Source organism: Delphinus delphis, chromosome 15 (genome assembly GCF_949987515.2).
Source record: "Delphinus delphis chromosome 15, mDelDel1.2, whole genome shotgun sequence".
Taxonomy (NCBI): domain Eukaryota; kingdom Metazoa; phylum Chordata; class Mammalia; order Artiodactyla; family Delphinidae; genus Delphinus; species Delphinus delphis.
Genome location: NC_082697.1, coordinates 81,531,444 through 81,595,481, shown reverse-complemented (window position 1 = coordinate 81,595,481; position 64,038 = coordinate 81,531,444). Strand labels below are relative to the sequence as shown.

The 64,038-nt window shown below is 45.4% G+C and overlaps 1 protein-coding gene and 1 non-coding gene across 4 annotated transcripts; one reads left to right on the top strand and one right to left on the bottom strand.

Moving 5' to 3' along the window:
- Positions 1-22,042: 22,042 nt before the first annotated feature.
- On the bottom strand, positions 22,043-22,149 carry LOC132439060 (U6 spliceosomal RNA). The gene has a single exon (XR_009522292.1). It is a non-coding gene; the product is annotated as a U6 spliceosomal RNA (small nuclear RNA).
- An 18,591-nt stretch (positions 22,150-40,740) lies between these two features.
- On the top strand, positions 40,741-61,568 carry ZKSCAN1 (zinc finger with KRAB and SCAN domains 1). Of its 3 annotated transcripts, none has more exons than XM_060032384.2 (6): positions 40,741-40,853; positions 48,753-49,270; positions 49,507-49,660; positions 51,694-51,785; positions 52,058-52,184; positions 54,472-61,568. In XM_060032384.2, the coding sequence occupies exons 2-6, from the start codon at positions 48,845-48,847 to the stop codon at positions 55,365-55,367; spliced, it is 1,695 nt and encodes a 564-aa protein (XP_059888367.2). In that variant the 5' UTR covers positions 40,741-40,853; positions 48,753-48,844; the 3' UTR covers positions 55,368-61,568. The 3 variants fall into 3 exon arrangements, with proteins under 3 accessions (XP_059888367.2, XP_069397525.1, XP_059888365.1); XM_060032382.1 differs by having other exon boundaries at positions 40,749-40,860; XM_069541424.1 differs by lacking the exons at positions 51,694-51,785; positions 52,058-52,184.
- Positions 61,569-64,038: the final 2,470 nt, after the last annotated feature.

Genomic DNA, 64,038 nt, shown 5'->3' with positions numbered 1-64,038 from the left:
GGGAAGATCCCACATGCCGAGGAGCGACTAAGCCCATGTGCTACAACAACTGAGTCCGCGCTCTAGAGCCCGTGCTCCACAACAGGAGAAGCCACCGCAATGAGAAGCCCACACACTGCAATGAAGAGTAGCCCCCGCTCACAGCAAGGAAGACTGAATGCAGCCAAAAATAAAGAAAGAAATTTACAAAAAAAAAAGACTGAATTACCAAAATGTCACCCTAGTGTCGCTGTTTCTAGACTTGTCCACCTCTACTGCATTCCCTGCATTGCAGACAATATTTAATTCAATTCTTATTTAGATTTACCAACATGTTTACCAGTTTCTTTGCTCAGTGTTGCTTCTTCAATTTTATGCCTTCCTCCGGATTAAATCTTTTTCTCCTTCTTTCTCTCTCTTTTTTTTTTTCTTGGTGACCGTGGTCTTAACCATTTTTGTGTTCATTTTAGTACTGTTAAATATATTCACATTGTTGTTGTTCAGTGGATTTCCAGAACTCTTTCATCTTGCAAAACTGAAACTTTGTACCCATTTCTACCTGCCCTCAGCCCCTGGCAACCATCATTCTATTTTCTGTTTCTATGAATTTGACTACTTTAAACCTCTCATATCAGTGGAATCATAGAACATTGTGACTGACTTATTTTCCTTAGCGTGATCTCTTCAAGGTTCATTCATGTTGTAACATCTATCAGAACCTCATTCCTTTTTTAAAAAATTTATTTAGTTTTGCTGTGTTGGGTCTTCGTTTCTGTGCGAGGCCTTTCTCTAGTTGTGGCAAGCGGGGGCCACTCTTCATCGCGGTGCACAGGCCTCTCACTATCGCGGCCTCTCTTGTTGCAGAGCACAGGCTCCGGACACACATGCTCAGTAGTTTTGGCTCTCGGGCCTAGTTGCTCCGCGACATGTGGGATCCTCCCAAACCAGGGCTCGAACCCGTGTCCCCTGCATTAGCAGGCAGATTCTCAACCACTGCGCCACCAGGGAAGCCCAGAACTTCATTCCTTTTTAAGGTTAGATGATATTCCATTGTGTGTATGTATGTGCCACATTTTGCTTATCCATTCATCCACTGATGGACAGTTGGGGTGTTTCCACCTCTTGGCTATTGTGAATAATGGGCTATGAACATAGGTGCACTAAATTTTCTTCTTGAGGTACAACCTTTAGTATTTCTTCTACTAGGGAACTGTCTAGGGGTAAGCTCTCTTTTTTTCCTTCTTTTTTTTTTATTGAGGTATAGTTGATGTACAATATTATACAACATAGTGATTCACAATTTTTAAAGGTTATATTCCATTTATAGTTACTATAAAATATTGACTATATTCCCTGTGTTGTAAGATATATTCTTGTAGATTATTTATTTTATATGTAGTAGTTTGTGCCTCTCAATCCCCTACCCCTCTCTTGCCCCTCCGCCCCTTCCCTCTCCCCACTGGTAACCACTAGTTTTTTCTCTATATCTGTGAATCTGTTTCTTTTTTGTTAGATTCACTAGTTTGTTGTATTTTTTAGATTCCATATGTAAGTGATATCATACAGTATTTGGCTTTCTCTGTCTGAGTTATTTCACTTAGAATAATACCCTCCAGGTCCATCCATGTTGTTACAGATGGCAAAATCTTATTCTTTTTTATGGCTGAGTAGTATTCCATAGTGTGTGTGTGTGTGTGTGTGTGTGTGTGTGTGTGCGTGTATCACATTTTCTTTGTCCATTCATCTGTTAATGGACACTTAGGTTGCTTCCATATCTTGGCTATTGTAAATAATACTGCTATGAACATTGGGGTGCATGTATCTTTTCTAATTAGTGTTTTCATTTTTTCTTTTACTATATACCCAGGAGTGGAATTGATAGGTCATATGGTGGTTCTATTTTTAGTTTCTTGAGAAACCTCCATACTGTTTCCATAGTGGCTGCACCAATTTACAGTCCCACCAACAGTGCAGGAGGGTTCCCTTTTCTCCACACCCTCTCCAGCATCTGTTATTTGTAGAGTTTTTAATGATGTGTTTGCCCCTTTAAAAAAATCTCCTTCTCCCAACCCTCCAGGGTATCCATCTTCCTAAAATATATATTTATCATACCTTTATCTTTTTATACTTTTAACACATATCTACTTTGTTTAAAATCTGTTTTTAATGTTGCCTGTTTTTACTTTTTATATATGTGGTAGAATTATACAGTTCTGTGATTTCCTTTTTGCTTCTGTATTATATATTTTTAGACTCATACATGTTAACATGAGTATGAATGTAAGTAATGCTCATATATGCAGTTGAAGTCCATTAATTTTCCCTGCTGTGTAGTTCTTCATTGTTTAAATAAACCACAGTGATTTATATGTTCTAATATTGATGATATTTGGGCTGTTTCTCAGTTTTGTTATTTCATCAATATTGTTATGCACATTTCTCATACATTTCTATATCTGCACCCATGCAAGATTTTCCTTAGAGTTTTCATCTTTGAGGAATTACCAGAATGTAGACTAATGTTAGATAGAATATACCCAATCCTATAAGGCAATGCCTAACAGTTTTCTGTGATCATGACCTTTTGATTTTAAGTTGCATTTTTCTGAACATTAATGATGTTGATCTACTTTTTATATGTTTGGGGGCCATTTGTGCCTCCTTTTCTTGCCTAGAGTAGACTGGGTAATGCCCCCCAAGATATGCACATCCCAATCCCCAGAACCTGTGAATGTTGCCTTACATGAAAAAGGGACTTTGCGAATGTGGTTAAGGATATCGTGGGACTTCCTTGGCCGTCCAGTGGTTAGGACTCTGCGCTTCCACTGCAGGGGGCATGGGTTCAATCCCTGATTGGGGAAATAAGATCCTGCATGCCACTAGGTGTGGCAGGAAAAAAAAAAAAAGTTAAGGATCTCAAGATGCGGACATTTCCATGGATTGTCTGGGTGTGCCCAATGAAATCACAGGGTTCTTTATAAGAAGGTGGCAGGCAGTCCCGCCAATAACTCACCTTAAATACAAATTCACACATAGTTTAAAAGTAAAAGGATGGAAAAATATACTTAGCTAACACTAATCAAAAGAAAGCTTGAGGGCTTCCCTGGTGGCACAGTGGTTGAGAATCTGCCTGCCAATGCAGGGAACACAGGTTTGAGCTCTGGTCCAGGAAGATCCCACATGCGGCAGAGCAACTAAACCCGTGCGCCACAACTACTGATCCTGCTCTCTAGAGCCCATGAGCCACAACTACTGAGACCATGTGCCACAACTACTGAAGCTCACGCACCTAGAGTCCGTGCTCCACAACAAGAGAAGCCACCACAATAAGAAGCCCGTGCACCGCAACGAAGAGTAGCCCCCGCTCACCACAACTAGAGAAAGCCCGCGCACAGCAACAAAGACCCAACACAGCCAAAAATAAACAAATAAAGTAAAATAAATTTTTAAAAAAAGAAAGCTTGAGGGACTATATTAATATCAAATTAGGTTTCATAGCAAAAATATTACCAGGGATAAAGAGGTCATTCCGGTATTGTAAAGGGGTCAGTTCATCAAATCCTAAGCATTTATACACCTAATAACAGAGTTAGGTGACTAGCAACGAAACAAGTTTCAGAAAGGTTGAATCACTTGTGAAGGCCACTCAGGCAGTAAGTAGAAGAGGCAGGATGGGAACCAAGGGTGAATCTAGGGTCCAACTCTTTCCCCCTTTCAAGGAGGAGCCACTGAGTCAGGTGCCTACAGCACCTCTTTGCTGGCGGCATGTGATCACCTCCTTGGAAACAGAGAACTGTGAGCCCGCCATTCGGGGCGATGCAGACAGTCCGGCCGCAGTGACCAAAGTCCTTGACTACTTGTCTGTAATAGGGGTGGGAAGTGGGGAGATACAGAGGACTCGGAGAATAGGCACATTTTTCAAAGTTGCCTGGATTTCTCCTGATTCCTCAATGGCTCCATTTATAAATGTCCACAGTGCCTGGGTCAGTGTGGGTATCAGGGCAGGAGGTTAAGGTTGGTGCTGGAGCCTGGGGGAGGGGGCTTCTGCCTAATTATTTCTAAGCTTCTGACAGGACCCTAAAGCACCAAGACAAACTTCTCTTTCACAGTAAGTTTCTGAGGATTGGTGCCAGGAAAGAAGCCCCCAAGGGTCAAGAGAACTCTCCTCCCACTTCTTTATTCCACCAAACAAGGCCCTCTTTGTCTCCCCTCCTCCCAGCAGATGAGACCAGGCTCCTCCCACAGCCATATGTTGACGAAAAGTGCCAGGACCTGGAGCAGCAAGGGTGCCTGGGGTGCAGGGGTCACCCAAGGCTGGGGAGCATCTCTGTACCCTCATGGTGATGGGGGGAGAAATCTTTCTTCCCTCCCTCCCTCCCTCTTTCCACAGCTGGATGTGTCTATCTGCTTTGGGAGAGAGAGACACCACCAGGAACGAGGATTGAGAAGGAGTCGTGTTGCCGAAATTGGGCATCTGTACACCAGTGCCGGGTTAAATCTCAGAGACAGAGTTTTGGGTGAAGTAGACAAGAATAGCTTTATTACTTTGCCATGCAAAGGGGGCCAGAGCGGGCTAATGCCCTCAAAACTGTGTCCCTCCCTGGAGGGGGTAGTGAGGAGTCTCACAGTGTTCTAGGAGCAGGGCGTGGTCAGCTCGTGGACATTCTTCTGATTGGTCGGTGGTGAGGTCATGGGGAGTCAGCATCATCAACCTTCTGGTTCCAACTGGTCTAGGGTCTACCTGTGTGGTCAGCACACGGTTAACTTCTTCCACCTGGAGGGGGTTTCAGTATCTGCAAAACAGCTCAAAGGACATGGCTCAGAATATTATCTATAGCCCTTGAGGCAGAACTAAAGGTCCTTGACTTTGTTTAATGGCTAAAGTATTATTAGTTTGTCTTGCTTGACTGTTTTTCTTTCTTTCTGCATTTTCTCACTTCTCTGATTAAATTTATTCGTTGACTAAAGTTTTTCTACAGACAAAAGGCAGGCGGAGGACATGGGGGTGGGGGCGTTATTCTGGAAAGGCCTCATAGGGCCCTGCTCAGTTACAGTCAGTAGAAGGAAAGTGTCAGAACAAAAAGAAAAACAGGCTTCCCTGGTGGCGCAGTGGTTGAGAGTCCGCCTGCCGATGCAGGGGACACGGGTTCGTGCCCCGGTCGGGAAGATCCCACATTCCGCGAAGCGGCTGGGCCCGTGAGCCATGGCCGCTGAGCCTGCGCGTCCGGAACCTGTGCTCCGCAACGGGAGAGGCCACAACAGTGAGAGGCCCGCGTACCGCAAAAAAAAAAAATCTCCCCAGAGAATCGGATTCGACAGCACTGGGCCGGGGATACTACGTGACCTGGAGAGAAGGGAGATAAGCTAGTCCTGGGCCCATCATTGCATGACAATCTGAAGGTCACAAAAATATAAGCCAGTACTTTTTACATTAACTATATTTCAATGAAAAAAGAAAGAAAGAGATTCTATTCAGCCGACTCAGGAGTGCCCACCGAGCTGATTTTCCTCCCCCAGCCCACTGATAGGCTCCTCTTGTGGCTAAACGGGATATTACCTCTCAGAGTCTAAGAAACACCAACCCAAGTGTCAATGTCGGGTTTGGACCTTACTAAAGCGAAGGTGTGTGGTGTCCCCCACAAGAGCTCCAGGAGGCCGGCAGTGAGGGCTGGATCATCCTGACTCTTTTCCCTGGAACGGTGGACCTGGTTTCCTAAGAGTGCACTGACATATCCAGGGCTGGGGTGCACACAGGTGGGTTGATCAGCTTAGCACACAAAGTACCCCCAACACACACTGCCAGCAGAGAATCAGATGCAGGCAGGGGAGGGGCGTGAGACCATCCCCTGGGGCAGGTGCTTGTCAGACTCTGGAATTGAACCCTACTTGAAAGCCAATAAGTCAGCCTGTTATGTTTCATGGATGTGACGGAAGACAGGACAGCTCTGGAACACAGACAAAGAACAAGCAGCATGGCCCCTAAATCCCAGACAGTGACTCCACCGGACCCAGGTGGTAGGCTTGGAGGGAACACAGAGCTTGGGGAACGACAGCGAGCTGGCACAAGCCTGATCTTTTTCCAGAGGGGATCAATACCTCATCCCTGGAGGTGGCTCCATGAAGTACCCTGAGAAACAGCCTGGGTAAAGATAACACAGGACTTTGCATTGTCGAGACGCCCAGAACGTGCAGCGAGTTCAAAACCCATGGCAGATTGCCCCTCCCAACAGCACCCTCCCCAGCTCCTTGTCCCCAACCCCCACCTCTATGCCAGATTGGCCCACTGTCCACACGAGCTGATTGCTCATGCTGGTGAGGCAGGACTGCATCAGAATGATGCTAACACACTGATCTCTGGTTGCTCTCGTGGGCGTGGGACGCAGGACGGGTTCAGGATTCTGGGCTATAGCAGCCCACAGCTCTACCCTTCTGTGTGAGTTTGGAGGTGGCGGGGAGAACCTGTGAGGTGCCCCCTCCAATCCACAGCACCCCAGGGCAGTGAAGGTGGCAGCTGGTGTCCAGCAACCTGGATGCCCAGCCACCTGGACGCCCCCCTCTGTTTCTCAGATCAGGCTGGGGAGTGGGGAAAGCACCTCTCTTTGTAGCTGGGCTTTCCAGATGAATTAAGCAGAGGAACATCCTCACTTGCGGTGATCAGTGTGGTGACTCAGTGCTCTCCTGGCCAGGCATAGCCATGAGGATTGACTGCTCTTCTTGCTGCCCCCTTGGCCCTCCCCCTCCTCCTCCTCAGCCATATGGTTGGTGAGGTGTGGCTCAGGGTCCCCCTGTCTCTTGGGGATCCCCCTCCACCAAGGGGAGGGAGGGTCCTCCCGTAATTGGACAGTCCCCTCCAGCCCCTCTCACTGGCCCTGGAAAGCTCCAGGTGGTCCATGAGGCACAGGAACAGAGCAATGGGTCATTCTGTTTCTGTAGCCCCTCATGGGGGGGGGGGGTTGAAGAAATTTCCCAGAAACTATAGTAAAAAAAAAAAGAAAGTAGGAGAAAAGAGATTTAAAAAATTAACCTGGCTGGCAGGTTCAACAGCTACACAATAGGAGTTCCCTAAAGAAAGAATTGAGGAGGAATAGACTCATATCTTGCATTCCAAAATGCTAGAGAAAAAAATAAATTTTTTTACAAGCTTCCAGAGGGGACAAAAAAAAACAGGTCACATACTAAAGAATCAGAAATCAGAATGTCTCCAGACATTTCAAGTGTACCAATGAAAGCCAGAAGATAACAGAGAGATGCCTCAACTTCTGAAGAAAATAATTTCTAACCTAAACTTCTATACCTAGCCAAACTGTCACTCAAGTGTGAGGGTATAATATGGACATTTTCAGATATACAAGCACTCTAAAAATTTACCTCCAGAGGCTTCTTGATAATGTGCTCCGTCAAAATGAAAAAGTAAACTAAGAGAAGAATATATGTATGGTATAGAGGACATAGAAGGTGCCACACAGGTAAGAGATGGAATTCCCAAGATGAGGATGATAAAGGGAGATCCCAAGTGTGGAGAGCAACCACACTAAACCTGAGATTTCTGAATGTCTTGTGATGAGATTAATATGACTGGTGAGAAGCTTGCAGTTGAATAAGAACATCGAAAAGTAATAACTATTAGCTCCATTGAAAATAAAAAGTTGTGTGGGAAAGTAAAATGATTATAGTTTACTACACAGCAGAGATGTGAATATATTACAGAGTCACAAGAATGAAAATAATGACGATCTAACCTAAATTGTCATATAAGGTATTTATGTTGGGAGGGTGGATGATGGGAAATGGATGTGTGTGGTGGTGGAGGCTGGGAAAGGATGAAGGTAAATCATCATCTTCCAGGATATTGACTTTATAATGAAATATCAAGAAAGCATTTTATTTAGAGACATGGAGGTAAGTATCTACAAAATAACCAGCCAAAAGATATGAAAGATATGAAAAGATATGAAAAATCATTGCATGAAATATAAAGAAAAAATATTTTGGAAACCATATTACTTTTTGCATAAACCAAGCATTGGAAAAAAATACTTATGGTCTTAAGCAAAGAATTTTTACTGGAACATAATTAACAGAAAAAGGAAAGAATTGTGAAAAGGTCATGTAATTGGAAGTGTGGAAATTTATTTAAAACAAAAAATGTGGCTCACACTTTGCTGTACAGCAGAAACTAACAGAACATTGTAAAACAACTATACTCCAATAAATATTAATTTTAAAAAATGTGGCTCAAGCCTCAACTGCTTTTATAGCTTTATAGGATAAAATGATAAAAATGAAACATTAAAGTTTTTTAAAAACAGAGATGGAAGTGATGTGAACGAAGCAGGAAATGAAGCCAGACCACCTGACTGTGTACAGGGTCCAAGAGGCCATACATTCAGAGTCTCACACCTTCCAGGGAATGTTGGGTTGAAAGCTCTGGAGTAAAAACACAAATAAAAAAACAAATCAGGGTACCACTCTGGAGGTATGCCTACAATGGACAGATTCAACACGTTCAACAAAGAAATCCCAGCCTGAGTCCCTTTGGACCCTGCAGCCCCAGACACCCATCAGAAGTGGGAATCGGAGAGCAGCTCAGTGAAGTGGCTGAGGGCTGCCTGGAGGAGGAGTGCCCTGAGATGCTCAGAGGGATCACCTACTACCTGGACTAAGTGTTCACTTCTTCTTATGTTCTACTCATCAGCATTGAGCAAAAGAAGGGCCAAGAAACCTTGAGGAAAGGGGACATAGAGGGTGCATGACTCAGTGGAAGAGAAGGAGGAAGGCTTAGAGGTGTGGAACAGTGTGCCTCAGAATCCTGCTTAACCCACCAAAAGTACTCTCAAAAGCTGTAGGTTCAGGACAAGGTTGGGGACAGGGAAGGACATTGTCAGCCCACTCCTGAGACTCAAGAAAAGGGCCTAAGTCTGGATTCTGTCCTTGTCCTGAGCTCCCCAGGGAGACACTGGCCTGGATAAGCCCCATGGTTCTATAATTCTCACTCATGGTAGTATTTTTTTCTTACCCTGTATTTGGTGGACAATACGTGGAAATGCTGTCTTTAATAATTAGTCATGGAAGAAGAACCAAATAACTCAGAAGGAAGTAACACAGCCAGTGATATTTCAAAGCAACTTCTGACCTTTGAACAAATAAAGAATAACACGTGACAGGAGAAAAGTTTCAGATCAACGAGGAGACGTAGAGTCCACTTGAACAGTCCACGTGAACAGTCCAGGGATGAGGCAATGTGAGATCTGCCCCATTTACAACAGGAGAGATGGGCAAGGGGGAGAAAACCTCAGAAGACCTGAGTCCTGGCCAGGTGTGGGGACAAGGAGAGGGCACAGAGCCACTTGGACACCTAGAGAAACTTCCTGGAGGGGCTCAGACTTCAGGGGAAGCCTAAGACAGCTTGCCAAGAAGAGGTTAAAAAGATTGTTCCTGGGCTTCCCTGGTGGCGCAGTGGTTGAGAGTCCGCCTGCCGATGCAGGGAACACGGGTTGGTGCCCCGGTCCAGGAAGATCCCACATGCCGTGGAGCGGCTGGGCCCGTGAGCCATGGCTGCTGGGCCTGCGCGTCTGGAGCCTGTGCTCCGCAACGGGAGAGGCCACAACAGTGAGAGGCCCGCGTACCGCAAAAAAAAAAAAAAAAAAAATTGTTCCTGACCAGTCGGGTGTGAGACAGCTGAGATGTGAAGGTGGCAAGGTCCCGACAAGGGAAGCAACCCAAGGGTGGGGCGGGGCCATGGGCATCGACTGGGCACAGCAGGGAGGAAGAAGGGGTCCAGAGAGCCAAATGTGGGTCCTGCCATGGTCACCTCCTGCCCACCCAGCAAAGACCCACCAACAGATTCCCTGCGGGCAGGACCAACTTCCGGTGCAATCTGAGGATGCCCCCCCCACCCCCGGCCAGGAGAGGCTCGTTGCCACAAATTATCTCCTTCTGGACAGTTCCTCAGTCCCTAAGTACTACCTCGGCTCTCTATGGAGGATTTCTCTGGGGATCGTTCACCAGGGGATTGGAGGGATGGCATGCTCTGAATTAGGCAGGAGACACCAACCGGGTATAGGACTTAAATACATTCTCTGCTAATGCTCTCTTCAATTCAGCTGAATGCTGCTTTTCAACCTCGTTTCTCACTAGAACTGGCTGTTCCAGCCAAATAGACCTTGTTGTTTGTCGTCATCACACATTTTTAGTGTTTTCACTCTCTTTCCTTTGTTCATTTGGTGGTGAATTCATTCAAGAATTCTATATTGAGTATCTGTTTTCTGCTTGGTACTCTAATAAGCACTGGAGACCCAGTAGAACAAGGTAGGTACAGCCCCTTCCTGCGTGGAGGTTACCCCAATTCTGCTTACTGAAACAACCCTCACTGTTAAGGTCCAGCTGCAATCTCACCTCCTCCCACGACCGCTTCCATGATAACCAATTCCAACATGCACTCTTTTCATGCTGAGATTTCTTTCAGATAGAAGTATCAGGGGAGATTTCAAGAAGAAGTCTGAGTGAAGCCTATCTGTACATCATCTGAGGGTGTCACAAGAGATCCCAGACCACCCATCACTGAGGCTCTTTTTTTTTTTTCCTTCCCAAGTGAAAAGAAAGAGAAAGAAAAGTAAAGAAATCAAAGCTGGGACTATCTGAGGGAAGAGCATTTGGGGCAGAGGGCACAGCAAATGCCAAGTCCTGGGGAAGGAAACATCTAGGTGTTTGAAAGACAGAATAAAGACCAGTGGGGCTGGACCATTGTGAACAAGAGGAAAGCCCTAAGAGAAGATGTTGAAACCAGATCACGTCGGACTTTGTAGGCCTTGGAAAAGAGTTTCTACTGCAAATGGAACTCCTGGTGGGTTTTAGCCAAGGTGGCAATATGATTTGATTTAAGTTTTTAAAATATCCCTTCAGCTGCTGTGTGAACTGACCACAGTGATGCAAGGAGGGAGATCAGGAAAACAGATCCAGGCCCCAGTGAAGGGCTTGGACCGGAGTGGCAGCAGTGGAGAAGGTAGTAAGCAGCCAGATTAGGATATATCCTGGAGATCAAGCCTCCAGGACTTGCTGATGGATCTGCGAGCACTGGGTTTGCTGATGGGCTGGATATGAGCTGTTGGGGGGAAGGGACCACTCAAGTGTGCATCCCAGGTTTTTGCTCTGAGCCACTTCCTGCAGCCCCACCTCTGCAGGCTGTCACGTTGCACACGGGCTTCCTGTCTCAGCTTCCTTTGATGGAAGCCCGGGCCTGGACTGTGGCAGAGGTGATGCTGTGTGTCCACCAAGCCAATCCATTGTCCTCCTGGATACACAGGATGGCCTCAGTCCCCAGGCCCCTGACATCTAGGCGGGGCCATACGTCTCGGTCACTAACTGTGAAGTAAGTGAGAAACACACCTTTATTTTAAGCCTTTGAGATGCAGAAGGGTTTTTTTTTTGATAACTCGGTTTGTCTTTCATGATTAATGCATGGACTTTCTTCTATTTTCTGTGCCCACCCTCTCCTAGGATTTTCACTCCATTTCCATGGATTTGAAGCCATCAATCTGCTGAAAGCTCTCAAATTTGTATCTTCAGCCTAGGTGGCTGGATTAATATCCCCCACAGCAGGAGAGCTCCAGGAAATACTTTCTACCGGGGAGATTAATAACTGCTATCGATCATTCTTAAACAAAGTGGCCCAAACTGAAGAGACTCAACTGAATTTTTCCCTGAAGCCCCCTTGGCAGATATCTCCTCATGCCCCTGGCTTCCCCAGAAGGGGCAGAAGGAGAGAAGACAACCCCCCCTCCCAGGTAGCCTCATTTTATTTTATTTTCCTCTTCCCCATATGGAGGTTAAAGTTCATCGTAACTCTGAAGTACACAGCACAGGATCAGCCCGATGACTCAAGGCCCCTAGGGTTTTCCTTTATGCAGTTACTTCCCAAATTTTCTCACATCCTCACATTGCAGCTCCTTGGTTGTTTATAGGAGATGAGCCTCTGCCCCACACACTACCTTCTAGTGGGTTCTCTTCCCGCCGGGCAAATGAGTCAGGGTGAGCAGCCTCGGAAGCTGGGGTGAGGGGCACTTTCTACCTTTCTCTATCTCCACCCTGAGTTATGAAATCTCTACGCTGTGACTCTAACTTTGGGAGATCATCGCCCCCTTGAGAATCTGATGAAATGAGTTGGTCCCTGTAGCAGATGCCTTTGGTAACCTGCCCATAACCTGTCAGCACCCGACGTTCTTGTACATGACTGTATTAGTTTCCTAGGGCCGCCGTAACAGAACACCACACGATGGGTGGCTTAAAAAACAGAAATTTATTTCTCCCAGTTCTGGAGGCGAGAAAGCTGAGATCAGGTGTTGGCAGGGTTGGTTTCTCCTGAGGCCTCTCTCCTTGGCTTGCAGATGGCCATCTCCTTGTGTTGTCACGCAGTTGTTCCCCTGTGTACGCACACCCTGGTGTCTCCTGTGTGTCCAACTTTCCTCTTCTTATAAGGGCACCGGACAAATTGGATTAGAGCCCACCCTAATGGCCTCATTTTAACTCAATTACCTCTTTAAAGGCCCTATCTCTAAGTACAGTCATATCCTGAGGTACTGGGAGTTAGGGCTTCAACGCATGAATTTGGGGGAACACAACTCAGCTCATCACATTGCCCTTGGACTGCAAACTTCTGCTTCTCTGCTCTGGGCTGATGCTTATTTTACACATTGCAAAACTATAAAGGCCTTCTGGGTAACAGTATGTCTTCTTAAGGATTCCAAGAAATGGAGAATTAAGTCCTAAACATCTGCATTTTAATATAGGAAATTAACCTATTTAAATATGTTGTGATTTCTGACACAGTTAAATTGATTGCTTTCCTCTCATCTTCTGTTTCCTAGTTACTGTGTTTTCTTGTTACTTCAAATGTACCACGTGTGAGACACGCAGCTTAGGACACCATGGTCAGCGTGACAGGCACAGCCCCTGCCTCTGCAGCACCTGCAATCTTGCAGAGCTGTATTCAGGAACATTCTTCGGTGCCACTTCTCTTTAGGAACCAGGGTCAGGGCTCTCCCAGCTCTCCTGACTCCAGCTGTCAGGCATCTCCCATCTTCCTCTCCACGTCAGGCATCTCCCATCTTCCTCTCCACCCCGCTGGTTAAGAGGACCAAACGCTGCCAGGTTGCAGTGGCTTGAGCAGTGATGGTGGGGCAAGAACTGGAGATAGTCAGTGCTCACAGGGCTTTTTTCTGGAAGGCCTAAGAATTGAACAGTGGTAGACAGCAGGGACAAAGAGGTGACACAGAGGAAAGTTAGGAAGGTAACCGGGGGCTGCATTCCTTCCTGCCGCCCAGGGCCCCTCCATGCCCTGGGCTCTAAGACCTGCCATTGCTATGATCAGAGCCTCACCCAGGGCGCTCCTCCCAGGCATCACCTCCTTGCCTCCACACTGGCTTCGGAGTGATTCTCCAGCCCCACCCCTTGCTCAGGAAACCATGTTTCTGCTGCTTCTCAAACGCAGGCAGGAGGAGGACTGCCTCCAGCTGCTGGTCTTTCCTCCGAGGGGGAATGGAAAGCGAAGAGATAGACACAGCTGTGGCTGGAAGCAGGGCCCGGGGGAGAGCTGGGGTTCAGCTGGGCTCTGGCCAGAAGGCTCTTTTCTCTGCGCTTCTACCTGTGGACAAGCCCTTGCTGGGGCCTCCAGGTGAGTGACACGGGCAGAGAGCAGCCAGGGGAGGGTGCCCAGGACGGGGCAGTTCACCACGTAGCCGCCCCTCACTGGCATTCCTTCTCACATCTCTCACCCTCTCTCCCCATGGTCACCAGGCTTGTGAAAGGCCCTTAGTGAAGCCATGTGACAGTTTTGCAACGTTTACATATTTTAAAAATCTGTCCCCGGAGCCACCGCTGTGAGTACCCCCAACGCCACCCCATGGCTGACCTTGATTTTGCCTTTCCCCACCCTAAGGGGGGGAGGGTCCCTCTCTCTGCTCTGTAAACAGAGCCAGAGCCTCTAAATCTTGCTTTATCAACAAGTCCAGCTCCTTGGCAAGATGTCACCCTTCCTGCCTGTGCACACTCCATGTCCCCAGTGGGCCGTGGATTATGTGGTTTCAGGCTCACACGTGATGGAGAGCCTGGGGTCCATGGCTGGGAGGGAGGAGGCTGGGTTCCCAGTGTGGGTGCGTGCCCTCGTGGCCGGGAGCACCGGGGCAGGATGCTGTCCTGGGAAGAGGGGAAGGAGGAACGAATGCTTGGGCTGCATCTGTGCAGAGAATTCACTGGGAGACCCGGAGCTCTGAGAACCAGGCGAGTGTTTAGTCTAAGGCACGGGAGGCCTCCCAATCAGGAAAAAATCGTGGTATGTTGTGGATAACAGGACAGGGGAGAGTTCTCAGAATTTACGAGAAAAGCTCAGTCTAGACTGTTTCCTGGGTTCTGTTGTGCTGCCTTCTCCCCCTTCCTTCCTCTCCTCCAAACCCTCAAGCCATGCAGCCAGCTCTGGGCACCTCAAAACTCAGATGCCGGGGATCCGGCCGGGGCTGGGTGGTCGCAGCACTTTTCCTGATGGGGGAGAGGATGGGATTTGGAGCTCCTGGGAGCTGCTCAGATGCCCGACACACAGAAGAGGCCAGGCCCCTCTGTGTTAAGTCCCAGACCTCGGAAGAAGGTGGGATTAGGAGACGGGGTCAGCGGCAGGGGCCAGGCAGAGAAAAATGATGGAATTACAACATTGCCCTTGCCGCCCTCAAGGGACCACAGGGATGAAGGAGCTCTCACCGCCCTGGGTCTTTCTTCTCTTTGTGATGTTCCCGGTGTGTGAATGCTTTCAAATAAACAACGGCGTTTCTAGCAAAAGCATCGGACTCTAAGTCAGGCGTGAACCTTCCGTATTGGTCTCCCATTTCCACTTTGCTGTCCCGCAGGTGCCTCCGAGGCTCACGGCACCTGCTGAGGGGGCGGTTAGCTTCTCTGGACCCTTGAGCACGCAATCCTCACGTGCGGGGTCTTAAAACCCGTAGTGCGGGTCAGTCACAGTTCTTTCTTAGGCTAATGGACCGCAGCTGCGGCTTTCAGGATATTCAGCGGGAAAGGCATTTCCGCCCTAGGATGCAGGCTCAGTTGCAGGTTCAAGTTATGGCCAGGAGAGGGCACTGTGTGTCCAGCTAACGGGCTCGGAGAAGTTCTCCCAGCAGCTCTTAAGAACCTGCAGGGCTTTGGCCGGGAGCCCTGGGTGAGAGGAGAGAGGAGGGCATCTCTCTTCCACTGTATTTGTTGATTCCTTTTATAATTATGGGATCATCTCACTCCGTTTTCACACCTATTCCCCAGCATTGCCACCTGGATGTCCTGAAGACGTCTCAGAATCACAAGTCCCAGTTCCAGCATGATCTTCCCCACTCCACCCTACCCCCAAAGAAAACCAAAACTACTTTCCCTCTTCACCGTCGCCTCTTCTACCTCCTGATCCTTGTCCTCTGGGTTTCTCCTCCCAACCTCCCAAGCTAAGGTTCCTGTCCCTTCCCTTTCAGCCCCGGCAGCCTAGATGTCACCAAATTATGTTCTGACTCGCGCCCTTTTCTCCCGCAGACTGCTCCTGTCTTGCTGCACCTCCATCAATTATTCACAGTCCTCACAAGTCTGTCTCCTTTCCTAACATGCTCGATGCTCTGACAACACAGGTAAGATCACGTCATTTGTCTCTTAAATGTCAAGATGAGGTGGAAACAACCCAAGTGTCCATCAAAGGGTGAACAGATAAACAAAATGTGATCTATCCAAACAATGGAACATTATTCAACTTTAGAAAGGAAGGAAATCCTTACTCATGCTGCAACGTGGATGAACCTGAGGATATTCTACTAAGGAACAGAAGAGCTTGGGTTAATCCAGAACTGGCTGTTGGACCCAGAGACTTCTTGTCTGACTTACTTCACTTAACATAATGCCCTCAAGATCCCTCTATGTTGTCAAAAATGGCAGGATGTCCTTCTTTCTCATGGCTGAATAATCCCATATACCAGAAGAAGATATATATCGCATCATCTTTATCCATTTATCCCTAGATGGACACTTAGGTTGTTTCGGTATTTTTACTATGGCAAATAATGCTGCAATGAACAGGAATGCAGATATCTCTTTAAGATCCTGATTTCATTTCCTCTGGATATCTACGCAGAAGTGGGATTGCTGGGTCATATCGTAGTTCTATTTTTAATTTTTTGAAAAACCTCCATACTGTTCTCCATAGTCGTACCAATTTATATTCCCACCAATAATGCACCAGGTTCCCTTTTCTCTACATCCTCACCAGCTTTTGTTATCTCTTGTCTTTTTGATAACAGCCATTATAACAAATGTGAGGTGATATCTCATTGTCTTTTTTTTTTTTTTTTTGGCTGCATTGGGTCTTCATTGCTGCGCGCGGGTTTTCTCTAGTTGCGGCGAGTGGGGGCTGCTCTTCGTTGTGCGCAGGCTTCTCATTGCAGTGGCTTCTCTTGTTGCGGAGCACGGGCTCTAGGCTTGCGGGCTTCAGTAGTTGTGGCACACGGGCTCAGTAATTGTGGCTCGCGAACTCTAGAGTGCAGGCTCAGTATTTGCGCCTCACGGGCTTAGCTGCTCCGCGGCATGTGGGATCTTCCCGGACCAGGGCTCGAACCCGTATCCCCTGCATTGGCAGGCGGATTCTTAACCACTGTGCCACTAGGGAAGCTCCTCATTGTCGTTTTGATTTTCACTTTCTGGATGATTGGTGATACTGAGCATCTCTTCAAGTACCTGTTGGCAATTGGTATGTCTTCCTTGGAAAAACGTCTATTCAGGTCCTCTGTCCATTATACAATAAACAGATTATTAGGTTTTTGATGATAAGTTGTATAAGTTGTATAAGTTTCTTATACATTTTGGATAGTAGCTCTTTATTAGATAGATGGTTTGCAAATATTTTCTCCCTTTCCATAGGCTGCCTTTTCATTTTGCAGATTTTTTTCCCCTGAGCAGTTCTTTATTTTGATGCAATCCTACTTATTTATCTTTGCTTTTGTTGCTTGTGCTTTTGTTGTCATCTTCAAAAAATTGTTGCCAAGACCAAAGTCATGGAGCTTTTTCCTTGTGTTTTCTTCATTAGTTTCATGGTTTCAGGTCTTATATTTAAGTCTTTAATCCATTTCAAGTTAGTTTTTGTGAGTGGTAGAAGACAGGGGTCCAGTTTCATTCTTCTGCAGGTGGTAATCCAGTTTCCCAGCACCATTTACTGAAGACACTCTCCTGTCCCTACTGAGTCTTTCTGATGAGAGGCAGCCCCGGGCAGCAGAAAGTGCACTGACTGTGGTGGCACAGGTCCGGGTTCTGAGACACTCTGTCAGTGAGAGGCCCTGAGCCCTGAGCCACGGAGAACTTTCTCCATGTTGTTTCCTCCTCCTCTGCGGGGAGCTAGGATGATAACCCACTGTGCTCCAAACTCTTAGCTGAAACAGGCCTGAATACATTTAAGGGGAGTTTCTCTTGCACATAAAAGTTCTGGATTTGATTTCCAAGTTGTTTCTTTCGATTCACTTTGTTGCGCCTGGAGTGGGGCACACGCCCTGGGAGACGAGGTCTTGCCGGGTCTGGCCCTGGTCCTCTCCCGCCACCTGCGATTCTGGCGAACCACTGAGGTGTGGGGCCTCCTGGGTCCTAGAGAGGACGCCTCGCCAGGCTGACGCCGACTTACTTCCGGTCTTTGTGTGCCGCAGTCGACTGCGGCCCGGGGGGTCAGTTCTCTGAGCTCCTATCTGCGGGGCTGCACGGTGAGGCGTGGCTCTGAGGCCCCCAGGATGAAGGCGTGGGTTACCGGGTTACGCGATGCCAGTCTCGGCCTGTGGGGCCCAAGAAGGCCTGGCGGCCAGTTGCAGGCACCACATCTCCCTACCCTCGCATTTTTGGTGTTGCCCTCCTTTTGTGCTCCCAGCCAGCCCGGGTGGACATACGGAGACTTGGGGCGGGAGCGGGAGTAGGTCCGAGGTGTGACCCCTCGTTCTGGCCTCCTTGGAGCCAGACTGGCAGCGGAGTTCAGGCCGCCCCCGCCCCCTCCCAAGTCTACAGAAACTCCTTTTGAAACGACCCTGTGGGAAATCCAGGTTGTTGAACCGCAGAACACACGCTGGATCCCTTGGCTTTGCATGTTCTTTATTCTTCCACATGCACTTAATCAGCCGAGCGCTGGCCTGGGTGTAGGGGGAATAAACATCAGAGTAGATTTTTGCATTTCCCGAGCTGGGCGCTCTAGCAAGGGAACTGACGTGTGTTGTCGATATAATGTGAGATACGACCGAGAGATGGAGAGATACCGATAAAGAGCTGCAGCGGCTGCGATCAAATCCTGAAGATTTTGCAAAGGGGGGTTGGGGCGGGGGTGGTATTCGAAGGAGAATAAGAATTGGATCTGTGGCACTGCCCTACCAGCCAAGGATATTCCGGATAGAGCTGGTGCAAAAGCCTAAAGGTGAAAGGGTGGGGAGAACTGCAGAGAGAGTAGTAAATATTACAATACCATTCTGGTAAATATTTATTCTGCACTGGGTAGTGGGGATTAGTGAATGTGTGGCCACAAATCCCTGCTCTAGAGATTTCTTGTAAAAATAGTGAAAGTGGTCCAAAGGTACAAACTTTCAGTTATAAGACATTCTGGAAATGTAACGTACAGCATGATGACTATAGTTAATACTGTGTTATATGTTTGAAAGTTGTTAAGAGAGTGGATCTTAAAAGCCTGCATCACAAGAAAAATTGTTAACTATGTGAGGTGATGGTGTTAAGTAATTGTGGTGGTCATTTCACAATATATACATATTATCAATCATGTTGTACACCTGAAACTAATACAATACAATATGTCAATTCTATCTCAGTAAAACCGGGGGAATTTTTTTAAATAAAAGGGGAAGGTAGCTTGATGGAAGGGCTGTGAGGAAAGCTTGAGGCTATAGAGTTAGGGAGACATGGGCTAATACACAAAAATTAGGGACAAGTGTGCATAAGCCTTTCCAAAATAGAGCATGTGGCCACCGGAGCTTACGGGGAAAGAAGGGGCGAGTACTGTTCTGGATTGCCTCGCACCTTGCTGAGTTCAGCTTCATTGGTGTGCTTTGCTTGCAGGCGCCGGTGCTTTAGCAGCTCAAAACAGTAAACGGAGAAAACTTGTATATGAAACAATAGGGCTTCACTTTATACTAATACGGTTCCCCTGTTTACCGAGTGTGCATGAGCTTACTCACATTCCAGAAACACGGAGTCTAGGTAAACAGACTATCTGGTCACTGTTTTCTTCTGGTCCTTTTGTAATGCCTCAAGCTACATTTTTCTTAATTTCTCAGGAGGGGATGTGATGGATAATAATTATGGTTCTATTGCAGAGACTCACAATTATCAGAAATTGGGAAAGCATGTGGGGGGAAAAATGGGGTGGCGTGGATGAGATTGAAATATACACGATACAGGTAGTCCTCAAGTTACGAGGGTTCCGTTTACAGATGTTCTGTATGTACAGTGGCCGGATGCACCCTACCTCCTTCTTGCTCCACCCTCCCCCACGCCACCCCACCCCTAGAATCCACCACCCCTGAAGACGCTGACCAGAACCCAGGAGTTAAGGCGGAAGGACACGTGTGATGAGGCATCTCAGGGCAACCATGACTCACTGCCTTTTCCTGCCCCTCACCGCTTACGATTAAGTTATGCCGTCTCACACCCTTTCACAAGGCTGCACAAGCTCCCTCTTTACGTCCCTGCAACAGGCCCCTATCTTTCATCGTTTGCCTTTTACCTTAAAAGACACACTGTCCTTAACACAACATTGTAAATCAATTATACCTCAGTTAAAAAAAAAAAAAAAGCAACACTGTCCTTTATCCTCTCACCCTCTTCATACCATTTGTGAACTTAAAAATGACAATAAGCACTGCTGATTTGACTCACAATAATCCAGAGATATAAGTGTATCAAGAATAGAGAAGGCCATAAATATTAAAGTGAAATCACATGGGTGCCACCAGCACTTCAGTATTTGAAAGCCCAGATACCTCACTCAGAATCTCCCCAGAAGTAATCTCTTTTTTCAGTAGTTCTCTAATCCTCGAAAACTAGCATGCAAACCAATATAGCATTTCTAACCCAATTTTATTGTTTTCCTTTTGTACGTCTATGCTAGGGTTTCTACTGATTTTCACTGCAGGTACACAGGGTTTTATCTACATGCTGTTTTACCTAAACTTTTGTGAGAGCATAACTGATGTCTACAGCACTACTTATTTGGGAAAATAAGCTCCAAATTCCCAAAAGCCAGTCTATAACGGGACTATTGGAATATATTGTTATATGTTAGAGATAACCATTTACATGTTAGTGTTTTAGTCTTCGGATATTTATTTATTGTTGTAAATAATTTTTCTGCATTCAATCCACATTTATTGACCTTTTGCTAATATTTTCAGAAATAACACTTTTAATCATTCTGCATGGAAATCTTTCTAAAATTTATGACACCTGCCTGTGTGTGTATGATTTAACTCATTTTTCTCTGACTTGGTCAACATTATGAGTATCCTTTACACAATGACGCCCTCAGCGTTCTTTGCCCTACACAAAACGGTCTAATGTAACTTTCTTAGCTCCACTGCACATTTCTTTTTATTATTTTTATTTATTTATTTGCTTATTTATTTATTTATGGCTGCGTTGGGTCTTCGTTGCTGCACGCAGGCCTTCTCTAGTTGCGGCGAGCGGGGACTCCTCTTCGTTGCGGTGTGCGGGCTTCTCATTGCGGTGGCTTCTCTTGTTGCGGAGCGCGGGCTCTAGGCATGCGGGCTTCAGTCGTTGTGGCGCACGGGCTCAGTAGTTGTGGTGCACGGGCTCAGTAGTTGTGGCTCGCGGGCTCTAGAGCGCAGGCTCAGTAGTTGTGGCTCACGGGCTTAGGTGCTCCGCGACATGTGGGATCTTCCCGGACCAGGGCTCGAACCCGTGTCCCCTGCTTTGGCAGGTGGATTCTTAACCACTGCGCCACCAGGGAAGTCCTGTACATTTCTTTTAAAAGAAAAAGTAAACAGAAGTCTCATATACACAGATAATTTGCGCAGACAATTAAATATGGATCCTACTCTCATGGCAGTTATTATAATAGTCTGAAGCTTTTTAAGTTATTTCTAAATGACTCGAGAAGTCTGAATTTGTTTAAAGTGGCATCCTTGGCACAATCCTTCCCATTCACCATTTTAAAGACATGGTTTAACACAAATGTTTACTTAGTTATGTTCAAAGAGGAACTCTAAGCCTGCTTAAGAATAAAAGCTCTATCCTTTGCTTGGGGCTTTGTCCTTGTTATTTCTGCAGACTGCCGTGATATTTCTTATCCCATCTATGTAGTAAACTTATTTACAGGAGTGAAGTGATTCGTACACACTTGTTTTCCAATTTCCTTTAGGCAATGGATAGGAAAACATTATTTCCTGGATCCACTCTGTCCTGTCATCACTTATCCCTCCTGGTCCCACTTGGAATGTCAAAACACCCTCTTTCTGGGAGCAGATCTGTAATCACAGTCTGTTCTCAACCACATGGTCCTGCTGCTGGGAGGGTAGGATGGGAAGTAAAACCACAGCAGGGATGAATCTCTTTCAAGGAAGTCCCCTTCTCAATGGCTCTATCTGTGGTAGAGCGTTGCCCAGTGACGAGAAACGCTACGCCACCAAAGGGTCCATCCCAGAGGACTAGACTGTGCTGAGCCTTGGTTTTGTCTGTTTTTAAGTGGAGACTTCAAACTCGCCCTCCCACCTTGCTTCCCACCTCAATGAAGAGTCGATGAGAAAGGACAGATGAAAGCACTGTGGAAACTACAGAACATTAACACATGTCACAGCCACAAGGCATCAAGCGTCTCTAGGAACCACCCATGGTACTAGATGCTTTGTAGCCGTGATAGGATCTTTTTTTTTTTCTTGAAGACTATAGAGTTTTTGTTTAACTGCATCGATCTTATATATATGTTTTCTTTGTCTCATGCTGAAAATCTCAGTTCTCAAAGAAATCAATATAATCATTCATTTACTTTATTCCATGTTACACAAAAACTATGGAACACTTCACGAATTTGCGTGTCATCCTTGCTCAGGGGCCATGCTAATCTTCTCTGTATCGTTCCAATTTAAGTATATGTGCTGCCGAAGCAAGCACAGGATCATTTTTAAAAGTCAGAACAGTTGCCAAAATGCATCAGCTGCAGAGTGGCAGAGGCTAGTCTGTTCAGGTTCAAAGCTCAGGCTCTTTTCACTAAAACCCTCCAGATATAGGCTCTTACTGTGCTCACACTTTAGAACAGGCCAAAAGCCATCTGGAAAACCCATGGGCTCTATGCATTAGGGAGAGTTTGGCTGCACAATATTCAAAAGGAAAACTGAAGTGTTTAAGACAAGAGGGTAGTATGGTCTTGTGTTCTGGAGATAGCCAGAGATGCTGGAATATTCTTTACCCCAAATTTTGTCTTCTTCATATTATCATATAGATGCACAAGTGACAACCGACATGGAAAAACAGAAGGACTTGATTGGTTTTTTTTGAAAACTGCTAAACAACAACAGCAAAAAGAAGTTTTTCTTTGTTTAAGAAATGCAAAGGAGTCCTTTTCCACTGGGGCTAAAATGTTTTCTTTCGGTTTTGAGAACTGTTCAATTTATCACCTGAATACAGGCATGTGTTTTACTCTATAGAAAAATTCTGGAGCTCTCGCTTCCTGCCCCAGAAATGCCCGGCTGCTTCTCAGTCACGCGTTGGTGTCACCTTGGGACCATCCCCACCCCCGATATGTTGGATTTCCTGCTTCCGGATCCCCTTTCTCTCCTGATTATTCCTCCTTTTGGTGAAGCATACCCTTCTAGAAGCATCCTGAGATAGAGTGCCTGTTGGAGTTCATATTTTGAGACCTTGCATATCTGAAAATGTCTTTTTGCTCTCCTTTAAAAAAACTCTTTTTTTTAGTTTGGGCATAAAATTCTAGTTTGGAAATTATTTTCCCATGGAATTTTGTCTCCTAACTTCTAATATTGTGATTGAGCCACCCAGGAACATTCTGATTCTTCGTCCTTTATATGAGAACTCGTTTTGATTTCTGGAAATCTTTAGGCTCAAAAATTTCACATCTATGGTTTGTTTCTTTCCCATTCATTTTGCTGAGTATTCAGTGGGCTGTGCATGTTCTCTATTTCTGAGGAATTATCTTAAATTCTTTACTTACAATTTCCCCCACTTCATTTTCTCTGTTCTCTCCTTGCAAAATTCCTAAAAGTCAGATGTGGGACCTCCTGGGTTGCTTCTCTCATTTTCATTTTCCAGTCATTTTCTAAAATTTCTTTGTCTTTTTTGTTCTATTTGCTGTCCTATTTCCTTAACCTTCTCTTCTGTTGAAGTTTCCATTTTTGCTCCAATAATTTCCATTTCAAAGATACTCCTTTTGTTTTCTGAGTGTTCCTTTTATAGAGCACCCTGCAATTTCCTCTCATATCTCTGAGGACGTTAACAGCAGAGGTTCTTGTTCACGATTTTCTCCTGCTCCCTCCATTGCCATGGTTTCCTGGTCTTTCTCTTGTTGTGGCTGCTGTTATTTCATGGGCTAGAGATGACCTCAGTGTTTTTTACTTCTTCACAGCAGGCTCCAAGCCCACCAGTGCTAAATTCAAATCCTCACACATCCGATTGCTTTAAATATAGCCCAAAGAAGGGTATTTTTAGCCACCTGAGCCTGCCCACTTTGAAAAACTGCACCCAGCATCAGCTTACCTTAGATAAGACAAACCCTGGGGCCATGAAAGACCCCAAATCTGCTCTTGCCCTTCAGGGGTCTCTGACCTGGAAACTCCCCACTGCACTGCTGAGTGATGCCACGGAGACACAAAAGTCCCTTCTGTGATTCCACTCTCTCCTGGGAGTTCCCTTGCCCTGTTCCTGCTCTGGGTGCCACAGCTGCCCCTGTAAGGTCTCCTGTAGCTGTCTGTAAGGTCCTTTTCATGCAGTCCCGACCCAGTAGGCCTGTTCTGTGATCCTGACACATCATGGTCCCATCTCTTCCTTGGTCAGCCCTGAAATTCTCCACCTCACCAGATGTAAAGATGGGGGCTTTGCTCACATGTCTTGGCCGTCCACTCACATGTCATCGTGGGACTCTGGAAGGTCCTGGCTGTGGGCAGGGCTTGTCCACCACGAGCTTCCCTCAACTCCCAACTGTCAGCATCTAGATCTCGTCTCTTGGTCAGTTTCTCCGGGGGAAAACCCTCTAGTCTCCCTCCTGAGGAGTCCAAGCCTGGCTGCCAGTACTCCAGATGCCCGGGGAGGAAAGGACCTGACCCTTGAACGGCAGGGGGTGAAGGACAAGGCCACTCATCCACCGTGGGTCTGGGAGCCTGCACCCCTCAGGCTACCAACTAGACCCAGCTGGATCGAGGCCACCAGGTGCAGCTGAGGTGTGGGTGCTGTACCAAAAACAAGGGGTTAAATAAATATCTACCTCCTGAATGGTGAGACCCTCCCCCCAAACCCCTGTCCCAGGCACATAGTTTTTCCTAGGACAGGAGGTGGCAAACTTCTTCTGTAAAGGGCCAGACAGCAAATACTTTAGGCTTTGCAGGCCACGTGGTCGATGTTACAACTCTTCAACTCTGCCATCCTAGCGCAAAGGCAACTGTGTAAACGAAGAAGAGTGGCTACCTTCCAAAGTCGCTTTATTTATGGGCTGAAATTTGAATTTAATATAATTTTCACATGTCATGAACAATGATTCTTTTGATTTTTTTCCCAAGCATTTAAAAACATAAAATTCTATATATAAAATAGATAACCAACAAGGACCTACTGTACAGCACAGGGAACCCTACTCAATGTTCTGTAATAACGTATATGGGAAAAGAATCTGAAAAAGAATGACTGTATGCATATGTATAACTGAATCACTTTGCTGTACACCTGAAACTAATACAACATTGCAAATCAACTATACTCCAATAAAATCTAAAAAAATAAAAATAAAAACATAAAATTCTTAGGTCGCTAGCTCTACAAAAAATGTATCAAGCTGCAGTTGGCCCAGTGGTGGAAGTTTGCCCATCCCAGTCCTAGAACATCGTGGTCGAGGGTTTATTGTCAAAGGCCTCTGAACCTCTCTTACTCCTCCCCTTAGCAATGCTCCCAGCGCTGATTTTTACCTGTAGGTATGAGGGTTACCGGTTCTCTCTCCCTCGTGCAGCCTCCAAGACGTGCCGTGGAAATGTAGACATTTATGAACTGCCTTGGAGTGGAAAAGGTGGTGACAGCGATTCCGAGAGTTCCTGCCAAGTTCTACCCCGGGTGGAACAAGTCACTGATTGTTCTCTTTCCCTGGATTTTACCCAAGGTGATACAGGAATGCAGTGAGAGGAGATGTCTGGGGAGGGTGGGGCCCCTGAGACAGAGCCCTGACTCCCAGGCCTTGAGCTTATGAGTCAGAACCTCTGTCTCCGGCAAGAAAGATTGTTTTCCGTAGGCCAGGACCTTCTTAGCTCAGCTTCCAAGTTGTCAAGGAAAGAAATCCTCAGTTGTGGGGGCAAAATGGGGGTTTGGCAGAGAGAAGAGCTGCTTCTGCCACTTCTTTTTATTTTTCAGTTAATTTTTATTGGAGTGTAGTTGATTTACAAGGCTGTGTTAGTTTCAGGTGTGCAGCAAAGTGAATCAGTTATACATACACATAAATCCACTCTTTTTTAGATTCTTTTCCCATATAGGTCATTACAGAGTATTGAGTAGGGTTCCCTGTGCTCTACAGTAGGTCCTTATTAGTTATCTATTTTATATATAGCAGTGTGTTTATGTCAGTCCCAATCTTCCGATTCTTAACGTGCATTTTGGGGGCAAATCAGGTCTACCTGCTAAGCCTCAATTTCTTTATCTCTAAAATGGGGATAATCATTCCCTACCTCATTGGGTAGTTGTGTGGATTAATAAAATAACATACCCCCTAAAGTCCCCATCACATCAAAGGGGCTCAACAAATGGCAGAGAGTATAGTTTTAATTTATCTGGACAAGGAAACTCAGAGAGGTTAAGGCACCATCCAAAAGACACACAGCTCATTAAGGGTGGAGGCAGGAATAGAGTTTGTTTTCTCGACTCTCCAGCGGATATTCTTTCTTCTACACTGCACTGCTGGAAGAGGAGGTTTTAGTTCTTTTTCTTACCACACCTGAAATTCTACAGTAGGGAAGGTGTCAGGGATGAAGGATATCAGGTCTGTTCCCCCCCTTTTCTCACAGCCCGCTTGGTTTCTGCTGCAGGGGACAGACCCACTCCTCCCATGGCCAGACACTGGGCAAAGCAGACCTCTCTGCATCACACGGCACAGGGAGTATTGATGGGCAACACCTCTTCTCCCCCTCCCCTCTCCCCCCTCCCTGCAGCCACCCCCATCTCTACCACCACCCGCTTCCTGATTCAAGCTCCCTTCCTCTGGACAGTTACAAAGATTCTTTGTAATGTGTTTACACAGGGAGGAGTGAGAGCAGGGGCCTGGCTGTACTCAAACCACAGGGGCCCCCAGCCCTGTTTACAGAAAGAGAGAAGGAGAGCCAAGACAGATGACCCCGTTGCCCGGGGGCCCGGATTGAAAACAGAACCCAAGTCCAGAGCCCAAGGCTCCTCGTTTCCTGGGGTTCATCACACAGAAGCAGCACGGAGGCGCTGCTACCCAGGAGGCCTGTTTACTCGGCTGGGTGAGAGCTGTTTGCACAGGGAGGGAGGTGGCAGTGCCGTCTGGCTGTTCTCTGGCTGAGCGGGGAGAAGCGGGCGGAGACCTTCGCAGGTCAGGCCCCGTCTGTGTTCCAGGGCCTTGGGGAAGGCAGGCCCCTGACAACAGTCTTTTGGAGACGCTCTCGTCTCTTCTTTGAGAGTGAATCTGGCGGATTTGGAAAAAATTCTCAAAACAGTGCTAATTATTTTCCCCTTTAATTCATACCCACACCAAATAAATCATCTAGGACCTTTCAAAGTGGGGAGAAATGCCATTTTCAGCACTCAAGGAATGGTGATGTTTCACACACGAGGTACAGTTGACAAAACATTGTCATTTCCACCGTTTCACGTGACCCTCAAGACAGCAAGGAGGTGGGTAGCTGCAGCCAAAGTCATCCCTGTTTTACCAATGAGGAGCTGACACTTAGAGAGTCAAGTCACTGGCATGAAACCACACACCCAACAAGAGGCAGAGGCCCAGTGACGGCAGGTTATGAGCTTTTTCTACTCCGTCCCCTGCCTCCCACTTGGCTGTAAAGTAAGGTGTGCGGAGACCTTGTTCCGATATGTTACGTCCTTCCAGTGGCTCCTGGGAGAGAGCCTTGCATCTCAGGGACCTAGCAGAAAGCAAGGGCGGTGTGAGCTGCAGGGCACTGTGCCTGGACCACGGGGTCTGTCCATGGGTACCGCCAATGTGGCATTCCCCGGGCACCAGACAGAGCCTTATGTGGACCAGCCGGGTGAGACGACACAAAACATACACACTCTTCTACCACCAGCGGAATCATGGCGGCGGGGGAACGTGCTGTAGGACCACCGAAGCTTTCCTCCAAGTTCATTTCTCCCTGTCTCCTCTTGGGCTTGTCCCCGTGCATTCGAACCTGTGCGTGTCTACCTGAAGCTGTTATCTGAGTTCCATCTCTGTCCCTCAAGTCCAGCTGCCCTGCTCCATCCAAATTGCTTTGACCTGTGAGGTCAGCTGGAACTTCTCAGCTCTGCTCCCGTCCCCACTTAGCCCAGCTCCAGCACCTGACTCAGCACCTGGCCGGCCTCACTTCCTAGTCTTTCCCGTCGCTGTCAAATCCTGTCTCCCCTCTTTTCTCACCAATCCATCCTTCAGGGACCACTTTCCTGTGACAACTAATGTGCTACCATGTCTTACAGCTTGCAAAGTCCATTTGCCTAAGTGCATATAGACAAACATTTATACCGACTCACATTTAAGAGTTAGCTTCTCCTCCCTGCTGGATCTCTATTCATCCCCTGCCTAAACTACCAATACTGGGTTGTTATATATTTTTTTAATATTTATTTATTTGTGTATTTATTTGGCTGTGCCAGGTCTTAGTTGCGGCCTGTGGGATCTAGTTCCCTGACCAGGGATCGAACCCGGGCCCTCTGCGTCGGGCGTGTGCAGTCTTAACCACTGGACCACCAGGGGAGTCCCTCTAACACTGGTTGTTTGTGAGTTGTTGTTGTTGTTTTTTGTCTTTGCCTTCAATGCACCTGAGCTCGGCCGCCATTTTTCTTTTAACCGACCTACGTTAAGATCTTCACTACCTTCCTGATAAATTGCTCCTTATACGCTTTCAAGCATCTTTCCTAATGTGACGATCTCACTTCCTTTCCTCCAAAAATTCTAAATAGCCCCCTCCTGTCTCTTTCTTCTCTCTCAACATTCAGAGCCTGTCATCGATTGTTAAAATGTGACTCCTGAAACCAGCAACTTTAAGGGTCAGGTGGCCATGAATGACAGTTCACCCCATGGCCAGCCACCCCGTGCTGCCTGGGTGTGTTTGCACATCCACACCTTGCTTCTACCCTGCCGGCTCCTTGCAGCAGTGACAGTCCTTTTCCTTTACAAACTACACAGATGTTTAGAGGAAGCTCTGGGTTAGTTCAGCTGCTCTTCAGGTTCTATCCCGACTCAGACACGCCCTGTGTTCTATTACCTATAGGTTTGGCATTATACCGAAGGCAATTTGGGGGAGGCATCGTGAGAGGTGACTCCCAGCTTGCCTGTGATTGAAACTCTGACGATCAGAGAAGTCCTAGGAACATGTCCTAAAGTTGAGTCCTAGAATTTCATAGAGGGGCATGCAAAGCCCTGTGCCAGCCCTAAATGTACCAGAGTTCTAGATAAATCCTAAACCAGGACTTCAGGCACAGGAACAAGTCAGGATTCCAGACATGGGAACTCAGATTCAAGGAGAGCTGGTCTTTGGAACAAAACAGAAATTCAGGTCATAGAACTGGTGCCCAAGAGCAACCAGAGTGACCTTGTGCTGATAGCTAAGGGTCAGCTGGGTCCCCTCACATCTTCCCCTGATATGAATGGGCCTGCAAACAAGGGGGCAGCTCACCTATGAAAGGACCACCAGTGGTCCCAGCTGGGCAGAACCAAGCAGGACTTCACTTCCTCCTCCTTCTGGGTCACCTCACTGCAGTCCAGCCACTGTTCCTTCTCATTTCTGCATTTAAAACTTAAGACTAACTCAAAAATATAGGCACCCCATGTCTATTGCAGCATTATTTACAATAGCCAAGATATAGAAACAACCTAAGTGTCCATCAATGGGTAAGTGGATAAAGAAAATGTGGTATCGGACTTCCCTGGTGGCACAGTGTTTAGGAATCCGCCTGCCAATGCAGGGGACACGGGATAGAGCCCTGGTCCAGGAAGATCTCCCATGCTGCGGAGCAACTAAGCCCGTGAGCCACAACTACTGAGCCCACGTGCCACAACTACTGAAGCCGCGCACATAGAGCCCATGCTCTGCAACAAGAGAAGCCACCGCAATGAGAAGCCCGTGCACCGCAACGAAGAGTAGCCCTCGCTTGCTGCAACTAGAGAAAGCCTGCGCGCAGCAATGAAGACCCAATGTGGCCTAAATAAATAAATAAATAGAAAAATGGTACAGATGAACCGGCTTGCGGGCAGAAATAGAGACACAGATGTAGAGAACAAATGTATGGACACCAAGGGGGGAAAGCGGCGGGTGGTGGGGGTGGGGGTGGTGTTGTGATGAATTGGGAGATTGGGATTGACATGTATACACTAATATGGATAAAATAGATAACGAATAAGAGCCTGCTGTAAAAAAAATAAATAAAATTTTTAAAAAGACATAAAATATTAATGAAGTATTTAGCGTAGTTGACATGGACATATACTAGATTGGTTGATTTGTTTTTTCTTATTTTCCCATGTCTGTTTCGTTCTCAGTAGTGTGTAAATATGTAGCCCATTTGCAGTGTTCTCTTACAATAATAAGATAGTGATTGTCATGAGGCTCCAATGAAACGTACCACCACCCTACCCCACCCCTTTGCAATCTATATATATAAGTGCATATCCCTAGAATGACTATTGGCATTGTCAGCTCAACTCTGAATTGCTTGTCTAGGTGAGGTCTCTGAGAGGCCAGTGTGTCCCCTGAAAGTGGTAGGTTACTATTTCAGTCACCAAGATTACAAGTGGTGGTTCATATAGGAAATGAGACCACCAGGAGATTGACTTCAAGCAGATAGGAGAGGAAATTACTTTCCCAGCCCTTATCCTCTGAGGTTTGAACTTTGAATTGCTTGCTAGTACTGCAAGAGAAGAAAGGTGACTTCTATCATGTAGAAGCACGCTTAGAGTATTCCTTCTTCGAACCCAAGCCACATGGAGAAGCTGTGTGGAGAACAATCAAGGCCTTCAATCAACAGCCCCAGCTGAGTTCCCAGACGACAAGCAGCACCAACTGCCCACCCCAAGAGCCAGCCATCGTGGCTATTCCAGCCGGGTTGAGCCTTCAGAAGACTGCAGCCCTAACACATGGTATAGAATTGCACTGTTGGGTCCAGTTAACCCACATAGAAATTGTAAGAGGCTATAAATACTTGTTGATTTAAAAATAATAATAATAAAATAATAAATAAATTTATTTTAAAAAGAAGTGTGTGTGCGTGTGTGTGTGTGTGTGTGTGTGTGTACTTCAATATTATTCAATCATAAAAGAAAATGAAACCTTGCCATTTGCAGTAACATGGGTGGACCTGGAGGGCATTACGCTAAGTGAAATACGTCAGACAGAGAAAGACAAAAACCATACAATCTCACTTATATGTGGAATCTAAAAAAAAAAGCCAAGCTCGTCGATACAGAGAACAGATTGGTGGCTGCCAGAGGCTGGAGGGTCAGAGTTAGTGGTGAAAAGAGTCAAAAGGTACAAACTCGGGCTTCCCTGGTGGCGCAGTGGTTAAGAGTCTGCCTGCCGATGCAGGGGACACGGGTTCGTGCCCCGGTCCGGGAAGATCCCACATGCTGCAGAGCGGCTGGGCCCGTGAGCCATGGCCGCTGAGCCTGCACGTCTGGAGCCTGCGTGTCCGGAGCCTGTGCTCCGCAACGGGAGAGGCCACAACAGTGAGAGGCCCGCGTACCGCAAAAAAAAAAAAAAAGGTACAAACTTCCAGTTATAAAATAAGTCCTGGGGATGCAATGTACAGCATGGCAACTATATTTAATAATACCATATTGCATATTTGAAAGTTGCTAAGAGGGTAGGTCTGAAAAGTTCTCATCACAAGATAAAACAATTTTGTAACTATGTGTGGTGACGGATGTTAACCTGACATTGTGGTGATTGTTTTGCAATATATACGAACATTGAATCATTATGCTGTATACCTGGAACTAATATAAGGTTATACGTCAATTATACCTCAATTTAAAAAAATTAAGTACAGAAGAAATGGTACCCCAATCCAAAACGATGACTCTTCAGGTCTGGTATTTTGTCATTAAAGGGGAACACAAGAGATATTTTTGCAATTGTGTACACTCAGCATCAAAGAACCTCAGGCTGATAGATGCATCTTGAGGATTCATCCAGTCTGCCTTTTCTCAGATACAACATTCCCAACAAGAGACTATCCACCCTCTTTTTGACCATCTTTGAAACCATCCCTTCCTAAGGCAAAGCTCTTTCTTCTTTCTTACAAAGATTTTCCTATTGAGCCAGAATTGGCCTTCCTAATAATTCCTACACAGTGGTCTTTGCTTTGTCTGCTGGAATCGCAAAAGAGAAATCTACTTCCTTTTCTGCATGTGGAAACAAGAGTCAGTCATTGTTATGGGCTGAATTATGTATCATCGTCGCCACACCAAAAGTGCATGTGTTGAAGTCCTAACCCCCAGTACCTCAGAAGGTGACTGGATTTGGAGACAGGGTCTTTGAAGAGGTAATTATATTTAAATGAGGTGGACTTCCCTGGTGGTGCAGTGGTTAAGAATCTGCCTGCCAGGGCTTCCCTGGTGGCACAGTGGTTAAGAATCCGCCTGCCACTGCAGGGGACACGAGCCCTGGTCTGGGAAGATCCCACATGCCGCGGAGCAACTAAGCCCGTGCACCACAACTACTGAGCCTGCGCTCTAGAGCCCGCAAGCTACAACTACTGAGCCCATGAGCCACAACTACTGAAGCCCGCATGCCTAGAGACCATGGTCCGCAACAAGAGAAGCCACGGCAATGAGAAGCCCTCACACCGCAATGAAGAGTAGCCCCCGCTCGCCACAACTAGAGAAAGCCCACACGCAGCAATGAAGACCCAACACAGCCAAAAATAAATTAATTAATTAAAAATAAATAAATTCAAAAAAATTTTAAAAATAAAAAAAGAATCCGCCTGCCAATGCAGGGGACACGGGTTCAAGCCCTGGTCCGGGAAGATCCCACATGCCGTGGAGCAACTAAGCCCATGCGCCACAACTACTGAGCCTGTGCTTTAGAGCTTGCGAGCCACAACTACTGAAGCCTGTCCGCCTAGAGCCCCGTGCTCCTCAACAGGAGAAGCCACTGCAGTGAGAAGCCCGTGCATCGCAACGAAGACCCAATGCAGCCAAAATAAAATAAATAAATAAATAAATTTATTTTAAAATAATGATTAAGATGGTAACTTTAAAAAAAAATTTAAATAAGGTCCCTGGGGCAGGCCCTAATCCAGTAGGACAGGTGTCCTTAAAAGAAGAGGAGATTAGGACACAAACACACAGAGGGAAGACCAGTGAGGACACAGGGAGAAGGCCATCTGCAAACCAAGGAGGGAGGCCTCAGAAGGAATCAAGCCTCCAGATGTTAAGACAATATATTGTTATGGCGGCCACTGCAGACTAATACAGGCTCCCAGCTAAGTCCCCTCTTCAGCCTAAGCAGACCCTGCTCTTCTTACTGAGCAGGGATCTTCCCTTGCTCCTTCCCCATGTGGCTACCTCTCCCCTCCGTGCACTCTGGTTAGTTCCAGTGCCCAGAGATGAAGCCCTGCAACCAGTTAGTTGCCCGACCACTTGTGGAGGAAGACATGCCTCTCACTTCATTGGACTCTGTGCTGCTGCTCACGGAGCCTAAGATTTATTTAACTTTGATTGACTCACCCTTGGCTCACCTTGAGCTTACAGTCCGTAAAGAACCCCAGGCCTTGTTCACTAACATTACTGTCAAAAAGCCACATCTTTCACTTCTGGGCCTTCTATACTTGTTTTTTCCAGACTGATGTTCCATCTTGGATGGTAGCCACAGGGATGTCTTGTAGACTTTTCCCCCTACAAGCAGAACACTTGGCCCTGTTATATTTTAACTCATCCATTCCCTGTCTGTGGATTGGGGTCGGGGGAGGAGGGACAGAAATTGCTTTTCTACCTTCAACACATTAGTTAACACCGTTAGCTTAGGATCATGCGCTAATCCAACTTTATGACACCAACATTCTTGAGTATGACACTGATAAAAGAGGAAACAGGTCATATAAAGCACATATAAGAGGATCCTGTTGAACGGGAATAGCAGTACAGAGCCCAGTGGTAGCAGTCTCTGGAGACTCCATTTAAAGTTGATATGAATTTGTTAATAGAACTTGGGTCTGGTTATTCAACCAACTAAAAATTCCATCCAACTCTGCCCTTACCTGCCTTCCATTTATATAGCAAACAGTCATCGAGGGCCACATATTTCCAGCCTGTCCCCCAGGAATAAGATCCACAAAATCACTATCTTCTCTACAAAGCAATATCTCCAGGTACGTGTCCTTTGTACTTTGCATGAGCGTCTTCATTCTAGTGTTCCAAGATTTAATGATTAAGCCTATTTTACTCCAGCCATGCCACCTATAATTTTTCAGACTTACAAGTCTTACATATAATATCCTCCTGGATTTCTACTTCTGGTCATAGAGCAGCTAAGATGATTAGAGAAACTCTCCCCATAGAGCATACCGAAAAATGATGGGTTCCATGAAAAAGACATCTTTTATTAATACTGTATGTGAAAGAGCCGGTTGGAAAGTAAGGGAATTCCCTGAGGCCAGAAAGGACAGTCCAGAGAGATAAGCACACCCGTGAGAGACTTTTCCCTGAAGTGTCTGCTCACCTCTGGTGTCCAGAGCGTGGGTTTTGACAGGCCACACATGACACGATGGGAGACAAAGCTGGGGACCTGAGGCCTCTGCCTAAAGCTAGGAACCTCAAAGGACAACACTCTGAGGGGTGAGTAAGAATAAGATCCACACCAAGGAAGAGGATGCTGGGAATGTGGCTCTTCGGGCCTTGGAAACTTTCCAACCACAAGACCACCCTCTGCAAAGTTTGTGGTCTGAAATCACACTATGTCAGTGACCCCAAAGATGTCTAGCTAAATTTGGTTTATAGTGACTCTAACTTCTTAATGTTCCTGGTACAAGACTGAATCAAACACAGATTCTCACTATAAACCCAGGGCTCAACAAGCCCCTGCAGAGAGAACGCTGAGGAACTCACAATGAAATACCTCCAGGGTCCCTAGTGCCTGGTGTCACCAACGCCTTCAGGGAGGCACCCCTTCAGTATCAACTCCACCAGCTTTCACAGCCCGGAAGTCAAACTTGGGAGCCTTCAGTTTCCAGAGTGCCCTACAGAAACTTTTATTGTTCAGGGCAGCCTGTCAGTCCATAAGCACAGCATCTCTTTGTAATGGTAAACCGTTACACGGAGTGGTACTCTCAGCTCTTACCTTTGAGTTCTTTCAGAGTGATGCCACCTGATCTCATTAGCTGAGTTCGTTTGCCAACAGGTCTAGAACCTTGGAGCTACCAGCACTATTTCATATAGACCCTCTGACTATTTGGGGGACCAGCAATCTCATTTCTTAGAATCTGTCCTTAAGAAATCATCAGAGATGCCTTTAGTGAGTATGCACAAAATTGTTTTGCTTTTTTCACAGCACCACTATGAAACTATCTTGATTATTTACTTGCGTCTTTCCCCCCATGTGGATGTAAGCTCCGTTATTTCCTCTTCTGATTCAGATTATGATAAGAATAACAATAATAATGATAATGATAGGTAACAGGTCTTGAGTGTTAACTGTGTACCAAGCATTTTGCTATGCATTTAATACATTATTTATACATTATGTCATTTAATGCTCACAAAGACTTTACGAGGTTAGTATCATTATCACCCTTGTCAATCATTATCAATAATGATCAGTTATCAATTATCATTATTTTACATATGAAGGAACTGAAGGCTTAGAGAGGTTATTAAAAAGCCCCCAAACACAACCGTGCAGTGAGTTACGGAAGTAAGACCTGTAGCAACTATGAATATTTTCTTCCCTATTTGTAGTATATAGTTATATATGTATTTATATATTTTTATGTATTCACTAATCTGTCCTTTTTCTTCTGTTTCTCCTATTATTTTATATAAAGAGTGTTACTAATTTTACATCAGAAATGGTTAACTTACAATTTAGATTTTAGGTTACAGACTATACAGGTGAGATTGGAACCGAACAAGACATTAACACCCAATGGTGAATAAGTGACTGATGGGGATTTGTGGAAAGGCACAAAAGCATTTCATGTGTATGAGGAATCATTGCAACAACTTAAGTGAAAGTATAATGTGTTTTGTTGTTGCTGCTGCCACATGGAAGTTAAATCTTGATGAACAGTGAGAATGAGTGCAGTGGACTCTTCCTGTCTGCTCTCAGCTCCCAGCTTCTGGCTCCCACTCTGTATGGAAGAAGCTAGGACCGTGCAAATTATACTTTCCAGACTCCTTTGCCAGCAGGTGATTCTGGTGTCATTTGCTTTGGGGGTAGTGGCAGCAGCAACATCTTTGATGGTGGTGATGGCAAGCTGACAGTTGATGGTGAAGCAATGGCCTGGGGATGCAGGTCCGTACGTGCCCAGGACTTGCGAGCTGGACGGACAGCCTGCAGGGAGGGTTTGAAGAATTCTTCCCCCAGGAAATTTTGGTGGGCAGAACGATCACCCCCCCCCCCCGCAAAAAAATATCTATGCCGTAATACTGAAATCTGTGAATATGTTATCTTTCATGGTGAGAAGGACTTTGCAGGACTTCCCTGGTGGTGCAGTAGTTAAGAATCCGCCTGCCAATACAGGGGACGTGGGTTCGAGCCCTGGTCCGGGAAGATCCCACAGGCCGTGAAGCAACGAAGCCCGTGCGCCACAACCACTGAGCCTGCACTCTAGGACCCGCGAGCCACAACTACTGAGTCCACATGCCACAAATACTGAAGCCCGTGCACCTAGAGCCTGTGCTCCACAATAAGAGAAGCCACCACAATGAGAAACCCGCGCACCGCAATGAAGAGTAGCCCCCGCTCGCCGCAACTAGAGGAAGCTTGCGCGCAGCAACGAAGACCCAGTGCAGCCAAATAGCACAGGGAGATCAGCGGGTGCTTTGTGACCACCTAGAGGGATGGGATGGGGAGGGTGGGAGGGAGACGCAAGAGGGAGGGGACATGGGGATATGTGTATAGTATAGCTGATTCACTTTGTTATACAGCAGAAACTAACACACCATTGTAAAGCAATTACACTCCAATAAAGATGTTGAACAAAACAAAACAATCAGCTACATCCCTCATCCTTCTCCCAGAGGCCCCACCCACCTCCAGGATGTACAATTTCCTCATGCAGTGCAAAGAAAAAGACTAAGGGATACGTGGGATCCTCCCGGACCGGGGCACGAACCTGTGTCCCCTGCATCGGCAGGCGCACTCTCAACCACTGCGCCACCAGGGAAGCCCCAAAAGACTATTTTTTTAAAGGGAAGGAATTGCAATAGTGCTTCCATATTGTTGGTGGAGGATCAGCATTCACTTCACCTGCGGATGGCTCTTTGTTTAGGAAAACGCCTGGAAGGGAATTGTATAAGAAAGGGAAGGTTCCTCGCCCTGGGGCTCTTTAGGCGAGAGGTAGCACACACGGCCACCTGCAAATCTCTCTGCGCCCAACTCAGAGGGGGTGTATTGTGTGCATGCCCAGTGCCAGTGTGCCCCTCGTTTGTTTGCTGAGTACCGAGTAAAAATTGAGAGACTTCATCTAAAAATCCCATTTCTCTTTTCTCCTTGGAAGAATTAGCCTTTCTGGAAATTCTGAGTCCACACCTGGTTTGGCAACAATAGCCTGAAGGGTGAGTGCCTCCCTCCGCCAGGGCCTGTGCTCAACAGATGGACAGCCACCCACAGTCCCACTTCAAGCTCAGGTAACAATTAAATTTATCCCAGCCACTGGCTGCCTGGCCCCTGTGGGCACTTGGGGGTGGGGTGGATGGACGTACATAAAGAGACATCGATGTTCAATAGAATAAAAGCTCCAAGAGGTTGTTAAAATCCTAGAAGGAAGAAGATGAGAGGGAAGATTTGGGTAAAGCAGAGAGCTTGGGTGCAGGGGGAGGGCTAAGCATGAGCGATCTGGGCAGGTATAAATTCCTGATGGCTGCAGTGGTTGCAAATGTTGAATATTCACCTTGAGTTTGATTCCAATCTGCATGTTATCATCTTCCTCATTGATTCAGAAACTGAGGATTAAATCTATTGTGCACAACAATCTTTTTTCTTCCCAGCATTTTATCCAGAAATATGTTTGCACAGCATATCAGAGGTAATGGAGCAGATGAGGGGGGCGACCATGCTGGAGGAAAGCCCAGCTCAGGGACAGAGCCACTGCACCCAGATGCGCTGACAAGGGCCAGATAGCAGGCTGGCTACCGGTGGTGGTCTCTCTGTGGAGCCACAGGAAGCAAGAGGGGACAGGTGGGAAGGCCAGAGGCCACACACAGTGGAACAGAGCGGGGAGGCGTGAGGGCCAGGCCCTCAGTCAGCACAGAGGTGGCTGACCTGAGAAAGGTCCTCACGTGGGGACTGCTCCTTCCCTGGCCCGGCCCCTTCCACTCCGCCCTGCCCTGCTCACAGCCTCGCTGGCACAGGTGCACAACAATCTTGTGTTATGGACCTTTCATAAGTCCAGGAACTGAAGAAGAGGCCTTTCCAAGCCAGGGGACTCAGAGTAGACAACAGCAGGCAGTGGCACTTAGGGGCAGCAGGAGGAGAAGCTGACCTTGTCACAGCTGGCCTTGTCACAGCTGACCTTGGAGCAGGCTTGAGACAACCCCTTTTTCTTTTTTTTTAAATTAATTTTTATTGGAGTATAGTTGATTTACAATGTTGTGTTAGTTTCAGGTGTACAGCAAAGTGATTCTGTTATACATATACATATATCCACTCTTTTTTAGATTCTATTCCCATATAGGTCATTACAGAGTACAGAGTAGAGTTCCCTGTGCTATGCAAGAGACAACCCCTTTTTCTACTACCAGAGAGTAACCCTTGGAAGAGGGGCCCCACAGATCCCTTAATTCTGCCCTGGGAAACCTGCAGTCAGGACAGAGAAGTGTGTTTATATGGCTCTGGATATATGCATCATTTCACTTTGTATTTTGGTGACCCATGCATTGATCTAATATCCCCACCAGACTTTAAACTTCTCAAAGACCAGTGCTATGTCACTTTTTAAAAAAATTTTTATTATTCCATATATAAGTGCTATCATACGGTATTTGTCTTTCTCTGTCTGACCGATTTCACTTAGCATAATACCCTCCAAGTCCATCCACGTTGTTGCAAATGGAAAAATTTCATTCTTTTTTATGCCTGAGTAATATTCCATTGTATACACACACCACATCTTCGTAATCCATTCATCTGTTGATGGACTCTTAGGTTGCTTCCATATCTTGGCAATTGTAAATAAGGGTAATATATATATACACTTTTTTTTAACTCAGTAAACTTGCTTGTCAGAATCTGTCTTATTTAAATAATCCAAAAGACATCTGCACAGAGATCTTCATTTAAATATTTCTTAACGTAGCGAAACTTTTGAAGTATTCAGCATGTCTAGAAATACAGGAATTATTAAATAATTAATGGTACAGCTGCTTGACAGAATACTATACAGCTATTAAAATGATACTTATCCATTCTGTGTAGCAAAATTTTCAATGTTAATGATATGATATTAAGCTTTTTTAAGTAGCATGCATTATTTCACATCAACCACATTGGGCTTTTCTTTGTGGCAAGGAACAAACTGAGACTCTTTTGTTGGCAAGGGATTTATTCTAAGGACACACGGACACACGGGGAAGTAGGGAGACAGGATACAAGAGCATCTGCAGCAAAGTCAAGTGGTGCAGAGAATAAAACTTTGGGACCTGAGAGTTATTCAGGCTGTCACCTCCTTATGCTGTGGGTTCTCAGCACTAGGTGGCTGGGCTCCCTTCTGTGAGCCCTGCCATGTGGTGCATCAGACCCTCTTGGTCTTTGTTTCTATAGCTCAGTTGAGTTTTCTCTACTGAAACCACTGCTTACCCATGACACTCACGGCTTTGTGGCTTCTGTCACCTAATGCCTTCTGCTGACTGATTTCTGCTTGGCCCCAGTTTTCTGTGTGTCTCACATTTGAACTCCCCAAGAAAGGAGATCTAGTTGCTTTAGTTCCCTACTGTCCCATTCATCAGAGCTCTCAGACCAGACCACCTCAGCATATAAGCTGTGCTTCCATCAAGTGCCCAAAACTGTTCCCATCAGCTGTGGTCCAAAAAGTGGCCACACAATATGAATGTGGCAAGTGCTTCAAGTACACCAGCCACATATCCAATACAATCATAGTTTTGAACCATGTTTAAAATAATAAAAACATATACATATGAAAACAGATAGGAAAGGGATACATTAAAACCATCATAGTTGGGTTACGATGGAGGGATTACAGCTGATTATTTTTCTCCATTTTGCAATTTTCATTTAATGATACTGTAATTGCCTTTTAGTTCTCAAATATTTTTTAAAAAGTAATCTCTTCCAAGCAATAGGAGTCATGCAACCAAGCTATTAAGTTCAGTCTCTCCCCCAAACTTGCCTTGGAATATACAGCAAAGTCACAATCATTAAAGCCTGTGGTCACCCTTGTTCAGCAGGCAGAGTATTATTTCTGCTTTATCTTGCCAGGTGAAGGCCATAATTGTTGTAGGTTGTGAAAGCACCTTGAAGGCATAAGTGTCTGTTATTATTCTGAAAACTTCTTTCAAATCGCTATAATAGCATATCTCACATGAGCAGAACATAGAACCTGTAACTAACTTGGTTGTAGAAAGACGTCCTTCATCCACACGCCAAGTATTTAAAAATACCACCCACTCAATTGTCAGACATCTTCAGGGCCCGAGAGAAACTACCACGGCAGTTTTGTGAAACCAGCCACCGCTGGCTTCACTTTGACCTTCCTCTGTGTACACCCTTCTTTCAACTCCTCTGCCACAGACATACAATTATTAAGTATTATTATTGCTTGGTAATAACTATAATTACTACAAGGACTGCCAGAGATGAAAAAGGAGAAATCGAATTATCAGATGGACTGGTGTCAGAACTGGACAGTCTGTTTGTATCTCGAAAGGCCTGAATCCCTTCTCCTTCGTTCCCAGCCTTCACACGGGGCGCACAGGCTGAGGGCGGAGACCCCAAAGCGGGAGATGGGACCACGGCAGGGCACGGGACTGGTCCAGCGTTCGGGAACCGAGATTCCAAAACCTCCCGCGCTCCTAGAGAGGACCCGGAAGCGCGGCGCAGTCCCGGAAGACGAGGTGCTGACACACTTCCGGCCTTTGTGACTCATTGTGTCTGTGTCGAGGCGTCAAGAGGGCCTAGATCCGTGCGCGGCGCCCTTCGGCCGGCCTGAGCCCCAGAGTCAGCTCCCCTTGCTCGCCCAGCGCCCCTAGGCCGCTCCCGGGGCTCACGGTGAGAGGTGGGGCCGGCCTCTGGGGGGGGTGGGCGGGGCCGCAGGGGTGTGTGCGTGGGGGTGGGCTCTGCAACTGAGGCCCCGGGGTCCCCTCCGGGCGGCCGGGGCGCAGCGTGAAGCGAGTCCGTGCCAGCGTCCCCGCCCCAGGCCAGGCCGCCCCCTCCCCACCGCGGGCCCAGGCGGGGAGGGGTCGACGGTCCTTGGCCGGGGGTCCTGGGAGGCCGTCTGCGGGCCCCTTCCGGGCCCCTCTCCTGCAGTGTCGTCATCGTCGCTTGACGTTTCTGAGAACCGGGTCGCGAGCGAACCGACCCCTGTCTGAATGTTCTGCTCTGCTTTCGTCGCCATTTGCTTTGATTCCAGTGAGAGATTTTTTTTTTCGGGGTCCTTGCAGGACCTCGAGGTGAAAAATGCGGAAGGCTGAGAGAAATGGACACGTTTCAAGGTGCCGCATACGTGTTTCCAGATCACCTGCTTCTCCGCACCCCACCCCCACCCCCGAGCGGTGATTAAAGAGCTTTTGAAACCTAGTCAGAGTGGGTAAAGAAATGATTCGGGTCTGGTAGAGGTTATATGTACATCCCACTCTCTTTCAGCTTTATGGACTGTTTCGAAGGCTTTTGAAAACGAGCTGTCCGGTAGATGAGGTGGATTTTCCACTTCTGGGTAGTAGTTATTCTGCCTGACTTGGAAGGGGTGAAGAGTGAAAGGAATTTGTGGAAATTGCGCGGGGCCGTTAGGAGACTGATTAACTGAGTGACCTTGGATAAGATAAGACACTTCCGCCAACTCAGTTTTGTCATCAATCAAATTAACGAGGTTTTCTCCAAAGGCCCTTCCAACTTTGAGATAATTTGGTCAATGTAATTGAAAAATTCAGCTATAGTTCAGCCTGACACTGACCCCCTGCCCTCCGTTTCTTGCAGTGCCTCCAGTACTCAATAAGATACTTTCATCATAGAGAGCAGCTGTTACATGGCCTGGGACCAAAGAAAGCATTTATTGTACAGACTATTGCTAGGCGGATTGGAGGTGGTCAGTAAATAGTTGTCGAATTGAATTGTGGAGGATTCATTGTAACCAGTCAACAAAGCCCTGTTACTGTATTTGCCAGCCACGTGTGGAGAAATAGCTTTATTACTCAGGGAACCATAATGATCATTTGCCCCAGAATGTTTCTCCAAGTTTGTATTGTCTCTGAATTACTATGCACGATGCTTGTTCATTATTTCAGGCAGTCTTCACCAATCTTAAAATACAAACAGGGAAGCTAGCTACTTAATATCATAGTCTTTTGCTGATTCCCTACTTGATCTAAGCATTTAAATTTTTCCTAACTTTATATTGTATCTAAATACAGATGAGTGTTATGTTAAATGTTACCTTTTCATTCTGAGTATCAGTATTCTTTGGGTAGCTAGTTGTCTTTTAAAGGTAGCTTTTTCATGTTTTAAAACATCTTAGAGCTCTGTTCAGAAATGGGTGGGAGGCAGTTTAAACTTTGAAGACTATGCCCTGGAAAAGATACTGGCCTGTTTAGAAAATAGCCTTTGGAATAAACTGAGCTTGTAACTCCAAGCCTTTTTTGTAAGAAAATCTTTCGTATTTACCTTCGGGGAGAACCAGGTACTGGGGGTAATCTTATCTAAATCGGATAGTGTGTCAGAATGGTTTTCAGCTCAAAGGGACCCCAGAGGTAGTTTTCTCCTCCTCTGTTCCCTCCCCCACCCCGCCCCAATTTGACAGATAAGGATACTGGATGTCAGAGAGGTTAAATAACTCACCCAGGGAGGGACTCACTCTTATTCATGGGAGACTAGAATTAAGGTGTTCCACCCTGTGCTACTTTCACTATTACAGGATTTCTCCTGTTGCTTAATCTTTTAAGCAGGCTGAAAATTGGAAAGTATAGTTACATCTCTTAAGTTTATTGAAAAAATTTAAAACACTTCTCTAGTGCCTACTAAATGCCAGAGACTGTTTGAAGTGCTTCATATATGTTAACTCCTGTAATCCTCACAGCAGCTCTGTGAGACAAATACTGTTTTTTAACCCAGAGAAGAAACATCTGTACTTAGAGTAACTAAACCTAAAATCAGCTGGTAAGTGGTGATGCAGCTTAGTGAAACTCTTCCACGCCTGTAATTTGAGGGCAACTTTGAATGCTATGTGAATGCGCCAAAAATAGTAACATTCAGTCAAGTATTTTTTAAAAACTAGTGCTTGCAAAGAGGTCATACTAAGTGTAGGTCTAAGAGGTACAAAGACGCATACTCTTAACAATAGTCTAGTCGAAGAAGACGGCATGAAAAATTAGATTACCAAGAAAGAACTTGAATAGCAAATGCTTGGTGGAGACCATTAGGGCATAGAGTTTAGAGAGAGGAGAAAAGATTGTGTGCGCAGATCCTCTGAAACCTAAAATAAAACCCAGCCCTTCCGCCGCTGTTGTGACTTTTCTCCTGCCCAAAGTAGGAGCAGAGAAATGTTGGGGGGGGAGGGTACCTGTCAAAATTGGGGGAAGAGGGACTGTGGCCGTGCCCTCATCTCTGTCCCTTTAGGTCTCACTTCCTCCTCAGAATCCCATCCTGTTGAGTCCCACTGACCCAAGGAGCATCCTACTCTTCAAAACTGGCTAAGATGTGGGCACAAATTAAGATTCCTTTCCTTTAGTCTCCTTAAATGCCTAAGATGGAACAGAATTTTCATAAATGAGATTTCTGACACCAGACTAGATGCCACACTAGCTCTGCTCAGTTGTCTCTTTTGAAGGTCCCACCTGGTTAGAGTTTAGATGATTCCCACTTGCATCTCCTGCTGTGTCTCCTTAGTCATGCAGCTCTCCAGTGAAAACTGGATGGCAGGTGAGGCCCATTCCTGAGTGGTCATCCTTTGTAGGCCTTCCTCTTCAAAAGAATCCGTGTGTCCACAGAAGCCCTTCCTTACCCCACACGTTGGGACAGAATGAGTTTGGTATGATGGTTGGAGCTTGAGCTGAGGGGTCCCACAGACCTAATCTCAAATCCTCGCTCTGCCATTCAATTGCTCTGTGACCTTGGGTATGTTATTTAACATCTGTAAACCTTAGTTTTGTCATTATACAGTGAGACAACAATGGTACCTATCTCCTGAGGGTGTTGTGTGAAATGCCTGGTACATAGAAAGCACTCAGTTAACATTGGTTCTTCCTATAATGCCTACTAGAGAGAGGCCTCTTGAACAGATGAGGGGCAAGTTGCATTTTAGCTTAGCTCTGAAGGATAAGTAGGATTTGAAAAGTCAGAGAAGACTGGGAGTGAAATCCCAGGCATTATCGTGGGAGAAAAGGATGGTGTTCAAAATACAAGACATATTTAGGAAGTACTGAGTAGACTCATTTTGCTGGATGGAAAAGGTTCATGGCAGGGGAGGGAGAGAAATTCATGGGAAATGAAGCTTGATGGGGAAACTGGGACCAGGTGCTGGGGAGTATTGACTACAAGGCTCTAGAGTTTTATGAAGAAGATCTGAGAGCAAGGTGGGAGGTGAACTGTGGGGAGATGACGGCAGGGCACCAAAGAGAGGAAGCTGGCCTCCATGGAGCTAGACAGAAAAATAAGTATGAACAAAGAAATACTTCTCCCTGGTGCCTGGGGACTGAATGCATGTAAGGAGAGAGGAGTCAAGGAAGGTGAGATTCTGCGCCTGAGTGATGAGATAGATGTTCCTGGGCTGTCTGATCACTAATTGCCACTAAAGGCAATAAGACGGCAGGGGGCGCTGTAATGGCTTGAGTTGTTCTTTTTTCTTTTCCTTTTCCTTTTTTTTTTTTTTTTAAATATTTATTTATTTATTTGTCTGAGCTGGGTCTTAGTTGCGGCATGTGGGATCTAGTTCCCTGACCAGGAATTGAACCCGGGCCCCCTGCATTGGCAGCATGGAGTCTTAACCACTAGACCACCACGGAAGCCGCTGAGTTGTTCTTATTTTTTCTGTGCTGTTCAACAGTCTCCCCAGTTCCCTAGAAGATAAATAAACAAAAGTCCTTGTTCTTGAGGGGTTTAGCTGGGAGGTGGAGATAGGAACTGCAGCTCAAATAATGATAATACAAGGAGAGTAGAAGTGCCTAAGATAGGAACAGAGAAAGTACCAAGGGTGTTCAAAGGAGGAAGATATCTTATTTAATTCAGAATGTCAGGAGACAGTGTACATCTTGAAGGGTGAGTGAAAATTTGGCCAGTAGAGGTGGATAAAGGTGGGAGATTGGTCCCAGCAAAGGGGTGAAGATGCAAAGTCACACCCTATGCTTGGGGAACATTAATGGGCCCAGTAGGCTAAAACATAGGGGATCACTACTAAGGAAAGTAATGGTGGTGGAAAGGTCGAGTGGGGTGTGTTGTTTGAACACTAATCGGTAGATGTCAGGGATTCATTGACAGTAACTGAGGGGAAGGAGGGAATGCCTAGAAGCATACTTTGGCAATACTAAGTTGACCTTGGTATGTTGTTCGTATTAGAAAGGGGAGAAATGGACGCTAGAGAAAATGTATGGAGCTAAGGCCCTAGTCTCGGCAGGAGATGTGGAGCCTGGATTAGGGTGGTGGAAGACAGTTCTGGGAGGCATAGCTGGAAAAGATAGTCTTGCTTTTCACTTTTCAGAATGAAATAAAGAGACTAAGCCTTACAGGAATTATTCAGCCTCCAGCTGGGAGAAAGCTAGCCAAAGGAGTGATCTCTTGGACTCCCTACTCGCTGCCTCTTCCTCTCTGGGTCCCAGCTCCAGGGGGGCTGTTTCCTGGAAGCTGCCTTGTAGCTGTCAGTCACTCCTCAGGGCTTCTCCAGCACTCAGGTTGTAACCTCCTTAGAACTGTTGGCACATCTGCTTTGTACTGTAATTATTTGTGTAAAAATAGGAATGGTGCTTCTCATCTTTTTATTCCTATCAGTCTAGCAGGACACTTTGCATACTGTAGATTGCAGAAATGGTTAGGAAATTGAATACTCGTAACTGTAAGGACTTTCCAGATAAAGCTGGTCTGAAGTTAAAAAACAAAATATATTTCCTGCAGCAAGGTGGGTGGAGTGCAAAACAGGTCTGAAGGAGTGGATGGGAAGGGCTAGAAGATGGTTTGCAACAGGACTTTTACCAGTTTAAAATCATTGGAGAAATGACTTAATTCCCACAATGTTTTTACATTTATGTAGTAAGCCTTTTTGAATGTAATATTCTTTATTGTTATTATAGACTGCTATTTTAATAAGGATTTCTGGTTTTCATTAAGGACCAAAGAAAGAGGAAAAAAAACTAATCCTGTGATAAATCTCAGATTAAAATCATATTCTTTGCGATTAGAACAGTCATCTCCAAACTTTTCTGGTCACACGTCCCTGTCAGTAAAAACTATTTAGAAAAATTATATACATGTACCAGTGTTTTGTATAATTAAAAAAATACATTAAGTTGTGCTATTCTAGAAAAAAATTTGTGCTTTCAACGTACATGATCCTTTTTCCATCAAAATTACTAATAATTTTTCAGTGAGAGCCATGTAATTAAAAATACTTTGCTAGTTTAAAACTCTTGGCTTATCTCTTTGTTATAGAACAATTGGATGCTCTGTCTCTAAAAGTTGAATTTGATGCTTAATTTTGATGGCCGTAGAGGTGGGGGAAAAAAGATGCTTCACAAAGATTTGTCAGTTCAGATGGAAGTGACACATTGTTGCCTCTGCTCATCAACTCATGATTGAGCCTATCCACCAACCATGTTAAATTTTTGTTCTTGAAATTCAGCTACTTTCTCACTTATCGGTTGACTTCTTAAGTTTGATTTAGTTCCACATTTGTTTTTACCTTCTGACCTGGCTGAGTTAAAAATTGCTGTGCAGGGCTTCCCTGGTGGTGCAGTGGTTGAGAATCCGCCTGTCGATGCAGGGGACACGGGTTCGTTCCCCGTTCCGGGAAGACCCCACATGCCACGGAGCGGCTGGGCCCGTGAGCCATGGCCGCTGAGCCTGCGCGTCCGGAGCCTGTGCTCCGCAACGGGAGAGGCCACAACAGTGAGAGGCCCGCGTACCGCAAAAAAAAAAAAAAAAAATTGCTGTGCAGTTTTCTTGTTTGTGTGTATTTACATCGTTAGTATTTCCCTAATTGTAGTTTCTCTGAAAGAATCTTTAAAGCTGCTTGTCTGTTTTTTTTTTTGAGATGTAATTGATATGTAACATTATATTGGTTTCAGGTGTACAACATAACGATTCAATATTTGTGTATATTCCAAAGTGATCACCACAGTAAGTCTGGTTAACATCTGTCACCATAGTTACATTTTCTTTTTTTCATTTTTCTTTTTATTTTATTATTTATTTTTGGCTGTGTTGGGTCTTCATTGCTGCACACAGGCTTCCTCTAGTTACAGCGAGCGGGGGCTACTCTTCGGTGTGGTGCACAGACTTCTCATTGCGGTGGCTTCTCTTGTTGTGGAGCACGGGCTCTAGGAGCACAGGCTGCGGTAGTTGTGGCACACAGGCTCAGTATTTGTGGCTCACGGGCTCTAGAGCGCAGGCTCAGTATTTGTGGCGCACGGGCTTAGTTGCTCCAAGGCACGTGGGATCTTCCCAGACCAGGGCTTGAACCTGTGTCCCCTGCATTGGCAGGCGGATTCTTAACCACTTTGCCCCCAGGAAAGTCCCCTACATTTTATTTTCTTTTGATGAGAATTTTTAAGAACTACTCTCAGCAGCTTTCAAATATGCAGTACAGTATTATTATTAACTGTAGTCACCATGCTGTACATTACATCCCCAGGACTTAACTTAATTTATAACTCGAAGTTTGTGTCATTTGACCCATTTTGCTCACACCCCCCCACACACTTGTCTCATGTGTGACATGTGGCAGTTCAGCATTTAGACCAAGTGAGTTTGGTAGTGTCCATTTGTACATTAAATATGGTTTATTTTTTCTCACTTTTAAAATATAAATAGACATTTTGATATTTTCTTTCTCTGTCCAAAGTGGATTATCTCGTACTGACCAAGGCACCTATAAAAATAATAGAAATAGCTAGATGGTGGGTTAGTAAGTCCTGGCCTTCACGTTTGGCTTGAGTGTTGACTGCTAGGTAGGTAGCCTCCTGCTCCTGAGCAAATCACTTGAGTCGTCCGAGCCGCAGTCATGTCATCTGTGAGATGGTGCTCCAAGCGTGTTGTGGGAGGGGGTAAGATGGCTAGCGTGCTGCTGAAGCGGGTGCCTGGCACCCCACTAACATTCCGCTCTCACTGGGCTTAGCATGTAAATACATGATGTCATAGCCTGCCCTCCTCCTGGAGGGACGGTGCTCAGGCAAACACCCTGAGGGGGGAATTTGCCAGTTGGAAGTTTGTTTGCAAACCTTAATATCTAGAGTGACAGGGAAAACAGTGTGGCTCTGGAGGCTTTTTTTTCCCCCTTTGCTATTCAGAGGCATTTTTAAAAATTAATTAATTAATTTATTTTTTGGCTGTGTCGGATCTTTATTGCTGTGCGCAGGCTTTCTCTAGTTGCGGCGAGCGGGGGCTACTCTTTGTTGCTGTGCGCGGGCTTCTCATCACGGTGGCTTCTCTTGTTGTGGATCACAGGCTCTTAGGTACGCGGGCTTCAGCAGTTGTTGCACACGGGCTCAGTAGTTGTAGCTCACGGGCTCAGTAGTTATGGCGCACGGGCTTATTTGCTCCACGGCACGTGGGATCTTCCCAGACCAGGGCTTGAACCCATGTCCCCTGTGTTGGCAGGCGGATTCTTAACCACTGCACCATCAGGGAAGCCCCCAGAGGCATTTTTAATGCCTTGAGGTGTAGCCTTGTATGAAATATTAACAGCACAGGTCACTTTTCATAAAGGTACCAATAACTTTTTTTTTTTTATTTTTTTTTTTACTCCTCCAGGAATAGTACAGAAACAGATATCAGAAAACATTTCCCAGGACAGAAAGGAGAGCACAGACCCTGTTTGGATCAAGTCAGGTCCCTGAGCCTGAATGATGACTGCTGAGTCAAGGGAAGCCACCGGTCTGTCCCCCCACGCTGCCCAGGAGAAGGACGGCATCGTGATAGTGAAGGTCGAAGAGGAGGATGAGGAAGAGCACGTGTGGGGGCAGGACGCCAGTCTGCAGGAGTCTCCTCCTCCCGACCCGGAGATCTTCCGCCAGCGGTTCAGGCACTTCTGTTACCAGAACACTTTTGGGCCTCGAGAGGCCCTGAGTCGACTGAAGGAACTTTGTCACCAGTGGCTGCGGCCAGAGATAAACACCAAGGAGCAGATCCTGGAGCTGCTGGTGCTGGAGCAGTTCCTTTCCATTCTGCCCAAGGAGCTCCAAGTCTGGCTGCAGGAATACCGTCCCGATAGTGGAGAGGAGGCTGTGACCCTTCTGGAAGATCTGGAGCTGGATTTATCAGGACAGCAGGTAAGAAGAGGGGAAACCTGTCATGTGTGAGCAGCACGTGGACTTTGAGACTGAAGCAGAGAGAAAGTTACTGACTTAAAGTTCGTATTAATAGTCCTTGTGGTGCTTTGATCCTCTTCTGCTTGGATATTAAAAAGTATATTTTAATATACTGGTATATTTAGTGTCTTTTTTCACTTGTTTAAATTCCTGTTTAAAAAGTGATTTACCCACAAGCCCACCCTGTTTGTCCTCAGGTCCCAGGTCAAGTTCATGGACCTGAGATGCTCGCAAGGGGGATGGTGCCTCTGGATCCAGTACAGGAGTCCTCGAGCTTTGACCTTCCTCATGAGGCCACCCAGTCCCATTTCAAGCATTCATCTCGGAAACCCCGCCTCTTACAGCCACGGGGTAAGAAGCAAGGTTTCACATGGGGGGAAAGAAGCAAACTATTCAGGATGGGAGTGCCCTCTCTGTGTTGCTAAATGCCTGTAATAGAGAAACATGTTTATTTCTATTGTCGTTATTACTAAACATCAGAGGAAATATAACTTACAGGCCAATTTCAGGAGTTAAATAATGTTACCAAGGAGGTAAGTGAAATGTGCATAATGAACTTGGGTGGACATTATATTATTTGTTGAATTGTTAGTATTCTGGATGTCTAGCAGGTTTTTTTTTTTTTTTACAGGAAAGTCCTAGGAAGAGATGAAATATAGCCAACACCCTAGTATGTCATAAATTATCTTTAAAAGGATCATTTATCAATTCATTTTATTTAAAATGTATAAAATACTGTGTAACATCACTCTATTTCTAGGTTACTTTCAAAAATTCCAAAGAATGGGAAAAGGATGGAAAAAATATTTTGTTTTTGGTTGAGGAAAATGAGGCAAAAAAAAATCACTTCAGGGTCATATAAATAAAAATCAGTTGAATTTTTTTTCCTTTGAGGGAAATATTAACAATATTTTTAACCAGTTTTAAAATCAAAATTGATACCTAGAATATCAGTAAAAGAAAAAAAAATAACATGCTAAAAGTATGGTTGTTCAGCAAGAGTTGACAAAGGCACAGTCCTTAACCAGTGTGTTTATTTATGATGACATTCAGGATAGGAATATTAGAGCTTAAGGAAGTATTGTCTTCCGTGCATTCTGCAGGATAGCCAGCGCTCGTAAGCTGGAGAAAGCCTTGTGAGCCAACCAGTTCGCTGTGATGTTTATCCACCACTGTCCACCCAGTCCCGTTAGGTCCTCGTAGGGTTTGTGAGCTCTCTCCACACTCCACCAGGTGAAGTGAGGAAACGGAGGAGGATCTTCGTGGTTTTAAGTGCCAGATTAGGGCTGATTCAGGTTACCAGAGTAACAGCTTTCCAGACCCTGGAACATACAGTTGTTACGTTGTAAATAGTTCTTGAAGGAATTGAGGCATATGCACTTATTCTCAGTTTCTCTTTGTGCTGCTCATCTTCCAGAGCGTTTCCTAACTCTCAGCGGGTTAAAGTGCTAGGTACTTGATCTTTTTCTACATTTTGCTTTAGCTTATATTATTGCTGTATATTCTGAAATAGTTACAAGATTTACTAATTCCGTTTCAAATTAGTTTTTCTAGTATCTTTGCAGCACAGTAACATCATCTGTTCACCAGTAACATTTTCAAATCTAACATTACTTGGCACGGGAGGACTTTGATTTTGCCGCTTAAAATTTTTCCAGTTTTTCTTGCACGTCGCAGTTAATGTGACCCTATATTGTAGACGTCTTTTATTAGATGAGTGTCAACCCAGACCCTTATACATTTGTAAATGTCTCATTGACATTCGAACCATGTGTATGTTTTATCCAAAAACTGTGGCTAAGTGAGGGAGAAAAGTAGAGGGACAAAAAATGGCTGAAACTTACCCAGAAGTAAGAAGAGCCCCTTCCTTCTCTGTGTTTCAAGATATTACTACTAAAGATTTTTAAAACTGTTGCATTTTCCACAACTGAATGGGATTCTGAAGTCCTGGTATACTGTTTGTTGGACTGGAGAAAATTAAATTATGAGCCAGACTTGAATGTGGGCTGAGTGTTACCTACTTTTGTGGCTGAGAGTAGGAACCCGGGTTATAGTTCTGGCTTTGCCCTCTTAACAGGATGATGTTACGCAAGTTGTTTACCCTATCGGGGCCTCGGTTTCCCCTTCTTTAAAATGAAGGAGTTGGACCAGGTGATTTTAAGGGCCCTTTTATGACTCCTTGTTACTCCTGCTTAAGAACAGAGATCTTGGGAAGACACAGATCATGCCTTTTCTTTCTTCCATTCTCTGTAGTTCTCAGTTCTGTAGTTAAACACTGAACATTGGGCATGCTGGTACAGGAAAGAGGGTGCCCCTGGGCCCTTCTTTGAAGGGAGGCCCAGAGCAGAGCTGGCTTCACTCACAGCTCCTTTCTCCTCCCTCAGCTCTCCCTGCCACCCACGTTCCTGCCCCTCATCATGAGGGGGGTCCCAGAGACCAGGCGATGGCATCTGCACTGTTCTCGGCAGATTCCCAGGTGAGCTGTGGGCCCCTCTGCCCTCCTGAGTCCCTTGCATCTGCCTCTTCCTGGAGCTCTTTCAGCGGTCTTCACCAGGACACTGGCTCTTGACGTCCCTGCCCACAGAGTAGCTCCACTCCCACCTGTCCACTAGAGCCTGGCGTGGTCACCTTTTCTTTCCCAGCATCCTGTAGGTTTGCAGTCACCTCCGTCCCTGACTCCAGGTTCGGGCAGTGGGACTGTCCCTGGACTTTGGGAGAACTGAGTGTGGGGATCTCGTGTTATTTCAGGCAATGGTGAAGATCGAGGACATGGCCGTGTCCCTCATCCTGGAGGAATGGGGATGTCAGAACCTGGCTCGGAGGAATCTGAATAGGGACACCAGGCAGGAGAATTATGGGAACGTGATTTCCCAGGGTAAGATGGCTGCAGGATTATTGTCTGATAAGATTGTATTGCCTCTTTTTCTGTTAGTTCTGGGATCTGTGGTGTGGTAGAGACTACTGAGCCCGTTTCTTCAGACCAGATAGAGAAGGAGAACAATTTGAGTTTCTTTAATCCCAAAAGCCTGGTACTGGGACTTCCTGATTCCAGGTGGATTTTTTACCTCTAGGTATTTTTTGCTGTTTGAAAGCAGAAATAATTTTATGTTCTGAATCCCCACCTCTTCAACTACTCTGTCACCATTGAGGATTCTGCTTCATTCCCTGTGGATACAACTAAGTGCTTTTGTCAGGGGAGTGTCTGTATTTCCTATTATAGAGGGCCAGGTGAGAATTGATCATCAATCTAATCCTAACCTGGGACCATGTTCCTGAACCTACACTGCATCCTGCCATGGGCTTTCAGTCTTGCTTCCTGTGAGCGCTGCTCCACAACAGTTCTGTATAATTCCATGAACTTGCACCTGGTCAGGATTCCCAGATTCCAAACCTAATGGTGATCTTCTGTGAAGAGCTCTGGCTCCTGAGTGTAGTAAGAACAAAGAAGTTCTAAGAGGCATCAACCAGATAAGACAAGGTGACACAGTTGACAGACAGTCCCATTTGTCTCTATTAGGTCTTAACCCCTGGGAGATAGTACTGCAGGAAGCTCTCAGATCAGTCCTGTCATAGGAAGGCCACTTCCTAAGACTTCTGCCTGGGGAGGGCAGTGGTAGGGTGAATGAAGGGAAGTTATGAAGAAAGGATGTTAATACAGAAACCTCAAGTTTTGTTTTGAACCATAGAGGTAACTGGGGTTTGTTGTTTCTTAGTACTTGCTCTTTGGACGAGGTGGAAATTAAGCCAAAAAACTGATCTCTGTTTGTGAGCCGGGTAGTACCCACCCCTTGCTAACTTAAAACAAAGCAAAACAAAACATTGGGAACAGCCGGGGAACTATCCAGATCATCAAGGACCTAGGCTTGGAATTCAAAAGAAGTAGACCAGTTTCCTCTTCCTTATGATCAGGTCAGTATTTATGGTGATTTCATCACTCAAGTCAGGGGTTAGATACTCAACTCCTTCAGTGATTGCGTTGAGATAGTGCACACTCACGTGGAAAGGTTTCTTAAGGCCAAGTAAATAAAGAATAGATTTGGGATAGTTTTTTTCCTAGACAAATGTAAACATATATAAAATAGTGTTTTTGTACTGAATAATTTTTAGTCTATACTTAAAAAACAGGGTGGCACACAGAATGTAGCAGTCCACAATAAGAATATATTCCAATGTTTTAACAGGCAGATTGCTAAAATCAGAGGATCAGCTTTGCATTCGTAAGATCTTGTCTTATATTACGTCCTTTGTGGGCTGTCTCCGGAATTGTTTTCAATCTCTTTGTTCTCAGTAGTTCTCAGTCGTTTGTCAGTGCAGGTTTCAGTTACATGTACTAATGCCCCAACCAGCTTCTTCACCCTCATCCCTGTTGCTTGAGCACTGTCAGCTCTGTGCTGCTCTCCCTGGTGGAGAGAAACTAGTTTCTGTGTCTGAAGTTCTGCGTAACCTGCCAGGTTCAGCGCTCCTTGTTTTGCCTGTTAACTATCACCTTGTCAATAAAAATCTCACAGAATTGGCAGAGTATTTGCTTTTTTTAAATTAATTGCATTCCTTTCTTTCTGGTAATACCACTTATCATTTTCTAGGAAAGACCTGTCAGTTCTCTCTTTTTTTTAACTCATAAATTCTTAATTAGAACTGGAACATCATTTTTAAAAAAAAATTTTTTTTTAGCCTCACAGCATGTGGGCTCTTAGTTCCCCAACCAGGAATTGAAGCCGCCCCCCCTGCATTGGAAGCACGGGGTCTTAACCACTGGGCCACCAGGGAAGTCCCTGGACTATGATTTTTTTAATGTGTGTTTATTCTTTCAGATTAATTACTGGGTGACCAAATTATAGAACCATGAGTTGTGACCTCTTACGTTCCTTAATTCCTCACCCCTTCCTTCTTTCCTCGCCTGGTCTGTTCCCTCTGCTCACTCCCGGCCTCTCTGCATGCTCCCTCCATTGTCCTTTCCACACTTCGCCTGCCCTCTCATTTCCCAGTTCTACTCCCTGTTGTCCCTAGGTTTTTTCCCTTTTTTTCCTACTATTTTATCCCCAGTTAATATTGTGAGGTCATTTTGCAGGCAGGTAGAAGCTTCCTGGAAAACAGTGTCACTTGAGTAACCCACATATTCAAAAGAAAAAGATGCTATTTGTATTTTTTATTTATTGTGTCAGGTTGTGAAAACAGGAATGAGAATGAGGAGTCCACCTCAAAGGCTGAAATTGCAGAAGACTCAGCATCACATGGGGAGACCACAGGAAAATTCCAGAAAGATTTTGGAGAAAAACGTGACCAGCAGGGCAGAGTAGTAGAAAGGCAGCAGAGAAACCCTGAGGAGAAAACTGGAAAAGAAAAGAGAGATCCAGGGCCAGCTACAGTCAAGGAAAAAAAAAACCCCAGCACAGGAGAGCGAGGTCCAAGGGAAAAGGGTAAAGGACTGGGGAGAAGTTTCAGTCTGAGCTCAAACTTCAACACCCCTGAAGAAGTTCCGACAGGAGCGAAGTCCCACAGATGTGATGAATGTGGTAAATGCTTCACAAGGAGTTCAAGCCTTATTCGCCATAAAATAATCCACACTGGAGAAAAGCCCTATGAATGTAGTGAGTGTGGGAAAGCCTTCAGTCTTAACTCAAACCTTGTCCTGCATCAGCGAATCCACACAGGAGAGAAGCCTCATGAATGTAACGAGTGTGGCAAAGCCTTCAGTCACAGTTCAAATCTCATTCTGCATCAGCGGATCCACTCTGGGGAGAAACCCTACGAATGTAATGAGTGTGGGAAGGCCTTCAGCCAGAGCTCAGACCTCACTAAGCATCAGAGAATCCACACGGGGGAAAAGCCCTATGAATGTAGTGAATGTGGAAAAGCTTTCAACCGAAACTCATACCTTATTTTGCATCGGAGAATTCACACCCGAGAAAAGCCCTATAAGTGCACGAAGTGCGGCAAGGCCTTCACCCGGAGCTCGACCCTCACTCTGCATCACAGAATCCACACCAGAGAGCGAGCCTCTGAGTACAGCCCTGCCTCCCTCGATGCTTTCGGAGCATTCCTGAAAAGCTGTGTGTAAAGCGAGAATTTGTCAATAAGCCATTTCCCCTTTTCGTTTCTAAAATTATTTCAGAGATGTGTGCCCATGGAGGGGGGAAAAAAAGCCTCAGCAGGTTAAAAAAAAAAATCACACTTATGGATCCTTACAGGTACATCAGCAGTGTTCTGCCTTTGCCTAGTCTGTGGGCATGTAATTCTTCCACAGCCCCTGCAGGAAAATGCTAGTCATAGGGATGGATAATCCACATGCTATTTCCACACAGGATAGAAGCACACACACAGGAAAATGTCAAGCTTTTCAGTAATGAGGAGACCTTTAAGGCGCTCTTGAACTCTCCGCAGCCACAGTACATAATTGAAAGACTAAGATCGGCTCTGTGAAAATGACACTGAGGTTCAAAACCTGCTTGCCGCAAACACGCCCTACTTGGCCAACGTCTTGCTGAACCTTATTTCTCAAAAAAGAGGGACAGTTTGAACAAAAACTACATCGGCACATGCTGCTCAAAACTAGTTGTATATATACGGTAAGTTCTGTACAGTCGCTGGTAGCCTACCAAAGCTATAGAAATCTAGGACTGCGCTGTCAGTATCAAACCAAAGATTTCTATCTCTTCCTGAAAGAGAGGGCATGCGCACCAGTCTACAGTTCCAAAGGACGGCTGCAGATGTAGATGGTTCCCTCCTCATGACTGAGATAAATCTTACTGAAATGGCAACCGTGATTCAAAACACTTCTCTCCCTTCGCGAAATCCCCGAATTCCCTAAAGCACTATCGTACTCCTAACTGCGTTTCTCCACAGGTTAGCACTTGATTGTATACTGTCTTTGAATCTTTTGTTGTTCCGTGTGTGAAAGTTTTCATCACTCCCCAAAAGAGATGCTTCTCTTGTCGGGGGATATATTTATATCCCCGACAGCCCTGGACACAGTGCTGACCACATGAGAAGTGCTCATTAGGCCTGACTTCTAGCAGGATTTGTACATTCATGACAAGGCCTGTGAGTCACGAGTACCTGAAATACGGTAGCGTGGCCCAGCTTGTGAGCCCGAGGCATGGCTAAAGCTCTAGGGTCGCATGCTATTTTTGTCCTAAATATAAACGAAGGGTGCTGGTCAGCTGCCAGCATAGACTATCTAGACACGGATCAGAGAGTAAATGCCATGAAATGTCAAACGACTTTGTTGTCATCTGTCATCTTAACAATGTGAACACTTACTAAAGCAAAGATGGCAAAGATCTTAACCAGAATTTCTTCAGTCAGCTGCTGAACAACGTGATGATTTGGGCACTTTCTGAATCATTTGTAACTTTAAAGTTCAAAAGATGTGATTTCTGTTGCTTTTCAGAAAAAGGAACATTGGAGGGAGCACTTTTTTTCCCACACCTTCCAGAAACTTCTAAAAGACATTTGAGATCGTTAGCTGGCAATTACTAAATGTCCGTTGCTCTGAGAAGCTCACCAACGTGCTGAGATGTGGCTTGTCGTATTGTAGTCATACCGCACAATGTCTTTTGTGTTTCTCATCACTAGAGACTGAGGTGAGGTTATGAAACTTCGATCTTTCCCATCATCTATGCAGAATGATGCATTAGCTTCTGCGTGGAAGCCAGCGACAGACCATTTTCAGGTGCACACACAAGAGACCCAAGCAGCGTGGGTCACATAGGAAGTCATCAGGGCCTTGGGTAGAGATAACTGCTCGTGAGAGCGTGCAAATGATTGTAGACAGCCCTGCAGGGACTTAGAAACAGACTAAGAACACACCTGAAGACTAGCCCCATAATGGGAGACCCCTCACATAGAGTTTGAGATTTTCCGTCAAGAACTAAAACTGTCACTCGTCACTGGTTTGCTAGCCAGCAACCCAAGCCTGTGAGACAGTGTCACTTCACGGGGAACCATGGAGGTGGGGGCAGCTGTGGCCTCAGCTCCGGGCCAAACAGCACTTTTTCTCTGGCCTCTCTCTATAACTTGGAGCAACTTCCAGCCTCCCAGTAGCTCCTAAGCAGTTGCATCAGTGTTGCCTGGGGGAACTTTAAGGAAGTCAGCTGGTGACCAGAGTATTCTGTCCATCCAATTTAAGAAAAACAGGAGAGATACTCCAGAAGAGCACACCTAAATAGCTTTTTATAGTAAGGGAAGGTAGAAGAAATGCTTTTAGGAATTTTCTTCAAAGAGTGAGACATAGTGGTGGTCGCATAGAAAACTGCTGATGCTTTTGAGCAAAGACTTTTGCTGCCAGGAAGCAACTGAAAGCAGTGAGGTGCTTAACTCCAGACACCGATCGAAGCACCGACTGTTGTGAAGAGGGAAAGAACACTGGTCAAGTCCACCCACATTGGCTTTTTTATGCGGACATGATTCAGCCATCATTTCTTTTTAATGGAAGTTAACTATAACCTGTGCCCCACATTTAATTCCCATTTCCTGGAACATCGTACTGAGTGTGGGATGGCCATGGGCGTTGCTCCAGATCTTCAACAGATGGACTCCTTGAAGCAGCTATTTGAAGACAAGTTTTCTGAAGAAAACCGGCTACCACTGTTTATTAAAACCATCTGCATTGCATTCATTTATCAGCTCTTCAGTGCAAAGTGTAATAGAGTCATGGCCCAAAAGGCTTACGACATCTAAATTAGTGCTCAGGATAGTCATTTGAAAGTTCTCGACTGGCTGAAGTACGTTAACAGTTTTAAGTACTCTAGTTAACTGTTAGCATGCTAGTTGACCCAGTGGAAGTTTTTGAGGGGTTTTTAAAAATATACCTTAACCTTGCCAGGAAGAGAAGTAAAAGTCTTAAAGTTGTGGGGCATTTGTTTCTACTTCATCCTGGCAGGCAAGGCTAAAGCCTAAGACTACAGACGTATGAGGCATCTTGATATGAAAGGCACTTAGTATTTTATTAAAGGCATAAAAGTGAAACTGTGCTAAATATGTACAGAGAGAGGTTGACACGTTTGATACCTAAGACAATTCTGTCTTACCTGGCATCGGAGAAGTCATCCCAGGAAGGAACCTCTTGAATGTGATAAATATGGCAAAGCCTTTAATCACATCTCAGCCCTTAGCATCAGAAAGCTCACACTGTAAATAAACATTATTAATATTATATGTGAGGAAAACTTTCATGTGTAGCACTCATTGCTTTGGACAGAAAATGAATTCCGTCAGTATGTTCCAATCATGTATTGAATTTCAGAAACACTGCAGAGGAAGCTCAATCTTAACTCCAGGGGATCCACAGAAGAAGAAAAAAAATGTGGGGAAATGCTAAAGAAATAGCAAAATGTACAACTTCTGACAAAAATTGTTAATGTTGGGTACTTCTATATATTTTGTATGACCATAATGTCAGTGTCTGTGTTTTGTACCTCCAGCCCCTGTTGTTATTCTGTATATTCCCTGTAAACAGATAATGTATTTTTATTTTAATCTATTTGACAGAACACATCACTCCAAAAGAGCAAAGTTTTGGAGTAGTGAAGAAGTTGATGTGGTCATAGACAAAAAGTCAGTTCACAGAACTGAGGAAGGGGAAAACGAGAAAAAAACCTTCATAGTTTGGTGCTTATCAAGTCAAGAGCTTAGGAGATGAGTGAAATTGCTAGGAGAGACAGGCGACTAGGGCAGTAAAATGGAACAGTTCTAGAAACATCGGCAACTTCCTGAAGTTGACCAGGAAGTTGACTGCTTAGCTGCCAGATCACCATTTCAAGCAAGGAGAATGGGTTCTCTGAGCTTGTCGGGGGAGAAAGAAGGTCTGCCCCCGTCAATCAAGAAGAGGGCATGTCCTGGGAGGGCCAGTGGGGCCACTTACCTTGACCCAATGGTGTGAAGCGTAGTCCTGTTTCCTCCACTAACTCTTAAATTTCTGTGTATAGAAAACTTGGGATAGGAAAACACCAGGATGGGCTCTTCCCTGGAAAAACAGACACACAGGCATCCAGTCCCTGGGATTGCAGGAAGGCTCGAGAAGCATTTTGCAATATTCCTGTCTCAGCTGTCTCCTGTGTACCCTCCTTGCTCCCACTCACTTCCCCTGGCCTGTGATTATTAGGAGAGGGGCTTGTGACGATTCATAGCTAGGAAAGAACTTTTTTCTAATTTTTATCCTAGAGTTGATCACCTTTTATTGCAGGGTCTCGACGTCCTCATCTAAAGCTAGCTAACCAGGTTCATCCTACCATCCTCACGGAAGAGTCATCGTGTGAATTGGAGTAACAGTATTAAAACGTAGTCACACAGTGACAGCAGTACTTACCAGCGGAGCCATGTGTTTGTGGGTCCCACTCTGCGCAGCTTCTCAAATACTGATGAGGGGGCTGTGGTTCCCCAGCTGGGAAACCACATGAAGGTCTGCAGATTGCAAAGTGAAACGTAGAATCAGAGAAAAGGAAATTAAGTGGTATAAATAGATCTTTTCCTAGAAGTTAGAGTAGATTTTTATTTCAACTACTACTGGAGAATATAATAAAAAGTATTATTTGAAAAGTTTCCCTAACATTTAGGTTTCATTTTTAGAATGGACACACTACTGTACATTGAAAAGTAGTTACTTATTTTGCTATTCAAATTAATTTTTTATTATATCTAAAAATGAAATTATCTGTTTTACTTTTCAGAGCTTTGTAAAACAAACTTGAAGTTATAGGGAGGTAAGCCATCTCCAATTCTGCAGGTCAAACAAAAGTTTGGGAACTGTTTTGGACATCTCATAATACAGAATGTCTTAACATGAGAACTTAGTTTCATATTGTCTGGTTCTGTTTAACAGTGGATACCACAAACCTCATGTTTTTCTCTTATCCTAAAACAGTGGAAGGTAAAGAGTGGGCATTAGGTTGACTTCTGAACAATGGTCTGCTGTTATTTTAACAGGTTTTTTGTTTTGTTTTTCTTTTAATCGTTGAGATTCTCACCTCCATTTACTAAAGAATCATGACTCACTTCAAATTACATAGTAATCAGCAAAGTTAATTGGTCTTAAAATTAAATTTTCTCCCTTCAGCAAGGACTCATTAAGCAGCCAGGCTGAGTGCATTAAGATACAGAGAGTAAGTTCTGTGAGGGATTGAAAGGTGATGCTGAAACTGGGATTTCATTCCAGTTTCAGATGCAGGTTTCAAGTTCCTTTGGTCCAGGGAAGGGACCGGGCAGCTGCCCGAGTCGCTATTGTTTAGTCTCCCGACAAGGTCAGGTTTGCTAGGAAGGAGAATGCGGGGGGAGGGTTGTAGGGGCCAGACTCCCAGCTGCAGAAGAGTGGTGAGGGAGGCCTGTGAAGGGAGAGAAGAGAGACTGCTGGGCGTGTGCTGGGGGCCAGTGCTCGCCTGCCTTCCTCATCCCCCTACCCCCACTTCAGCCACTTGACAGAGTAAGGTTTTAGTCCGCCGAGCGAGGACAAAGCGTATTAGATTTAGAGGTGCTTCTGCTGGTTGCAGGGGTTCTTATGTGAGAGGGCTGGGCAGGGGGAAGCAGGTTTGTGACGACACAGGAAAATCTTTTTCTAAAAATCTATGAGTTTAGGGGCAAGGGGCGGGATATGCAAGCAAAATCAGCAATTATTTTAACATGAACATAAATATTTTTATTAACTTTTAGTTAAATAGAGGTTATTACACCCAGGTCAACACGATAACCCTAAATCTATATAGAGAGCTAACTCAGGCATTGTCTTGTTTATTATCTAGACTGGGTAAAACAAACCTTTCCTGTTTTGTCAGTTCCTAGTTTCTTAGTTTAGAATAAATTAGACAGAAACTGACTTGTCTTTGTATACCCGCAGAATTAAGTTATTGCTGTTAAACCTGGCCTTTTCAGTTCCCTGGTCTTTGAAGCGTCCAGATGCTTGGTAGATGTTCAGTGAATGATTTTTAAATTGAATTTGTTCATTTAAAATCCTCATTAACATTTCTAAAACGGCTTCTTTCAGTAAATAATGGAATTTTAGAGGAAAAGTGAGGGTTTTTTTTAAAGCTAGGAAACTCCACTGAAAATAGTCATTTGATTGAGCACTAAAGTTTCAGTCATGAGAAATGGCAGCAAAATAAATTGGTAATGCATTTATAGTCAATGGTCCATTTTAGGAGGCCGATGGTGTCTGACAAATTTTAGAGTAGTGAGGTGGGGGAAGGAAATTGTGGGGATTTGTAATAAATATTCTCTTTATGTTGTTTCTCTTCAGGATCATGGTAAAACAATAAATTATCATCTCTAGGTGGCAGTAGTTGTGATGTTTGTTTTTTGTTGCCCTTGGTTGCATAAAATGCGTGTTTTGGGTAAAGAAAAAAGTATAATTTCAAAGTTAAAAACTAGAACTGACACAATCCTCACCCAAATGACATGTTGTAGGTAATTTCACAAGCGCTTAGGTAGCTTCTTGGCAACAATGAAAAACCATGGAATAAAGTTGCTTTTTTTTTTTTGAGGTACGTGGGCCTCTCACTGTTGTGGCCTCTCCCGTTGTGGAGCACAGGCTCTGGACGCGCAGCCTCAGCGGCCATGGCTCACCTGGACGCGCAGGCTCAGCGGCCGTGGCTCACGGGGCCAGCCGCGCCGCGACATGTGGGATCTTCCTGGACTGGGGCACGAACCCGCGTCCCCTGCATCGGCAGGCGGACTCCCAACCACTGCGCCACCAGGGAAGCCCTAAAGTTGCTTTTTAATGATCCCCCAAAACAATTTTTTCATAGGATGGAATAATTAAAATAACCTTTGGAGACTGGGATTGACATATACACACTACTATATATAAAACAGATAACTGATAAGTACCTACCATATAGCACAGGGAACACAATGGCCTGTATGGGGAAGGAAGCTAAAAAAAAGTTGATATATGTATAACTGATTCGCTTTGCTGTACAGCAGAAACTAACAACATTGTAAATCAACTATACTCCAATAACAAAAACATACCTTTGACCACTTTATGAGACTTAAAAAATTGAACATGCTAATAGTAGGAGCAATATGTAAAGTTGATATTTGAGACCTTCAAACTATGAACTCTAACCTAATAACCTTGTTTTTGCATAACTTACTGAAACAAAATGTGATTTTTTTCATTTTGTCTCATTTAAATAATTGATTTTTTTCCACCCTATTTAGAAACTAGAGAGAAGTTCAAAGTGTTCTGTTTTCCTCTGCTCTTCAGTTTCCTTATCCTAAAGGAATACTAACCCTTGCCTCACTTGCTTTCCAGGGCTATGGTGAGATAAACAAATTTTTTAAAAAGTAAAAGTGGCACGTGTGAAAAAGCAATGTATTTTTACTTAGGTATCACAACCAAATCTTAATTCAGTAGTACTAAACCCTATACTGTCCAACAATCTTAGCCTAGTTTCCCTGAGAGCAGAACCTGAGGTCAGGGCTTGTGTGCAGTTGATTTATTTTAGGAGATGATTTCAGAGAACAGCAGGGTAGACAGAAGCTGGAAGAAGTCCAGTGCATTATTGAACTTGGTCACTGCTGTGGACGACGGGCCCTGTGAGAGATTCTGGTCCTGAGTTTATTAACGGCTGGGTGTGGAGAGGACCAGAGACTCCAGCGTCCCCAGTGTAGACAAGAGCCCCAGGAGTCGTAAGGGTCAAGGTTACCTTCCAAGAGCATCTCAGCCTTTCACTGTGTCCAGTTCAAACCCTGGTAGCTTCCTCCTCCCTCCATTCCTGTGCCTTAGTTACAGAAAGCTGCCCGGGGAAAATCTGCAGACATGGCCCCTCCATGACCCTCGCCCCTGCTAGCCTACCCTCCTCTCTGCCGTAGTCTTGGGGCCGCTGTCCGGGTGTTCCCTGCTCCCCAAGCTCCCAGGCCCACCATGGCCTCACCTCACCCTTTCTCAGCAGACCCCCCTTGTTATGCTCTCCCAGGGGCCTCAGGCCATCTCGACGCCTCGCTGTCTGGTCCTCCCTGCTCCCTGGAGCTCCTCCCCTGCTGCCTCCGAGGGATGTGGCCTTGCTCTCGAGCGCCTCCAGCCTCCTCCTCACCCCTCGGTACCTGTTCTCCATTTAAATAAGCACAAACTTGTAGCTTTAAGGAGCAAAAGCAAATTTTTCAAATCTTTGGTTTGACTTTGACCCTTCCTTTTAGCTACCAAATTCCTCTGCCACGTGAACCAGAACTGCTGTTTTCATCTCTTCACTGCTGATATCCTCCCTCTTAAAGCCCCTGTAACTCAGTTCTTTTTTTTTTAACATTCTTTTTTTTGTGTGTTTTTATTTTTTGGCCATGTTGTACAGCATGCAGGATCTTAGTTCCCCAGGGATCTGCCCCCTGCAGTGGAAGCATGGAGTCCTAACCACTGCACCACCAAGGAATTCCCTTGTAACTCGGCTCTCATCCCAGCCTCTTAGATGGCACCATTAGGGGTCACCAGTGTTCTTGACAGAGCCCTTTCTCTCGTCTTCATTCTCCCTTACTTTTCTAGAGCACTTGACATTTCCTTGAAACCTTGTGAGTTGTTTGCATTGCACTGCCCATCAACTCCTCTCTCTCTTCCTCCTTCACCAGGTCCTGAATAATAACAACCATGAGGTTTCCCTAATCCATACATCAACTCTGTAGAGACAGTTGCCCCATTATACAGATGTGGACACTGAGGCCCGTAACGTGAAGCAGCTGATCCCATGCATGAGTGGCAGAGCTGGATTTAAAGCGAGGTGTGTCTGACTCCAACAATCAGGTTCTTT

Excerpts from the sequence above, each read along its gene's own strand:
- ZKSCAN1 (XM_060032384.2), top strand. The coding sequence starts at position 48,845 with ATGATGACTGCTGAGTCAAGGGAAGCCACCGGTCTGTCCCCCCACGCT. Across the intron at positions 49,271-49,506 it reads TGGATTTATCAGGACAGCAG|GTCCCAGGTCAAGTTCATGG; the intron begins GTAAGAAGAGGG and ends GTTTGTCCTCAG. Across the intron at positions 49,661-51,693 it reads CCGCCTCTTACAGCCACGGG|CTCTCCCTGCCACCCACGTT; the intron begins GTAAGAAGCAAG and ends CTCCTCCCTCAG.